This window comes from Mustela putorius, unplaced genomic scaffold (assembly GCF_011764305.1).
Source record: "Mustela putorius furo isolate JIRA1106 unplaced genomic scaffold, ASM1176430v1.1 tig00000127_pilon_pilon_pilon, whole genome shotgun sequence".
NCBI classification, from domain to species: domain Eukaryota; kingdom Metazoa; phylum Chordata; class Mammalia; order Carnivora; family Mustelidae; genus Mustela; species Mustela putorius.
Genome location: NW_025421288.1, coordinates 1,038,998 through 1,103,326, shown reverse-complemented (window position 1 = coordinate 1,103,326; position 64,329 = coordinate 1,038,998). Strand labels below are relative to the sequence as shown.

The following is a 64,329-nucleotide window of genomic DNA, read 5'->3' as shown; positions in this document are numbered from 1 at the left end:
ACATACATAATTAAATATCTCCACTCACAGTTATGAAGCTATGTCTGCCTTTATAATGACAAATACTCACAATGCATAGGGGTCATCTGAGCATTCAAGAGATAACTTCCAGTATGAGGGTCCAACACCTTGCCCTGTAGCACTCATTTGTTTATAGCTGTGTTTTCCCCAGTCATCTGTTAGATCTGCCAGCAGAGTAAACACATCTTTTTAACAATGGTATCACCAGAATCTATATGTGTGCCATATAATATGATATAATATAAAATGCATTTTAGTCAATAAAAAGTTGACTATTAAAAATGTGCTTATGAACATAATTATTATGCTAGACTATTAAAAACTAGGGATTTGATTCAGAATGACACAAAATTCTATACTTTTATAGTATTTTATTAAAAATAAATATATCTGCTTCCAACATTCGTGAGATATTTCAAATTTCTTAATGCATTCTATGAGAACAAATAAATCACTAAGGAATGCTCCAAAAACTTTAATCTATAACTATCCCACAATAAGAATTAAAATAAGGTAAATTAAGAGCTATACTACACCAAATTCAACAACATGAGACAGAAAAACAACCCAGGTGTGTGATATGCAAGGTGTAAAACACGGGGAAAGACTTTCAGATCATCAGGGTAATGGAAATTGTAGACTCTGAAACTGTAAATTTTAGTCCAGAACTTTTTGAAACAATGATCACAGTACGTATCTGAATATGTTTCTACTTAATAGTCTGTATAGTAAAATCTGTTCCCCCCATAAACAAGTGCTTTTTTTTAATGGTTGAGCAGTGACCATAAAAATGAAGCAGCAAAAGTTTTGAGGTCCTAATAAACACCTAATCAGATCATCAGATAAAAAATGAAGATATATTGTATGGGGTGCCTGAGTGGATCAGTTAAGCATCTGCCTTCAGCTCAGTTGATCATCCCGGGAGGGACTCTCTGCTCAGTGAGTAGCCTGCTTCTCCTTCTCCCTCAATCCCTCTCCCTATGCCCCTCACCCACCCCTATCCCTACCCTCATGCTTGCCCTCTTGTGTTCATCCACAGGTGCTTGTGGGCTTATGCACTCTCTCTCAAATAAACAAATAAAATATTTTAAAAATTCTTTAAATTTTAAAAAGATACATCTTAAAAAGCTATCACATTTTCCAAATGAGTTACTTTATAGTGAAGGAAAAATGCCGCCTCTAACACCTGAATGGGGTTGAACAGATTCTGGGGACAAGCACAGATAACAACAATCAGAGAGTGTAGATTGCCTAGCCCAAATATAGTCTTTGTGAGTTTGTTTTATCTGGCTTGGAATCTAAGCTGCAGAATCCATACTTACCAACAGTGTGACCTTGGGTAAGTTACCCACATCATCTGCATAAGGAAACATAACGGCATCTAACACATAGGATGGTTTTAAAGATTAAATATGATAATGCAAATAAAGCTCTCCAGAAACTATCTGAGAGGTATTGTCACTAAATTCATTCAAGATATTATTTACCCTTATTTGTTTCCCCATGTAACTTTAGTGCCACATTACAAGAGTTTCCCCAAAGTCCAATATCTTATTTCATAACACAAAGGAACATTGCCTGATGTATGAATGGATGGATAGACTGGGTCATTATACAATTACAGAAGATGTTCTTTCTTTACAATTCACATCACTGTATGCAAATGTCCTCTTTCTCCACAACTCATTCACCTCTTTGCACTGAATCATTAAATCTGAATTCAGCCAAAGGGGGTCTTCATTTTATAAATAAGAGGTCAACTGAGTACATAATACAATGTGTCCATTTTACTCAGAATATTTTAAGACCCTAAAAATAAGGAAATATCCATATAATTAACCCATAGGCAAAAACTGATACTGGCATTTTCTGTAGATTTCATATTTAGTAAAATTCACGAATTCCATTTTCACAGACACTAAAATTCACTTTCTAATAAGGTGTACATATTATAGGTCAATGAGTCTAACAAGTAACTAAATTTCTCTGACCCCAACTTTCCACATTGTAAGTTTTAAATTTCCCTTTGTAATAAAGGTTGCTAACTTAAATATCAAACTATAATCTTACATATACACACAAGAATAGAAAGCAGAAATTAAAACTGTCATTTGTACACCAATGTTCATAGCAGCATTATTCACAATACCCAAAAGGTAGAAACAATCCAAATGTCCAAAAGCTAATGAATGCATGCAGTGTGGTATGTATAGATGGTGGAATATTATTCAGCCTTGAAAAGGAAAGAAAGTCTGATACATGCTATAACATGGATAAAGCTTGAAGACACTATGCTAGGTACAATAAGATCAACATAGTCATAAATAAATAGTCATATTCACAGTACAGCAATGAATACCAAGAGCCAGGGGAAGGAGTAAATGGGGTGTTATTGTTTAATGGGTACATAGTTTCAGTTTGGGATGATGATAAAAGTCCTGGAGATGGATGGTGGTGAGGAATACACAATTTATTGTGTGTATTTTACTTCAATAAAAAAATGCCAATGAAATAATATGTCTACATGGGCCAGAACATTTAAAGATACTAGACAGAAGGTAACAATTTATAAAGGACTCTAATAATCCTTACTATTATCCAATATATTAAGACACAAAATAAATAATCATTGGAGTCTTTAAATTTTAAAAGCAATCTTAAAAAGTTATTTTGAAGACCATATATATGTCAGCTTGTACTGTTTTGATGTGACTTCTTTCTCTTAATACATATTTAACTAATTCTAATATAAAATGTTGGAGAAAATTACTAACACTGTACTTATTCCAATAATATTTTATAAAACAGAGAAAATGCATGTACTTACTATCTTTTTCTTGGAGCATCTGGCTGAAAATATTTTAGATCAAATGGTAAACCTGTTGCTTAAGAAAGACACATAATTTACTACAAGTAAGTCTATTTTGCCCTGTTCTCATGGCAGTGAAGAGTTTTTCTGAGCATGTCGCCTGGGTTTTCTCTTTTTTCTTTGGTCGCTTGTTCCAAATCCACCCTTCTACAATGCTATCTTTGGTCCTAGGAAATAACGGCTTCTTTAGAAGAAGGTAAATCAGGATTGCCACCACATCAACCCTGGTGTGCTGCAGAAAAAAATATCAGAACAAACTTTGTCACTGCAGCCAGAAATGCTTTGTCACGTAAGGATTTCTCTCTCTCTGCCTGCACAAACCATGACCATCTTCAACTTTCAAAAACATTTAAGCTTGGATTATGGAATTATCCAGAGTTGACTTCAAGAATATGCAGTTGAGATGACTGATGAATCATTGAATTTGAAAGTCATCATTGACATTATGTACCAAAAATTAAATTCAAAACTTCATTGTTATGTGTAACTGACCACGTTAATTGAATAAGCCTTTAATAGTATTTTTTTGTCCATAATGCAGACATCTAGATAATCAAAGAAATGGATATTTTGGATTGTTTGGGATATTTCTGAAGCATTCCTATGACTGTTTTAATAGGGTCTATGACCACTAAAGTAATTGTTTCTTTTCCCTTCTTGACAGAAACATCAATCCCCAAGGAGAAACCTTCTCCCAGGTAAGGAAAGACATGAATGGGCACTAAATCAACAATGAACAACACATTACTTGGCTGAATTGTTAAAACAGTTTGTCCCCAAGGCTGTTTGTTCAAAATTAAATGCACCGGGGATTCATGCTCTTGAGAACTGAAACTTTCCACATAATCCATATTTTCAGAGGCTTCTCCTGGCCAGTCACTTCAGGAGAATTAAGTGGAAAAACAAAAAAAAAGAAAAAGAAAAAAAAAACAGCAATCTAACAGCAAGGAGCACACCACTTATTAATGCAAAGATATAAGGTTGCATACACAGGAATTCTTTATTTTCAATTATTCAGAACATATATGAAATTCTCAAGCAGAAGAGGCCACTGGAGTGAAGTAAAAAGCTTGAGTCTTTTGTATAAAAGACATACTTAATAAGAATGGCACAAGATTATTGGTAATCGATAGACTAAAAGTTTCCATTTAACTCTGATGGTGTAACACCCACATGCAAAATTCCAGCTCAGAAGTTTTGCCCAAAATAAGAGAATTTTTCTTACAAAGAAATACAAAACTGGTGATTAGGATGTGTGATTTGTGAGTCACTACTGTAAATTAATATAAGAAAAAAAATAAAAACTAAAAATACAGAAATATTTGACACTTGCTCTTCAGTTGTTTTTTTATAAAATAATGTCAGGTCCTTAAACCTGAATCTCTCTACAAATGCTCTAGAAAACATACTGTTTCTTTACATTTTTATTATGTTATATTGGTCACCATACAATACATTATTAGTTTTTGATGTAATGTTCCAAGATTCATTGTTTACATATAACATCCAGTGCTCCATACAGTATGTGCCCTCCTTTATACCCACCACGAGTTCACCCAGCCCCCACCCCCTTCCCCTCTGAAAGCCTCAGACTGTTTTGCAGAGTCCATAGTCTTCATGGTTTGTCTCCCCCTCTGAGTTCCCCTCTTCAGGTTTTGTTTTGTTTTTGTTTTCTTTAGTTGGTTTTGGGTTTTTTTGTGTGTGTGTGGCTTTTTGTTTTGCTTTGTTTTATTTGTTGTTGTTGTTGTCATTGTTGTTGTTGTTTTGACAAAGAGAGAGCAAAAGACCAAAAACAGGGGGAGAAATAGAGGGAGAGGGAGAAGCAGGCGCCCCGCTGAGGAGGGAGCCTTATCCAGAGCTGTATCCCAGGGTTCTGGGATTATGACGTGAGTGGAAGGCAGATGCCTAACCAACTGAGACATCCAGGTGCCCCCATAGTATTTCCTTATTGAGGTTTTTTGATATGGAAGTTTTCGGTCTCTTTATTGATATTTCCTTTTTGTATTTTTTTTTGAAAGATTTTATTTATTTATTTATTTGACAGAGAGAGATCACAAGTAGGCAGAGAGGCAGGCAGCAGCTTAACCCACTGAGCCACACAGGCACCTCTGATATTTCCATTTTATTCATGACCTTGACCTTTCCTTTATCTTCCTTTTCTTGGCCTTTGCCACTTTTTCCTTTACCTCTTTGAGCAGAAAATTATGTTAGTGTGTTCAAGTGCTTGTCCAGGCATCAGAGTTTTTAGGGGCAATTTTTGCTGGTTTATTTTTTTTCCTTTGAATGGGCCACACTTTCCTGGTTTTTTGTATGTTTCCAGGTATTATGCTGAAAACTAGACACTTGAATCTAATAATGTGGTAACTCTGTAAATGAGATTCTTTTCTCTTCCCCAGGTTTGCAGATTTGGGTTTTCTTTTGGGTTTGCTGACAGGGTATTTTTTTATTTTGTTTTATTATATTGTTTTCTTGTTTGTTTGTTTTGTTTTATTTTTTCTTTATTGTTGTAGGCTATCTCTGTGTTAAGGATCAGCCAAAGGTGTAAACTCAAGGTTCTTTTACGTCTTTTCTAAGCCTGTTCCTTCCTCCTGGGCAGGCATGCTGAAGTCTCCAACTTCCCTAGCATATGTTGTTCTTTTTGAATGTCCTCTTCTTCAAAATTTGGTTCCTAAAAACAGAGAGAGAGAGGGAGAGAGAGAGAGAGAGAAATGAAGGGGGCAGAGAATCACCACCTCTCTTTAATGAAGATATTTTTAACCAGGAAATACCACAGGCATTCCCACTGAAGCTAAGAATAAGTCAAGGTGTCCTTTATTCATTTATTATCCCATGTTTTCCTATGTTAAGTATTACAATAATATAATAAGGGAAAATATAATACAAAATATTAGAAAAATCATCAAAATATTAGCATCATCTAGTTAGCAAAATCAGAAGAATTAACTACAGTCTTTCAGTTTAAATGAGAAAGGTCAATAAAGTGACTGAATTTAAGATTTAATTGAAAAATATTTTAATAGATTTCTTAAATAGTAGCCATATTTAGAAAATACAATGTACAAAAGGTACCTTTCAGTAATGTAACCCAAATTACAAAATACATGGAAATCAACTAAAAAAGGTGAGACATTGAAGATTTACTGCAGACGTAAATAAAAACAGAGATTTTCATGTTCCCAGATAGATGATTCAATGTGATCAAGAAATCTGTTCTTTTCCAAATTAATTAGACATTAAATATATTGTCAGACAAAAGCTTCATACGTTTCTAAGACCTCTGACCTTGTCTAATACTCATGTGGGTAATAATTATTTGAAATGGAGAATGTTGTTTTTAATAAGAGTATTGGGTGGGGGGCTTCTTATCAGACATCAGAATCAACTCTCATGACCTAAAATAATGGGGTATCGGCTTAGGAAAAATCAGCCAATCAAAGGAAATAGATACACAGGTATTTGGATATATAATAAACATACAATATCAAATTAGGGAAGTAGGTTGATTTTTTTAATGTGTTGACATTATTGGATTTAAAGCAATAAAAATCCATTAGAAAAGTACACTTAGAGGCACCTGGGTGGCTCAGTGGGTTAAGCCTCTGCCTTCAGCTCAGGTCATCATCTCAGGGTCCTGGGATAGAGACCCACAAGGGCTTTCTGCTCAGCGGGGAGCTTGCTTCTTCCCCTCTCTCTGTCTGCCTCTCTATTTGTGATCTGTCTGCCAAATAAATAAATAAAAATATATATTTTTTAAAAGTAGATTTAAATTCTTAACACATGAGCATACATACACACACACACACTCTTTTTCTCTAAAAACTCTCACACACAAACATGCTTATTTATACTCAAAGCTTTAAATATAAACAAACAAAAAAATACTTATGGATTTTTATATAAGCTGGAAGTAAAAATGCAGCAACTCTGATGAATGTGATTGGCAACTTTGAAAGAAAAAGTACAACACTTCAAACTGCAAAAACACTATCTAGAAAAAACATTCAAGTTTTGCATTATAAAAAAAAAACCTCTTTTAGGTCATTAAAACACTGTGAACATGTCAATTAAAGTACATGAAGAGGCACTTCATAAAAGAAATGCCAATGGTCAAATACAGCACTGCTAACAAAATGAACATAAATCATTGGCTTACAGTGAGTTATAACTTGGCTTATTGAATAGAAATTACAAATATGTTTAAAAATCTATTTTCATTAAGTATGTGGGAAAGAGCAATAAAAATATACATAAAAATACTCATTAAAAGATATTTTAAGAGTCACTTATGGTTTGTCTCCCTCCCAATCCCATCTTGTTTCATTTATTCTTCTACCCACTTAAGCCCCCATGTTGCATCACCACTTCCTCATATCAGGGAGATCATATGATAGTTGTCTTTCTCTGCTTGACTTATTTCGCTAAGCATGATACGCTCTAGTTCCATCCATGTTGTTGCAAATGGCAAGATTTCATTTCTTTACCCCTGGGGATAAAAATATATGTTTATAAAAATAAAAAAATTAAAAAAAAAAGATATTTTAAAATTTTATAAAATTTTTCTAAGTTTTAAGAGTACTGAAGACCTAAATGAGTGCAGCATGATGTTATATTCAGAACAGGAGGATTCAGTTGTCATTAGCATCCATGTAATTCCAACATAAAAATGCTAACATCTTTTTTTAAATTCCAGTAAAATTGACAAAGTATTCTATTGGTTTCAAGTGTACAGGAGAGTGATTTGGCTATTCTATACATTCCTCAGCTCATCACAGAAAGTGTAATCTTAATCCCCTTCACCGACTTCACTCATCCTCCCACCCCTTCCCTTCTTGTTACCACCAGTTTGGTCTCTACAGTGAAGAGGTTTTGTTTGTTTCTCTCTCTCTTTTTTTTTCCTTTCTTCTTGTTTCCATCTTAAATTCCACATATCAGTGAAATCATATGGTATTTGTCTTTCTCTGACTGACTTGTTTCACTTGGCATTATACCCTCTAGTTCCATCCATGTCACTGCAAATGGCAAGAGCTCATTATTTTCTAAGGCTGAATGATATTCCTGTGTGTGTATGTGCGTGTGTCCACACAACTTCTTTACCCAGTTATTGCTTCCATAATTTGTCTATTGCAAATAATGCTTCAATAAACATAAGGGTTCATGTATCCCTTTGAATTAGTGTTTTTGTAATGGGGGTGGGGTGGGTTAAATACCCAGTAGAGTGATTTCTGGATCAAAGAGTAGTTCTACTTTTAATTTTTTTTTAAGATTTTATTTATTTATTTGACAGACAGAGATCAGAAGTAGGCAGAGAAGCAGGCAGAGACAGGAGGAAGCAGGCTTCTGCTGAACAGAGACCCCAATGCATGCAGGGCTTGATCCCAAGCCCCTGGGATCATGACCAGAGTCAAAGGCAGAGGCTTGAACCCACTGAGCCACCCAGGAGCCCTACTTTGAACTTTTTGAGTAACTCTATACTGTTTTTCACAGCAGCTGCACCAATTTTTATTCCCAACAAATGTGCACAGAGGTCCCTTTTTCTCTACATCCAACATTTGTTGTTTCTTGTACTGCTGGTTTTAGCTGTTCTGACAGGTGTGAGGTGATATGTCATTGTGGTTTTAATTTGCATTTCCCTGATGATGAGTGAAGTTGAGCATCTTTTTGTGTGTGTTAGACTTCTCTATTTCTTCTTTGAATAAATGTTTGTTCATATCTCTTGCCCATTGTTATTTGGATTATTTGTTTTGGGGGTGTTATATCAGTTCTTTATATGTTTTGAACACTAAGTCTTTATTGGATATGTCACTTACAAATATCTTCTCCCATTCAGTAGGGGTTGCCATTTAGTTTTGTTAATTATTTCCTTCACTGTGCAGAAGATTTTTTTTTTTATTTTGATGTAGTCCCAGTATTTTATTTTTGCTTTTCCTTCCCTTGCCTCAGGAGACATATCTTGAAAAATGTTGCTATAGACAATGTCAAAGAAATCATTGCCTTTGCTCTCCTCTAGGGTTTTCATGGTGTCATGCTCTCATTTAGGCCTTTAATACATTTTGAGTTTATTTTTGCATACAGTGTAATAAAGTGGTCTAGTTTCATTCTTTTGAATGTAGCTGTCTAGTTTCCCTTTTTGAAGATTCTGTCTTTTTTCCATTGCATATTCCTTCCTCCTTTGTCAAGAATTAGTTGACCATATAATTGTGGGTTCATTTCCAGGCTCTCTATTGCTTTCTATTGAAGTATGTGTCTATTTTGGGGTCAATATCATACTGTTTTCATTGCCACAACATTGTAGTATATCTTGAAGTCAAGGATTCGATAGTTTCGTTTTTCCTTTTCAACATTGATTTGGCTCTAGGAGGTGTTCTGTAGTTCCACACAAATTTTAGGATTCTTCATTCTAACACTGTGAAATATGTTGATATTTTGATAGCCATTGTATTAATTCTGTAAATTGATTTGGGTAGTATAGATATTTTAACAATATCTGTTTTTCCAATCCATGAACATAGAATGTCTTTCCATTTCTTTGTGTTATTTTGAATGTCTTCATCAAAGTTTTATAGTTTTCAGAACACAGGTCTTTCACCTCCTTCGTTAAATTTTTTCCTAGGTGCCTTAATATTTTTGGTGTAATTGTAAATAGAAATGTTTTCTTAATTTCTCTGTCTACTGCTTAATTATTAGTATATAAAATACAACATATTTCCTTTTTTAAAATTTCTTTTCAGCATAACAGTATTCATTGATTTTGCAACACACCCAGTGCTCTAGGCAATCCGTGTCCTCTCCAATACCCACCACTTGGTTCCCACAACCTCCCAACCCCCATCCCTTTAAAACCCTCAGGTTGTTTTTCAGTCTCCATAGACCCTCATGGTTCACCTCCCCTTCCAATTTCCCTCAACTCCCTTCTCCTCTCCATCTCCCCCGTCCTCCATGTTATTTCTTATGATCCACAAATAAGTGAAGCCATATGATAATTAATTCTCTCTCTGCTTGACTTATTTCACTCAGCATAATCTCTTCCAATCCCGTCCATGTTGCTACAAAAGTTGGGTATTGATCCTTTCTGATGGAGGCATAATACTCCATAGTGTATATGGACCACATCTCCCTTATCCATTCATCCATTGAAGGGCACCTTGGTTCTTTCCACAGTTTGGCAACCATGGCCATTGTTGCTATAAACAATGGGGTACAGATGGCCCTTCTTCTCACAACATCTGTGTCTTTGGGGTAAATGCCCAGTAGTGCATTTGCAGGGTCAGAGGGAAGCTCTATTTGTAATTTCTTGAGGAATCTCCACACTGTTCTCCAAAGTGGCTGCACCAACTTGCATTCCCTTCATCAGTGTAAGAGGGCTCCCCTTTCTCCACATCCTCTCCAACACATGTTGTTTCCTATCTTGCTAATTTTGGCCATTCTAACTGGTGTTAGGTGGTATCCCAATGTGGTTTTAATCTGAATCTCCCTGATGGCTAGTGATGATGAGCATTTTTTCATGTGTCTGATAGCCATTTGTATGTCTTCATTGGAGAAGTGTCTGTTCATATCTTCTGCCCATTTTTTTGATGTGATTATCAGTTTTGTGTGTGTTGAGTTTGAGAAGTTCTTTATAGATCCTGGATACCAACCTTTTGTCTGTACTGTCATTTGCAAATATCGTCTCCCATTCCATGGGTTGCCTCTTTGTTTTCTTGACTATTTCCTTTGCTGTGCAGAAGCTTTTGATCTTGGTGAAGTCCCAAAAATTCATTTTCGCTTTTGTTTCCTTTGTTTCTTTTTGGAGACATATCTTGAAAGAAGTTGCTGTGGCTGATATCGAAGAGACTGCCTAAGTTCTTCTCTAGGATTCTGATGGGTTCCTGTCTCACGTTGAGGTCTTTTATCCATTTTGAGTTTATCTTTGTATATGGTGTAAAAGAATTGTCGAGTTTCATTCTTCTACATATAGCTGTCCAGTTTTCCCAGCACCATTTATTGAAGAGACTGTCCTTTTTCCACTGTCTATTTTTTCCTGTTTTGTTGAATATTATTTGCCCATAGAGTTGAGGATCCATATCTTGGCTCTCTACTCTGTTCCACTGGTCTATGTGTCTGTTTTTGTGCCAGTACCATGCTGTCTTGGTGATCACAGCTTTGTAATAAAACTTGAAATCAGGTAGCGTGATGCCCCCAGTTTTATTTTTGTTTTTCAACATTTCCTTAGCGATTTGGTGTCTCTTCTGATTCCATACAAATTTTAGGATTATTTGCTCCAGCTCTTTGAATACTGGTGGAATTTTGATCGGAATGGCATTAAAAGTATAGATTGCTCTAGGCAGTATAGACATTTTAACAATGTTTATTCTTCCAATCCAAGAGCATGGAATGGTCTTCCATCTTTTTGTGTCTTCTTCAATGTCTTTCATGAGTGTTCTGTTGTTCCTCGACTACAGATCCTTTACCTCTTTGGTTAGGTTTATTCCCAGGTATCTTATGGTTCTTGGTGCTATAGGAAATGGAATCAATTCTCTAATTTCCCTTTCTGTATTTTCATTATTAGTGTATAAGAAAGCCACTGATTTCTGTACATTGACTTTGTATCCTGCCACGTTGCTGAATTGCTGTATGAGTTCTAGTAGTTTGGGGGTGGAGTCTTTGGGTTTTCTGTATAAAGAATCATGTCATCTGCGAAGAGAGAGAGTTTGATTTCTTCATTGCCAATTTGGATACCTTTTATTTCTCTTTGTTGTCTGATTGCTGTTGCTAGGACTTCTAGTACTATGTTGAACAAGTGGTGAGAGTGGGCATCCTTGTTATGTTCTTTATCTCAGTGGGAAAGCTGTGAGCTTTTTCCCACTGAGGATGATATTTGCTGTGGGTCTTTCATAGATAGATTTTATGAAGTTCAGGAATGTTCCCTCTATCCCTATACTTTGAAGCATTTTAATCAGGAACAGATGCTGGATTTTGTCAAATGCTTTTTCTGCATCAATTGAGAAGACCATGTGTTTCTTCTCTCTTCTCTTATTAATTTGTTCTATCACATTGATTGATTTGCGAATGTTGAACCATCCTTTCAACCCAGGGCTGAATCCCACCTGGTCATGGTGGATAATCTTTTTAATAAAAATACAACATATTTCTGCAGTGATTTTATTGGATTAGTTTATCAGCTCTGCAATGACCTTATTGGATTAGTTTATCAGCTCTTGTAGCTTTTTGGTGGAGCCTTGAGGGTTTTCTGTATATAGTATCATGTCATCTACAAATACTGAAGGTTTTACTTCTTCCTTTCCAAATTAGATGACTTTTATTTCTTTTTTTGTCCAATTTCCATGACTAGTATTTTATGTTACATAAAAGTGGTGAGAGTGGACATCCTTATTTTGTTCCTGATCTTAAGGGAAACGCTCTCAGTTTGAGTATTATGGTAACTATAGGTTTTCCATATAAGGCCTCTATTTTGTTGAGCTATGTTCCCTCTAAACCTACCTTGTTGAGAATTTTTATCATGAATGGATACTGTACTTTGTACAAGGTTTTTATGCATCTATGGAAATGATTATGTGTTTTTTTTATCTTTTCCCCTGGGGATGTGATGTATCACATTAATTAATATGTAAATATCAAACCAATTTTGTAATCCAGGAGTAAATACCTCTTGATGCTGGTGAATGATTTTTTAAATGTATTGTTGGATTCAGTTTACTAATATTTTGTTAAGGATTTTTGCCATCTATGTTCATTAGTCATATTGGCCTATAGTTCCCTTTCTTGTGGTATCTCCATCTGGTTTTGGTATGAGGGTAACACTAGCCTCAGAGAATGAACTGAGAAGTTTTCCTTCATGTTCTATTTTTTAAAATAGTTTGAGAAGAATAGACATTAACTCTTCTTTAGATGTTTGGGAGAAAAAAAAGTAAATGTTTGGTAGAATTTACCTGTGAAGTCATCTGGTTCTGGACCTTTTTGGGCATTTTTTTAAATTACAGATTCAATTTCATTGCTGATAGTGTGTCTGTTCAAATTTTCTATTTCTTTCTGATTCAACTTTGAGAGGTTATTTGTTCCCAGGAATTTATCCACTTTTTCTAAGTTGTCCAACGTATTGACTTGATTTTTCATAATATTCTCATATAGTCTTCTCTATTTCTGTGGTGCTGGTTGTTATTATCCTCTTTCATTTCTGATTGTGTTTATATGAATCCTTCTCCCCCACCTCTCTGTCTCTGTCTCTCTTTCTCTTTATGAGTCTGGCTAATGGCTAATCAATTTTGTTGAACTTTTCAAAGAATGAGTTCCTGCTTTTACTGATCTGTTTTATTTTATTTTATTTTATTTTATTTCTGTGTGTGTGTGTGTGTGTGTGTGCATGTTTATAATAGTTTTTGTTTTTATTAACTTTTTTATTTTAACTCCAGTAAAGTTAACACACACTGTTATATTAGTTCCAGATGTATTATATAGTGATTCAACAATTCTATACCTCATTAATTAGTGCTCATGATGACAAGTGTATTCTTAAACTCTTTCACCTACTTCAGCCATTCCCCCCAACCACCTTCCCTCTGACAAGCTTTATTTTAAGTGATTACCCAGTTACCTTTATTTTTTTTCAACAAGAACATTTTGCTTGAAGCATACTTGAGAATACATGGTTCTAAAAGATATATCTATATATCTGTATATATATATATATATATATATATATACACATTATACTTAATATAATATATGTTATATAATTATAATTATACCTATAATTCCTCCCAAGAAAAATTAGAATACACATTTCCTTCAAGTACCTACAGAAAAACTCCCTGGTTAAAACACATAAAGAGAAGCATAATAAATATTCCAAATTTAAGAAGATTGAATCATACCATATTTCTGCTGTAATTTTTATTATTTCCTTCCTTCTCCTGGTTTTGGGTTTTGTTTCTTCTTCTTTTTCTAACTCTTCTCAGAGATTATAAAATTTAAAAGTGAATTACATATATTATTCAGCATGTATGAAAAAATATTTAATGAAAATTTAAAATAAGAAAAGTTCTAAAGTCTTTTTTTTTAGTTAGAAAACTCTTACAAAGCATAGATAATGTTCCATATTACAATGAAAGAAATTCCATTTTATTCCTAGGTTGCAATGTTCCAGGGTAGACTGCAGATGGAAAAACGTGTTATTGGTATTTTTACATAACAGTGAAAAACAAAATCTTGTTTATATTAAAGCAAATCATTACTAAGTCTGTAAGTACAAAGTATTTCAGTTCAATACAACTTTGGGGAAACACACTATTATGCAAAATAATTTCTTTAACCAGATCTTTAGTATCATGCAGACAAAATAAGCAGTTCTATCTACTCTTTGAAGAATAGTAAAAAAAGTACAAAAAAGCTAATGAGGAAAAACATGAAAATATGTTTATAACTTGGATTAGTATGGTTTTCTGTGATCAAGTCAAGAATTAGAATGTTTTCATCATTAGCCGTACCATACAGTTTCATCCCAACCTGTGAAAAAATCCAAAATCCCACTTAACAAAATTACTCACTGATAGTGTCTGAAACAAACACAATATCATCTTCCATATAAATGGTATTGAAGTGCAAAGCATAAGCATTAACCCAAGGAACAGATATAATCTTAAAGAAAGGATGTATAACACAGCTACAGAAAGTTGCCATGCTGATAAAACATGCTGATGGAATAATGGACATTATAATTTAGAAGCCATTCTTTTGGCCCTAGTAATTTGTTCTAAGTATTAGCCAAATTGCTTTCTCATTAATTTGGGTGATAGCAAATTTTCAAAGGCAGCTTGTTTTTCACATTTAATTTTATTTATTTATTTTTTATTTATTTTCAGCATAACAGTATTCATTATTTTTGCATCACACCCAGTGCTCCATGCGATCCGTGCCCTCTCCAATACCCACCACCTGGTACCACAACCTCCCACCCCCCGCCCCTTCAAAACCCTCAGATATTTTTTCAGAGTCCATAGTCTCTCATGGTTCACCTTCCCTTCCAATTTCCCCCAACTCCCTTCTCCTCTCTAACTCCCCATAGCATGGAGGACATGGGGAGTTTTTCACATTTTAAATTTAAAAACTCCTGTTTCTGAATTCTCATTTCGGTATGTCAAGAAAAATATGAATACAGAGTGAAATTAATTTTATTTTTAATTATAATAGGACAAATACCTGTGCCTTTTTTATACCTGTGCCTTTTATTCATCTTCCAGAATTTACTGATTAGATTGATTCTTACCTAAGAAGACAGTTTATTCTACTTTTTGATGTCTTTGTGTAAAATTTTAAAAAATATATCTCTAGAGAATTCATCGAATTGCTTAAATGTATTGTTATAATTTATTACCTATTTCTTGCTTTATAATTAATGTGGGTTCACTGTAAGTGACACATTCTTATTCTTTCTTTGGTTAAATTGTTACACCAGAATTTTTTCATAGCATTTTTCATCTCTGAATATCTTAAAGCATATATTAAAGGATTTAACATGGGAGTGATCACTGTATAAATCAGAGTTACAGATTTATCAATGGGAAAGTTGGAAATAGGTCTAACATACATGAAAATGCAGGGAACAAAAAAGAACACAACCACTGTGGTGTGGGAACTGCAAGTAGACAAGGCTTTGTGTGGCTTTTAAGAGAATTGAGAATGACTCAATAGAAGATGAGTAGAAAGATAAAGATGACCATACAGATTGTTCCACCATTGACAACCACAGTGAGGCCTATCACATAAGTGTCAGTGCAGGCAAGTTCTGATAACGGGTACATGTCACAGATGAAGTGCTTGATGACATTGGGGCCACAAAATGGGAGGCTATACACAAAAAGAAGCTGAACCATAGAATGCACAAGACCTCCAATCCAGGCTGCCACTAACAGCAGGATGCAAACCTGCCAATTCATAACAGTCAAGTAATGCAGTGGCCTACAGATGGCCACATAGTGATCATAGGCCATGGCCACCAGAAGGAAGACCTCTGAACCCCCAAAGAGGTGTTCTAGGAAGAGCTGGCCCATGCAAGCTTGGAAGGAAATGGTTTTTCTGTCCCAGAGTAAGTCTATAATCGGTTTGGGTGAGATGACAGTGGAATAAACAGCATCCATAAGTGACAGGCGAGGAAGAAGCACATGGGGTAGTCCAGAGAGGGGCTGCTAAAAACAGTCACCAAAATGAATAGTTTGTCCACCATTGTCACAATGTAGATGAGGAAAATCATGACAAATAATGTCTTCTGTCCCTCAGGATCCTGAGTGAGGCCAAGAAGGACAAATTCTGTCACATTATTATTATTTCCCATGTGATCTTTCTATCAGGCCTGTTTCAGGAATGAGAACTCAGGAGAACAGGACCTGTAATGAAATCATAAACCATAAATATGTCTGTTGTTAAGAGCACATCTTCATCGTTATGTCATTTTCTACAGCAGTTCACACACAATAAATATTTAATGATATCTACTGAGTTCTTCCTCCAAAAAGCCCATTACACCTTCCCTTGACAACCCTATTTTTCTTCAGATGATATTTTTGGCTGGCAAGTAAGTTCTTTCTCTAAGTCTTAAAGGAGCATCTACAGAAAAGAATAATCAAAAGCCCAAATGTAGTAATAGATTTACATTATATATTTATATTAATTGAATTTATATTTATTTATATTATATTTTATTTATATTATTTTATGTATAATACATACTATTGAAACTATGTCAGTTTTTGGCACAGAAATCAACAGTCACAACCAAGGACATGATTCCTGCTCTCCAGAAATTTACTTTTGGTAATGGCAATAAACTACACAAATCAGCATAGAGTCAGTCCTTTGAGGCAGTAGTATTTGCAGTAAGTACCTTTAGAATGTGATTTATCTAGCACCAAAAGTAGCATCTTCTCTGGGACAATTCACTTAATATTATGCTATCCTAATACTAGATGTTCAGACTAGACTTTGACATAACAACTAGACTGAAGAGTATCCAACAACTACAAAATTATTTAGTACATCATTCCCTTTCACAATGACTTGGTCTGATTCTCTATCAGCTTTTTAAGGAGTTGGAAGTTCTTTCCCTTTAATTTTTGCCTACCCCACAATTTTCAACACACATTCACTATCTAGATTTTCAGCAAATATATTTGAACAAAGATGAACTGACCTGCAATTTTCACAAATTGGTACATCAGTTTCTGGTATTTTTTTCTTAAATTCTTAGTGTAAGCAAGGTAGTGAGGGAGGAAAAATAGATCCTGAAAACAGAGGCAGGGGACAATGTGGCATTGTTTTATTTATAATGCTTCTTAGGTACTGACAGCACTCAAAACTAGAACTTCAGAGGTGCCTGGGTGGCTCAGTCGGTTAAGCATCTGATTTTGGCTCAGATAATGATCTCAGGGTTCTGGGATAGAGCTCCACCTGGAGACACACCTTGAAACCCACCTAAGGCCCTGTGCTCAGTGGGGAGCCTTCTTCTCCCTCTCCCCCTACCTGTCCCCAGCCCTCATGCGCTCTTCCTCTCATAAATAAATAAGTAAAATCTTAAGAAAAAAAAGAACCTCAATGCCCAGTTTGCAAAAAAACTGTACATTGAGGGGAGAAGTCTAAGCCCAGGGTAAGAAGGCATGTGTTTGAGTCATCTTCTAAATGTAATTACAAGCCTGTCTCAGTCTGCTCACTGGAAAATAAAGTGATTGAACTAGGTAATCTCAGAATCCTTTCCAGTCCAACTATTTGTGATACTTTTCATGCATCCCCACCTCTTCAATTATATGACATTTTAAACAATTTTTATTTTGTTCAGTTCATCATTAGTTTTTAATGTAGTGTTCAACAATTCATTAGCTGCGTAAAGCACCCAGTGCTCATCACAATACATGCCTTCCTTAATACCCATCACCCTGCTGACATTTTTTCTCTTTTCATATTTTTATAATTAGATAAAAATTTCTGAGCTTATCACTGTTACTTAAAAAATGCTATTCAGTGGCAAATGGGATTTAATCATTGCAAAGACAAGATAATGATTATGAGTCTCTTATTCAGTGTACCTATTTAAGACCCAAAACAACCTTGTAGAAAGAACATAGCACAGTGGCGAATAATATGGTCTCTGGAGCTGCACTGCCTGTGTTGGAATCCCAGCTCCACCACTTCCCATCTAAGCGAACTTTGGCAACCTAACCTCTCTGGGTCTCAGTTTCATGATTTTTAGAATGGGGATGACAACAGTTTCTACCTCCTAAGACTACTGTTTTATTACAAAGAAATCACCTAGAACATGCCTGGCACCTGGTAAAAGCTCAGTAAATTATAGTATTATTAATGCTCTTGAATCTTTCACTATTAAATTACATCAGAACAAATCATCTGGATTTTTGTCAGTTTGACAAGAATTATAGACAACATTGTCTCGATAAAAAGAGAATAGTGCATCCATAGCTCATGAACCCCTTTTCTGTGCATAGGATAAGGTTTTATGCTGTAGGAATTACCTATTTTCTTGCATATGTGTAGTAATAATTATCTATGATGAAATGTATCTTGACTAGATGCAAACATAAATCTAGAGGGAAAAAAAGAGAAGAAGTATCAAATCAGGAAGGAAAAATTATATTTAAGAAATGAATATCCATAGGTTAAAAAAAAAACTATTAATGTGATAATTATATAACCTTACTATTCTTTGAAAAATCTTAATCAGAAAGATCTCCTTTAGTGAGAGAATACTAGAAGCTAAAACACCTGAGGCTTACAGGGGTCACTCAGGAGGCATTTGGGGGAATCATAACAATTCAATGCACAGTACTTCTCAGTAAAGGGTGGGGAAGGAAAATTGAAAAAGAATAAAAACACTCTTTTCCCAGAGACCCTACATCTGATAGTAAGGACAAAATTAAAAGAGAAAAGAATTGTACAGCTACAGATACACCTAAACTTTTGGGTTATTCAATGGTCAGGAAAATTGCAGAATTACTAAACCTCAAATATAGATAAGTTGATTCTATTCCCATGGCCATGTGCTGGAGAAGATTGAGCTTTCCTTACTAGTCACATATGACGAATAGTCCACATGCCTCATTCACATGGCTATTCCATTTGGTTTAAGAGTTCTATCACTGTTGAAGCTGTAGATTGACAAAGCCACACCTGTTGAAGAACATAAGGTTATAAGGCAGTCTATATCCAGTTATTATTTTTCAGTCCTTACTTTCTTCAGGAAATAGTGTTCTCTTGTTAATCACTGATGTTGGATTTCACCAGAATAAATCTTCTATTAGTCAATTAAATTATTTACACGTACAAACTAGGTATTCAAACTATTCTCCACAGTTTATGTCATCGAAGATTTGATACTATAAAAACTGACAGATGGTGTTCCAGGACTTTAATAACTAAAACCACTGAGTTAACATGGCTCTATTTTAAAAGTATAATTTACATAGTTTCTTACAGATATGCCTTTAAAAAGATCAGTTAAAATCCCATGGTACAAAAATAATATAGTACTTTCTAATTACAGCTTTATGTCTAAGTAGCCAAAACTTACTTCCCTGAACATGAGTTTCTTCATGAATATATACAAATATGGTTTCTGTAATAATTTTAAGATTCATATATAACAGCCCACATCAAACTTCCAGAAGAGAATATATTTTCCTTTATATTCCAACATACTTGATATGAAATACGATTCTTAAATAATCTAAGAGTAATTATAAATATTGGCATATTATGTAAAATACATCCCATGAACCAAGGTTATTTATAAATCCATTAGTTCACTTTAAACTAAAATAAAGTCTGTTTGAGGTTCTCTCCCTTCATCCCCCCACCAGTGTGCTCTCCCTTTCTCTCTCTCCCTTTGTCTCTCTCTCAAAGTAAATAAAATATTTTTTAAAAATGTTTTACCTGGGACACCTGGGTGGCTCAGTTGGTTGGACAACTGCCTTCAGCTCAGGTCATGATCTTGGAGTCCTGGGATCAAGTCCCGCATCGGGCTCCCAGGTCCACAGGGAGTCTGCTTCTCCCTCTGACCTTCTCCTGGCTCATGTTCTCTCTCGCTGCCTGTCTCACTATTAATAAATAAAAATCTTTAAAAAATAAAAACTAAAAAAAAGTTTTACCTTTTCCCCTTTGTTATTTGTCAAATGGACAATAAACATCTGTCAGGCTACAATACTAAAACCAAATACATTTATATACACTGGCTAATTTCAGTTTTGCTAGCTTAATTCAGAATTCCTCCAATGAAAATATATGGTATATAAGACACTACCTATAGTTAAGTAAATCACATGAATTTTCATTGAGTATACCTTGGCTGTTTTAAGGACTAACTTCTTGGCTTCATGTTTTAAGGACTAACTTCTTTTCTTTGGTCTTTAAAATCAGTGCTTCTTTCAATGTGGATAACTGTAGATACTTTGCATATCTGTGTGTGACCATAGAACATATAATAATGCGTGGTTAATCAGTACATCTAGAAATGGTCCCAAGTGGTCACATTTTTCACATTTCCATGCAGGCTTCTCATCATCTCAGTCTTTCAGATGAGTGCAAAACTACCCATGTGGATGTCTAGAATATAAACACACTTAAATACAAAATATATTTACTGTGCAAAGATAGTTGAACTACCCATTTTCTGGGAAAATGTCATCAGAGAAAGAAAAAGCTGCTATGTTTAAAAACTATGCAAAAAATTGGCCTAATTAGTAGAAGTAAACTTGGGCAAGCCCTTATCTGCCAATACAAAAACCCTCAATTTTTAAAATAACCTTAAACTAGTTACCTGAATGAATCTCTTATTAGGCAGTTATGGTGAGGTAACCAAAAAATTATTTCATTCATGTGTTTGGACATTAATATGTCTCTGTCGATCAAAATTCCACTGGTATTCTTCAAAGAGCTGGAGCAAATAATCCTAAAATTTGTATGGAATCAGAAGAGACCCAAAATCGCTAAGGAAATGTTGAAAAACAAAAATAAAGCTGGGGGTATCACCTTACCTGATTTCAAGCTTTACTACAAAGCTGTGATCACCAAGACAGCATGGTACTGGCATAAAAACAGACACATAGACCAGTGGAACAGAGTAGAGAGCCCAGATATGGACCCTCAACTCTATGGTCAATTAATCTTCAACAAAACAGGAAAAAATATACAGTGGAAAAAAGACAGTCTCTTCAATAAATGGTGCTGGGAAAACTGGACAGCTATATGTAGAAGAATGAAACTCGACCATTCTCTTACACCGTACACAAAGGTAAACTCAAAATGGATAAAAGACCTCAATGAGAGACAGGAATCCATCAGAATCCTAGAGAATATAGACAGTCATCTCTGTGCCTAACAAAACAAATTCTGGAATTTGCTTCCCAGAAGATCAATGACTGAGCAATGTCTCACATAGAAAGAGAACTCTTTATCTATTCAGTCATTCAAAACATATTCCTAAGGCTGCTTCCATAATGAAAATCATGTTTCTACCTCTCCCCAGCTTCATCCCAGAGAACCAGAATCTCCCATATGTTTGCACAAGCAATGAGGGATATCTATGCACAGGAAAATATATCAAGGAAACATCTAGGGAATGAAGAGAAACTCCAGCATAGGCAGATATTTGAGTTGTCAGAAATCTCTTGGGCCATTATACCAGGAAAATAGTCCTTCCATTTATATGTGCAGACACAACCTAGAGCTTTACACATCACTACTGTTTTCAATGAAAGAGAATGTAAGACCATTATAGATTAGCTTATTAGAATATTGGGAACAAATTCAAATACAGTAAACTCCTCTGGACAGTTTTCTTTGCAGGGCAATCCCTAGAGAAAAAAATGACTTTTTTTGCCAAGAACGATTAGTGAGTTAGTAGTGGTTAAGCAATGGCCTTTGGCTCAAGTCATGATCTTGGAGTCACAGAATGGAGTCCTGACTCCCTGCTTAGCAGGAGTCTGCTTCTCCTTCTGCCTCTCAACCCATATGTGCTCTCTCTCATTTTCTCTCTCTCAAATGAATAAAAATATTTTTATTTTTTTAAAGTAGCAGGCAGTCAAATATGTGAAAAATCTCTTATTTGAATAGAAGAAAAAATTAAACAAATAATAAATTGTGAGTTTCATATAGCAAAACTAAGTAAGGCAAATCACATTTAAGCCAATGTGAAAGGATAACCAGTGTTGGGTTCACTAATCCAATCATGTCCTCAGCCAAGAAAGTCCTATCTCTAGCTGTTAGCATCTCTACTCAGAGGCCCTGGTGCTGAGACAGAAGGCCTTAGGATGAGGGAATCTGCTGAGGTTGAAATTGAAACTCATTAAAAGGTAGTCACAGTTCTGTAGGTCTGTGTTGGAATGGATGCAGTTGACCAACACCTGAATCTATGTCAACTAACACTGTAATGATTTTCAGTTCATTAATTCAATCCTTTAATTTTAGTCCAATATCCACTGAATGTTTATACAAGAAACAAATTATTTTCCAACAAGAGCCTGCCTCTACATCAAAACTCCGGGGGCTTCCACTCTAATTTGTTTTCCCACAGCTTACAATGAGCTCCAATGAGCATCTTCATCTCCACATGTCTTGAGTTGTGAACTGTATTTTCTATTTCAGAAGGATCAATGATAATGAGTGATTAAATAACTGTATGAATCAGTTGAAGATCTTCCTTACATGCTAAACCAAACAACAAGTTGCTTATTTCAGCTTACTTAAATTTATGGATAGCTTTATACTTATGCTAAAGATAAAACTTTAAAAGCAGCCATCAAAAGAAATGAAATCTTGCCATTTGCGACAACGTGGATGGAACTAGAGTGTATCATGCTTAGCGAAATAAGTCAAGCAGAGAAAGACAACTATCATACGATCTCCCTGATATGAGGAAGCGGTGATGCAACATGGGGGCTTAAGTGGGTAGGAGAAGAATAAATGAAACAAGATGGGATTGGGAGGGAGACAAACCATAAGTGACTCTTAATCTCACAAAACAAACTGAGGGTTGCTGGGGAGAGGGGGTTTGGGAGAAGGGGGTGGGATTATGGACATTGGGGAGGGTATGTGCTTTGGTGAGTGCTGTGAAGTTTGTAAACCTGGTGATTCACAGACCTGTACCCCTGGGGATAAAAATATATGTTTATAAAAAATAAAAAAATAAAATAACAATCAAAAAAAAAAGCAACTATGCTTTTAATTTAAGAAGTTACAAAAAGAGGAATAAATTAAAGCTGGGGAGGGAGGGGGATGTAATGAAAGAAAGATCAAAAATTAATACAATAGAAAACATAAAATAAACAAAATAGTCAAAAGTTGATACTTTCATATTACAATGATAAATTTCTAGCAAAAGTGATCAAGAGAAAATTACCAATATCAACAATTAAAAAGCAGATGAAATCATACATATGCTTTGGTGTTTTTTTTAAATGTTTAGATAGATCTTTATTTATTGATTGATTGATTTTTTTGGTGGTGTGTATTATAGAGGGCACAGATTGCATGGAGCACTGGGTGTGGTGAAAAAATAATGAATACTGAATATTATGTTGAAAATAAATTTAAGAAAAAGTATATGCTTTAGTTTTTGAAATGGTAATAAATGGTTCTTGTGTAAAACATAATTGTAATAAATTTGATACCTTAAGAAAATGGGTAAAATAAAGGAAAAACACAAACTTCTGAAAAAAGACTAAAAAATAAATCAAAAAGTTAAATACTCCTGTATCTTTCCAAGAAGGGGACTGTTATATTTCTGAAGATTTTATTTATTTATTTGACAGACAGAGATTACAAGTAGGCAGAGAGGCAGGCAGAGAGAGAGGAGGAAGCAGGCTCCCCGCTGAGCAGAGAGCCTGATGTGGAGCTTGATCCCCAGGACCCTGGGATCATGACCTGAGCCAAAGGCAGAGGCTTTAACCCACTGAGCCACCGAGGTGCCCCTGTCCAATTTTTGTAAATGGGATTGTGTCATAGAAAACCCTAAGGAATCTACACAGATTACTAGAATTAATAAGTGAATTTAGTCAGTTTTAGGATACAAGATCCAAATAAAATATTAAATTACAAGAACTACTGGGTTCAAGTATAAAACTGGCTCTCAATCCTAGCCTCTCCAAAAAACAAAAAGCTCTGAAAATGAGAAATGGTACCAAAATAAATATAATCTCAAAGTTGTAGATATAAGACCCTAGTGAACACTTCAGAAAGATTTAAGGTATGTCTACTAAAGTCTCTTAACCAGTAAAAAAAATATGTCTAAGATTTAAGGATGTTAATCCACAGACTTCTTTCAGCCCAATCCTGAGAGGAACCAGTCTCAAAAGTATTTCTGGGTGAAGCACTTTTATAAACTTTAATGAAAACATATAGAAATTTTTAAGATAATTGCACAAAAGGAAGCACATGGCCTTTCCTTGTAAACCAATACCCTTGGTTATATTGTCCACCCTCAAATTGTATGTAGGGCATATGGAAGAAATAGCATGTTTCTAGTTTATAGAGTTTCTTTTTTCAAGTCATAAAATATAATTTTATTATTTATTTATTTATGTTTTCCCACCTTTATTAAAATAAAATTGATATGTAACATTGTACAACATAATAATGATCTGATATATGCATATATTGCAAAATGATTACCACAATGAGGTTAGTTGATACAACAGCACCTCACAACTAGAATTTTTAGGTGGAATGAAAGCACTTAAGATTCACTCTCTCAGCAACTATGTTTATAAAAAATTGTTGTTCACTACTGAACGCTGCTATATGTTAGCTCCCAGAACTTACTCATCTTATAGCTAGTACTCTTTAAGAAATATCTCCTATTTCCCCCCACCCTTCAGTTCTTGCCTTCTATATGTCAGATTTTTTAATTCCACACATAAATGAGATCATAGAGTGTTTGTCTTTCTCTGTCTGACAATTTCACTTCAAGAGAAAGCAAAGAAAAAGAAGTTGCTGTGGCTGATATCGAAGAGATTACTGCCTATGTTCTCCTCTAGGATTCTGATGGATTCCTGTCTCACGTTGAGGTCTTTTATCCATTTTGCGTTTATCTTTGTCTACGGTGTAAGAGAATGGTCGAATTTCATTCTTCTACATATAGCTGTCCAGTTTTCCCAGCACCATTTATTGAAGAGACTGTCTTTTATCCACTGTATATTTTTTCCTGTTTTGTTGAAGATTAGTTGACCATAGAGTTGAGGATCCATATCTGGGCTCTCTACTCTGTTCCACTGGTCTATGTGTCTGTTTTTATGCCAGTACCATGCTGTCTTGGTGATCACAGCTTTGTAGTAAAGCTTGAAATCAGGTAAGGTGATGCTCCCAGCTTTATTTCTGTTTTTCAACATTTCCTTAGCGATTTTGGGTCTCTTCTGATTCCATACAAATTTTTGGATTATTTGCCCCAGCTCTTTGAAGAATACCGATGGAATTTTGATTGGAATAACATTAAAAGTATAGATTGCTCTAGGCAGTATAGACATTTTAACAATGTTTATTCTTCCAATCCAAGAGCATGGAATGGTCTTCCATCTTTTTGTGTCTTTTTCAATTTCTTTCATGAGTGTTCTGTAGTTCCTCAAGTACAGACCCTTTACCTCTTTGGTTAGGTTTTTGTTTTTTGTTTTTTGTTTTTTTCATTTATTTATTTTCAGCATAACAGTATCATTATTTTTTCACCACACCCAGTGCTCCATGCAATCCGTGCCCTCTATTATACCCACCACCTGGTACCCCGACCTCTCACCCCCCGCCCCTTCAAAACCCTCAGATTGTTTTTCAGAGTCCATAGTCTCTCATGGTTCACCTCCCCTTCCAATTTCCCCCAACTCCCTTCTCCTCTCTAACTCCCCATGTCCTCCATGCTTTTTGTTACGCTCCACAAATAAGTGAAACCATATGATAATTGACTCTCTCTGCTTGACTTATTTCACTCAGCATAATCTCTTCCAGTCCTGTCCTTGCTACAAAAGTTGGGTATTCATCCTTTCTGATGGAGGCATAATACTCCATAGTGTAAATGGACCACATCTTCCTTATCCATTCATCCATTGAAGGGCATCTTGGCTCTTTCCACAGTTTGGCGACTGTGGCCATTGCTGCTATAAGCATTGGGGTACAGATAGCCCTTCTTTTCACAACATCTGTATCTTTGGTTAGATTTATTCCCAGGTATCTTTTGGTTCTTGGTGCTATAGTAAATGGAATTGATTCTCTAATTTCCCTTTCTTTATTTTCATTGTTAGTGTATACGAAAGCCACTGATTTCTGCACATTGACTTTGTATCCTGACACGTTGCTGAATTGCTGTATGGGTTTTAGTAGTTTGGGGGTGGAGTCTTTTGGGTTTTCCATATAAAGAATCATGTCAGGGCGCCTGGGTGGCTCAGTGGATTAAGCCGCTGCCTTCGGCTCAGGTCATGATCTCAGGATCCTGGGATCGAGTCCCGCATCGGGCTCTCTGCTCAGCAGGGAGCCTGCTTCCCTCTCTCTCTCTCTCTGGCTGCCTCTCTGTCTACTTGTGATTTCTCTCTGTCAAATAAATAAATCTTTAAAAAAAAAAAAAGAATCATGTCATCTGCGAAGAGAGAGAGTTTGACTTCTTCATTGCCAATTTGGATACCTTTTATTTCTCTTTGTTGTCTGATTGCTGTTGCTAGGACTTCTAATACTATGAAAAAATAATGAATACTGTTTTTCTGAAAATAAATTAATTAATAAAAAATATTTTTTAAAAAATTTTAAAACAAAGAGAAAGCAAAGAGAGAGAGAGAGAGATCTCAAAGTCTCTCATGGTGTTGCAGTTGGTAGGATTGTCTTCTTTTTGATAGCTGAATGACTTTCTCTTATATACACTTTTTCTTTTTCCATTCATCCATCACTGGATGGTTAGGTTGTTCCAATATTGGCTATTGTGAGTAATACTACCATAAACTTAGGAGTGCAGATATCTCCTTGAGATGCTGATTTTATATTCTTGGATACACTCACAGAAGGGGCATTTCTGGACCATATTGTGGTTTTATTTCACTTTATTGAAGAATCTCCATGCCATTATGCACAGTGGCTGAAAACCTTTACATACCCAACAACAGTGAACTAGGGTTCCCTTCTCTCTACATCCTCTCCAGCACATTATCTCGTAATTGTTTGTAACATCCATCCTAACAGGTATATCTCATTGTGGTTTTGATTTGCATTTCTCTGATGATTAGTAACATTGAGGACCTTCCCATGTTCTGCTTGACTATTTGTATGTCTTCTTTAAAAAATATCTATTCAGACCCTTTGTCAATTTTTTTTTACCAGTTTCTTGTTTTTATTTGCTTTTTTCCTATTTAGTTGTATAAATTCTTCATACATTTTGGATATTAACTCCTTATAAAATAAATGACTTGAAAATATTTTCTTCCATTCCACAGATTGCCTTCCTTTTGGTGCAGAAGCAGTGTGGTTTTAGAACTTGAGATCCTGAACTTCAAGATCATGTCAGGATGGGATGAGTCCTTAACTGGCCTAATCCCTTCTGTGTCTTCCCTCAGGAAACCCTGAACTTTTACAAGTCTCTTACATACCTACTGGAAAGACAGACTACATGGGGAAGGAGAAGGAGCCAGAATATACCAGGCTTCTCACCATCCCTGCCAAGGCACAGCTCACATGAGTAAAGTCATCTGAAACACTCCCTAACACCCCCTAATCAGCTGAATACCAGAGAAAAACCTCAGTCCATGCTACATGGAACAGAATTGTTCTATCAAGTCCTCAACAAATTCATATCGCTCAGATACAGACCTTTATATAAAAAAGCCCTGTGTGTAGATAAATACAGGCCCGTGTATGATCAAACACACACACACACACACACACACACATAAAAGATATGTATTCCTATGGGTCATCAAATACTACCCCTAATGTTGTCAGATATACACCTCTGTATGTTCACATATAGACACATATATGAAGTTGGATACAGACCTACAGATCATTGACTATGTACCTACATATGGTTATACAGAGCTACATGAGGTCAGATACAGATCTCTGTGGTTGGATACATACTTGTGTATTGTCGAGTGTAGGCTTATGAACATTTGCATGCAAACAAACACCAGTGCCTACGAAAACTGTGCTCTAACTCATTCCAGCAAAGACATGGAGCCCTTTCTTATTATCTCATGGAAAATGTGAATTAAATGTAAATAAGACAAGCTCCTTCTTAAATAAGGAATTCAACAGGCAAGATTTATATATTCTATGGAAATTATTGCAATTTTTATTGAGACATTGATCAAGCCTTCACAATTTATGTCTCATTCTGGATGGGGAAAACAAGATATGAAAACATGCCAGTTTCCTTAAAATCAATGTGGAGTGTCATATAAAACTAAATATAGCTTTATGGGAGGATTTCAAACTTCACAAAATATTCAAAAAGTTTATAAGGAAAAATTAATATTTAGAAATTGCAAAAGACTTAAAAAGGCTGAGTAATTTAGGGAGATTATCCCTACCTGGTATAATACACGTTAAAATCCTTGGCTATTGACATAGAATGTTTGTCGTAGGAAAATACACCAAAAGAAAAGGAGGAGGAGAAGAGGGAGAGACAGCAGCAGAGGAGGAGAGGAAAAGGGCCCCAAATCAAACATACTATTGTATAAAATTTGACATATTAAATAGAAAAATTTTAAATTATTACTGAAATTAATAACTTTAGCAGATTATTTTTCCTGTTAGAGGAAAACAAGCTTAGATATATCCTCATCACAAACAAAAATAAATCCTAGATTATTTGAAAAGAAAACTTTTGGGGGAGTTATTTTTTTTAAATATTCAAATTTATAAGTTCACTGAATGACAGTAAATGACATTTCCCAAGTGATGTGCTAGAAGAAATCAAAGTAAAAGAATGTTAAAAGATGACATCCTTATATAAAACACCCATAGTTATAACAAAACAACATACTGTAGCAAATATCAAAGAAGATGCGAATGTATATAATAAAAAAAAAAGACTCAAAATTCTCACTCCAATAGTTTTAGATTTGAGAATGCCAGTAACTGACAAAGTTCATGGAGTGGATTCTATGTCCCAGACATTCTGTAAATACAGAGTACAAAGACTGTTCAGTAACGTTCTCTGCCTTAAGGGAACTTACAGACTGATGATCAGAGACAATTAACCAGGATATTTTTATCTCAGTACTTGAAATAACAATAAAAATTTGGAAATTAACTAAATGTCTATCTAAGTCCATTATAGAATACCATTGACTAGCTTCGGTATCATTTATTTCTCATGGTTCTGGGGTCTGCAAGTGTCCTGAAGTCCAAGATCAAGACACTTGCAGATCCTACCATCTGGTGAGAGCCTGCTTCCTAGTTCATAGATTACTATCTTTTTTCTGTTTCCTCACATGGGAAAAAATAACAAAAGGCAAGTGAGGTCTGTGGTGTCCCTTTTTTACTCATTTTTTAAAGATATTACTTATTTGTTTGAGAGAGAAAAAGAGAGAGAATAAGCAGCGAGAACAGCAGGTAGACAGAAAAGGTGGCTCCCCCGCTGAGCAGGGAGCCAGATGTGGGGCTCAAACCCAGCCTGGGATCATGGCCTGGGCCAAAGGCAGAGACTTAACCCACTGAGCCACCCAGGTGCCCCGGGGTATCTCTTTTTATCTTTTTTTTTTTTTTAAGATTTTATTTATTTATTCATGAGAGACAAAGAAAGGGGCAGAGAGAGAAGAAAAGAAGGGAGTGGAGTCCCATGAGGAATTCAGTCCCAGGGCCCTGAAGTCAGGATCTGAGCTGAAGGTAGACTCTTTTTTTTTTTTTTATAATTTTTTTTTAATTTTTTATAAACATGTATTTTTATCCCCAGGGGTACAGGTCTGTGAATCACCAGGTTTACACTGAACCACCCAGGTATTCCTGTGGTATCTCTTTTTAAGGAGACGTTAGACCCATTCATGAGAGCTCTGCCTTCATAACCTAATCACCTTCCAAACCCTCCACCTCTAAATACCATGTACTATATAGGATTTACCTCCTGAATTGGGGAGGGAACAAATATATTGAGTATATAGCAACATCCAAAACATGATGACTTCATTATGCAACTTCTGATAAAATCAAATGTTTACTATCATTTAATGAATAACGTCATGTTTGGGAAGACTTTGAGATGACATGAAGTATCTCTAGGTAATACTAACTGGGTTAAAAACTGGGATATAGAGTTTTTCATACACTGTGACTTAACAGTGAAAGGCTCAATTCCCCAAAGCCTGAGTACCTCATGAATCCAGACTAAATAAGGGAGGCAAAGCCAGGAGTTTCTTTGACTGCATGCTTCCTACATTTTTAGAGGCAAATAATATTGTCTCTCATACCTCATTCAGAGAGAGGGATGTTTAAGAAAGAGGTCTCCATTACGGAAATCAATATATATTATGGTGTCATTATTGCCGAATAATCTGCATTCCATCCACAACAGAGGTAATAATGGTTAGCCATGTTGTCAGCATCTTTCTGACAATGATATCATCCAAAATATCTGTCAGGCTCCATATTGCATATTTGAAGGTCATGAATTATGCATTATGGTAATTCCTCATAGGAAAGGAAGGGCCTAGGTCCTTAAAAAATACTATGAAACACTGTAAGCAGAAGAGATGGGGATGCTAAAAAAATGACAGAGATATTATCAGATATTCCAAATGATCAGCGAGTGTTAATGGGTCATCTCAGTGAAAATATAACACCAAACAAAGTTTCTCCACATGAGGAGATAGTAGGATTCCGTACTCAGAAAAATAAGTGAATTTAACCTATTACATCCATGTATTTTTTTCAATTTTTTTTCTTCACTTACCTTCTTTATGATTAATATTATAACTTGGAAACAGCATTCCCTTTCAATCTTATATGCTAAGCAATGAAAAAAATTACACAATTAAATATCTTGCAAATACAAAAATAAGACATATACCTGAGGTATTAATAGGATTGTCTTTGTAAAGAAGGAGTAAACCAAGTGCTAAGGTCCCATTCTTAAAATGCTTCTCAGAAATATGTAATGAGCACATCTAATTCTGAAAAAGAACAATTGGGCAAAAGAGAAGCAAGAGAAAACTGTCCAGTAATGAAAATAAAGGTACAGTATTAACTATAGCATAACTTACCACATAGAACCGAAACCCATAGTTTCAACAAAGACATTTCATACCCAAAAGCTATAGACTTATTTTCCTAACAATATATGAAAGTCTTAGAAATCATTTTGATCACTGTAAATATTTATACCTTAAATGTTTTCATCATACACAAGTTCATTAAACCTGAAGAGAAATTCATTACAAATAAATAATCCTTTCCTTGATGGAGCAACTCTTCATTGAAAAAAGGTGACAATTTCTCTTCAGCATCATTTTCTTCTTCTGGTCCACAGCTTTTTCATGGCATTTTTCATTTCTCCATTTCTCAGAGTATAGATCAGAGGGTTCAACATAGGGGTGATAACTGTGTAAAACACAGTCAAGAATTTATCAATGGGCAAGGTGAAAGGAGGTCTCACATACATAAAAATGCAAGGGACAAAGAAGAGGACCACCACTGTAATGTGAGAGCCACAAGTGGATAAGGCTTTGTGCCTCCCTTCCTGACTAAGAGTCTTCAGGGAGTGCAGAATGACCCCATAGGAAATGAGTAAGACTGTAAAGATGCCCACACAGATTCCTCCATCATTGGCAACTACAGTGAGGCCAATAATGTAGGTGTCAGTGCAGGCAAGTTTTAATAATGGATACATGTCACAGCCAAAGTGGTCGATGACATTGGGACCACAGAAGGGAAGGTTGTAAACTGAGAGAAGTTTAACGACTGCATGGAGAAAACCTCCAACCCAGGCCAACAGCAACAACAGAACACAAGCCCTTTGATTCATGATTGTCAAATAATGCAAGGGTTTGCAGATGGCCACATAGCGGTCATAGGCCATGACCACCAGGAGCAAAATCTCAGCACCACCAAATAAGTGCTCTATAAAGAGCTGGGACATGCAACCTTGGAAGGAAATGGTTTTCTTCTCATAGAGTAAGTCTATAATCATATTTGGTGTAATTGTAGTAGAATAAACAGCATCCATAAATGATAAGTAACCAAGGAAGAAGTACATAGGGGTAGCCAGGGTTGGACTGACTGCCACAGTCACCACAATGAGTAGGTTGCCCACCATCGTCATGATGTAGATGATCAAGAACACAACAAATAGTATTTTCTGACCTTGGAGACTCTGGGTGAGCCCCAAGAGGACAAACTCAGTCACATTGTTCCTGTGTTCCATATGTTCTTTTGCATCTCTTTATTTCACAGTTCAAGAAAAAATTAGCTATAAATGTGATAATTAATTACTGGTGACTTCCTGAAATCTAACACAATCTGTTTATTCATTTGCCTAATAGGCATTGTAGATTCTTATATTCCGGTACTTTCAGAAATTATAAGAATACAAGGTGGATGAAAACATTCTCCCTAACCTCACCAGTTTTGCTGACTTGGGCAGAGATAAGTCACTAAAAACATTGTGGGGAAAGGATACAGTAATAAATAAATGGAGGGGCACAACCAACTTTCCAACTGGAAGCTAGTAAAATTGTACATGTAATGAACTCTTCATATACAAATTTTTAAATTCATTGATTTAATGAAAAACTACAGCAAGATTTCTATTTACTTCCCAGCTAATGCAAGAGATGACTTTCTAACTTCTGGAATCCTCTTAACTCATAAATGAAATAGGTACATTTTATGATATCAAAACATCTCAAGGTCTTTAAAAAGATACCAGGACATCAGTAGATAAAAGTAGATGGGGGGAAAGACTTGCATTACAGAGGACATACACAGAGTTAATATCAAAATACACTCAGAGTAAGAAACCAATGGCAAGTGGGTAAATCATATAAAGAAGCACGTATAGGAATATCCAACAGACATATGCCATGATACTAAACTTTAAAGTAAACAGAAACATAGGATCAGAAGTAAGAGCTTGATTATGAAAGTGTCACCTTGGATTCCTCAAAATCACTCATTCAAGTCTGAGGATGCTACACCATATTCTAAACTTCCATAGATCAGCAAACAATGCTCAGAGAACATATCAATTGGGATCACCTGTAGAGTTAGAAATATCTGTCCCATTAAAAATATCCTTAAGCCTGAAATTAGTTTCTAAAAATACTGATGTTAGAGATGTTAGAGAAAGTACATTTATTCTGTATCTTTACATATGAAAATAACCAAAAGCAGTGTTACAGAACTGAGCTAATTCCCATATATTCTAATAACCATAAAGAATCACTAATATGGCTGATTATGAGATTCACACAGCAGGAATTTTAAAAGACTGAATCCCAGCACCACCAAGATGTAAAATATAAAGTCTACTTTGGAATCTTACAACTAGTTACAATTCCTGGGTTACCTGTTCTGAAACTCCTTTCAATTCAAGGTTGCAGTCCCTTGTCTTTTGTGCACTGATACCATCTCTGAGCACATAGACCAAGAAAACACAGGCATCATCACAGGATCTTTAACTATTTCCATGTGAACAACACTTTCTATGTTGCATAAATTCTTATTCATTTCAGTCTTTCAGAAAAAGTTTACCTCTTAAATTTCTGGGATTTTCAAAATGAATAAAAAGCCCCTGTAATCTAAAAAAGTCTGAACATTGGCTATGAACAAAGAGAACCAAAATCTTCATTGTTAGCCTAATTTGCCATAATACAAATGTTAAACCAACATCTTGATGACAAAAAAAAAAAAAAAAAAAAAAAAAAAGCCACTTTGTCGGAGAAAAAATTGTGAATTTCTTAAATAAAGATTGAGTGGTTTATTTTTCATGTCAATATAAATAAAATAGTGAAATATCCTTTATGACTTTATGACAGTCACTTCTCAATAATTTATCCTGATCTGTCTGCACAAAGCATAGTTAAAGTTTGGATTCCCTGAATGATGGAAAATAAGTTCTAGGTGAACTTAGTGAAGTTCTGACTCCATCATTTGATTCCTGAAAAAGCTAGTCATACGAACATGAATCCAAATACACTTTGAGATCCAGATAAAGGTCTGTAAACACTTTATCTTCATTTGAACCACAACAAGCGCCATTGAGTCATTCCACTGCTGCATCTCCACGAGTCATTCTTCCCTAATTAAATTCATTGGGACTCTCATCATAATTTTGAGGGTAGACCTGCATCTCCAGAGATGCCACCAGGATAATTACCATGTACAACAGGACTTGAAGAAACATGTCCTCTGGGGGCTGGAGGGGGAGGATGTAGAATCCCCAAAGAACAACTTAAGATTGAATCACCAAAGGAGAAATGTCCAGTGTGGACAGAATTAAAATATGTAAAACTTCTGTTCTTTCAAGCATGACTTTCAAAATAGGCAAAGCTATTTCATTTAGGTTTAAGCTATGTCTTTGCACATGGACACCTAGAACTGACTTTCAGAACATCATGAGAGCAAATTTCATACTACCCATTTTAATGTTGTCTCAAATGTAGTAAAGCAAGTTTCTCATGCAAGGGGAAGAATCTTGATTTTGTCACATAGGGGCACACAGGCAAGTAGATAGAAACTGTGTTAGTATGGGAGAGGGGAGGATGAAAACACTGTGGGAGGAGTCCACTTACCTCAAAGAGCTGAGAGACAACACTTAGCCAAAAAAAAAAAAAAAAAAAAAAAAAAAAAGAAACAAAACAAAACAAAACAAAAAACAAAAAACAATTTGCAATGCATTTCAAAGGACTTAAATCATACAGAATATATATATAGTGGAATCCAACCCCAATATAACGGTGTTTCCCAATTATTTAAAGGAGTGTGTAGAATGGAATTAGTGGCTTTAGTGACAAGTATTAGGAAATGAGAGATATTGTAAGAAATGAGTTAACATTTCATCTCAAGAAGCTGGAAACAGAAAAGCAAAATACACCGAGAGAACACTGTAGAAAGGAAGTAGTAAATAAAAGACAGAAATCATTGAAATTTAATTTTATTGAAAAAAAGAAAAAATACATAAAGCCAGGATTGGCTCTTCGAAAGATTTACAAAATTAATGTTCCTAGCAGAACGGGTGAAGAAAAACTAAAAGAACAAATGATCAGAATCAAGAATGAAGACATTGTTAACAATGTATTCTACATATCTGAAAAAGATATTAAAATAAAATCAACAATGAAATTTATGACAATATACTTGCCTGTTTAGAAAGTGGAGCTCTGTTATGAAAGACATAGATTTCTGAAGAGACAGAAAAATAATTAAAACCTGGAATTACCTAACACTTTTAAGTAAATAAATCATTTGATATGTTTCTTCTCTTTAAACAAAATTCTACTCCCATATAACATTATCAATGATACTACATAACAATTAATCAAAATGTAGTACCATACATAAATGGCTCAGGGCTGAGGAGAACTTGAAATACTTCCTGACTCATTTTGTGCACCCAGCATAACCCTTAAACCAGAATGAAACAAGAGCATCACAGGAACAATAATCAGACCAATCTCTCATGTTAGCAGAAACATAAAATTCTAAACACATTAGTTTCTCTTGGATGTTTTCCTTGGAGATTTTTTTCTTTATTCTTACTGTTACGGTTTATTCGACAGGTTTGGAACAGTGCTCAGTTTAGGGACAATTGTGTCCCATTACTGATGCAAGATCTTCCTAAGACCTCAACCAGTGTCCCGCCCTGTGATCCAGAACCGGCCCAAGTTGTCCAGCTGAAAGACAGGCCACTGTGACTGACCCAGGGAGCACTGGGCAATCCTCCCTATGCAGCCAGGTAAATCACCACCCAGCCCCAAGCAGTTTCCTCAAATGCACCTGCACACCCTGATCGCTACTCTGATGAACAATCTAGGAGGATCCTTGCAGCTCTCCAGCACTGATTCTTTCCTTTTCTTTTTCTCTGTCCTGTTGTCTCTCACATAGTCTCACTAATCTCTCATGCTCTCTTCTCAAGTTTCCTCTCATCTCTCTCAAGTACCCTCTCATATTCTATCTCTCTTATTCTCTCTCCCCTTTCTCCCTCCTTTTTTCCTCCCTCCTCTGTCCTCTCTCTCTCTATTCCTCCCTTCCTTCCCCTTCCCTCCTCGTTTCCTCTAACTCTCCCTTTTCCCCCTTCTCTCTCATTCCTCCCTCTCCTTCCCACTCACTCTACTTCCATTCTCTGTCTCTGTCTCTCTCTATCTCTCTCTCAGTCTCCCTGCCTTGCTAGCTCTATCCTCTCCAGAATATCACCCTCTGCATGCTAGCTCCCTTGGTGCCTTGCTGTAGGACTCTCAGTTCCTTGCCCTCAACTCAAAGGCTGTCCAGGATTTCCTAAATATTCCTGTCTGTGCCGCAGCATGAAAACTTTTCAATGCAAAGCTGGGACAATTCTAGGACTCAACTTGTTTTTTTCTCATCTCTCAGTGATCACTCCTTCTGATGTCTAGTCTTGAAAACCAGTATTTTGCATATTTTCCAACTTGTTTGATGTTTTAGGCAGAAGGGTAAATTTAGACCCTGTTACCCCTTCTTGTGCTGAATGAACCTTCCCAGTACAATGATAATTATATATTTTTAAATTTACCTAGATCAGGTGAAAATAGGTCAAGGAAAAAAAAAAAAAACATGATTGTATTTATAAGCTCTTAAACATAGTTAATTAATTCTATCTCACAGTTAATTAATTCTATCTCACTTTCTAAAAGTGTGGCAATTCATAGTGTCTGGCTAGATAATATTTAAAAATCCATGCCTCCCTGGATCAGACTAGTAGAAAATCAAAGAAAGAATGTCCAGACAACTGGGCCCTAGGTTTTGGGGCTTGGTTTTTTTTTTAAGGTTAACCAGATCCTCATTGTGGCTCAATGCACTCATCCAGAGAGTAAATGCTTGACTTAGGAGAAGCACTTATCTTTGGAAGTCACATGCTCCAGGCACTCCCTATCTGCATGTCCATCAGGAGCACAGCTTGTTCTATTCACAAGATAAACTCCCAATAGCACTGTCTGGATTATTACAGCTTCCCATTCCCTCCTTCCTTTCTTATTCCACTATTGTCTTGATAACATTCACAATAAAAGTAGAAGATGTCTGGCCTGGGAGCTTTTGCCCCTAAAGTGTCTGCTTCCAGGCCCTCTCCTTTCTCCTACTAAGGTATCTGGAGCAATCTTATTTGCTGCTTCAGAGTTTGCTGGCCAAACCCGACAAAATGTACTGTTATATTATGAGCATAGATGGGTATTTCCTAATATATAATAAAAGTGTAAGTCTTAAATCCAAAATCAGTATCATGCTGAATAAAGTAATCCTAAACCACCTCACTTACTTCATGGTGATTTTAAAAGCAGAATTTTCCTCCTCTTTATGTGATGCTTTATGGTATAATTGAAATACAACATACAGTGAGAATAAGAATGTTCAAGGCTAGGGGCGCCTGGCTGGCTCAGTGGGTTAAGCCGCTGCCTTCGGCTCAGGTCATGATCTCAGAGTCCTGGGATTGAGCCCTGCATTGGGCTCTCTGCTCAGCAGGGAGCCTGCTTCCTCCTCTCTCTCTGCCTGCCTCTCTACCTGCTTGTGATCTCTCTCTGTCAAATAAATAAATAAAATCTCTAAAAAAAAAAAAAGAAAGTTCAAGGCTACTCTTGCCGCAGGGACTAGCTGGAAATAGTGAAGAAAAGACATGAATCCTAGCCAAGAAGCAGAATCGGAGGCATCATGATGGCTCAACTCTTGATTTCATCCCAGATCACGATCTCAAAGTCATGGGGTCAAGCATTGTCTCAAGTTTGCTCAGTGTGGAATCTTCTTGGTATTCTCTCTTTCCCTCTCCCTCCACCTCTCCCCACACTTGCCCCAAATACATACATACATACATACATACATACATAAATCTTTAAGACCAAAAAAAGATTATCAGGTGAATTCTTGCGACTGTCGGCATGATGTTACTGCTTTCACTGTGGGAGGTGAGGATGGGGCTCATTCTTAATTCCTGCAGGGCTCCTGTCTCTTCTCTGGCCAACATCTCTGCCAGAATTTCTAGCACTCACAAAGTGCATGGTACACACAACTGCCCGTCCTGTTATTTTACAGTGCTCAAGAGGACATTTGACTCTTTGGGGGAAAATGTCATTTGAAACTAGAGAAAAATAACACCTTGGCTGTCCAAATTTGAAAATCCCTTGACCGTTTACAAACTTCTCATTCATATTTTGGAATAATCAGGGCTGTATAAGTTTGAAATTATGCCTAACATACTGTTTATAAATTTTAAAAATTATAAATATCACTACAGCACAGTAAAAAAATGAATCACCAGATACAAATTACTCAATTTATGCAAATAATGGCAAGAACCTGAATGAAATGGACAATTATCTAAAGAAACATAATTTACCGGAACTAACAATGGCAGAGAAAGAAATATCAATGGATTAATATCTTTGAGAGAAATCAGTAACGTGGATGAAAAACTAACGATCGGCGATGTTTCTAGGAAGAAGTTACTGTGGCTAAGGTTGAAGAGGTTGCTGCCTGTGTTCTCCTCAAGGATTTTGATGGATTCCCATCTCACAATGAGGTCTTTCATCCATTTTGAGACTATTTTTGTGTGTGGTATAAAGAAATAGTCCAGTTTCATTCTTCTGCATGTGGCTGTCCAATTTTTCCAACACCATTTGTTGAAAAGACTGTCTTTTTCCATTGGACTTTCTTTGCTGTTTTGTCGAAGGCTAGTTGACCATAGAGTTGAAGGTCCATTTCTGGGATCCCTATTCTGTTCTGCTTATCTATGTGTCTGTTTTTGTCCCAGTACCATACTGTCTTTATGATGACAGCTTTGTAATAGAGATTAAAGTCTGGAATTTTGATGCAACTTGTTGATTTTCTTTTTCAACATTCCTCTGACTATTCAGGGTCTTTTCTGGTTCCATATAAATGGTAGGATGATTTGTTTCATTTCTTTGAAAACATGGATGGGATTTTGATAAGGATTGCATTAAACGTGTAGATTGCTTTAGGTAGCATAGACATTCTCAAAATATTCATTCTTCCAATCTATAAGTGTGGAACAGTTTTCCATTTCTTCATATCTTCCTCAATTTTTTTCCATGAGCATTTTATAGTTTTCTGAGTACAGATTCTTTGCCTTTTTGGTTAGGTTTATTCCTAGGTATCTTATGGTTTTGTGTGCAATTGTAAATGGGATCAACTTCTTAATTTCTCTTTCTTCTGTCTTGCTACTGGTGTATAGAAATGCAACTGATTTCTGTGCATTGATTTTATATCCTGACACTTTACTGAATTCCTGTCTGAGTTCTAGCAGCTTTGGGGTGGAGTATTTTGGATGTTCCACATAACATATCATACAATCTACAAAGAGTGAGAATTTGACTTCTTCTTTGCTGATTTGGATGCCTTTTACCTCTTTTTGTTGTCTGATTGCTGAGGCTAGGACTCCTAATACTATGTTGAATTGCAGTGGTGATAATGGACAGTCCTGCCATGTTCCTGACCTTAGGGGAAACACTCAGTTTTTCCCCGTTGAGAATGATATTCACTGTGGGTTTTTCATAGATGGCTTTGATGATACTGAGATATGTACCCTCTATCCTTATACTGTGAAGAGGTTTGATTAAGAAAGGATGTTGTACTTTGCCAAATGTTCTTTCAGCACCTATTAAGAGTATCATATGGTTCATGTTCTTTCTTTTATTAATGTATTGTACCACAATGATTGATTTGCAGATGTCAAAACAAAGGCATGGGAAGCAAGGGCAAAAATGTAATATTGGGACTTCATCAAGATCAAAAGCTTTTGCACAGCAAAGGAAACAGTCAACAAAAGTAAAGACAACCAACAGAATGGGAGAAGATATTTGCAAATGACATATCAGATAAAGGGCTACTATCCAAAATCTATAAAAACCTTGTCAAACTCAATACCCAAGGAACAAATAATCCAATCAAGAAATGGGCAGAAAACCCTTACTTCAAAAATAAAGTTTTCTCCAAAGAATTTCATCTGAATGAGAGTGGTGATCCATCTTCAAATTCCACTGAAATCAAATGGAAATCTGGAAAGGATTTGATGAAACATTCAAGTCAAACACAGAATAAATCCAGCAGGAAGAGACAGCATGAGGAACCAGAGAACTTCCTCACCTGGGTTACTGACCATTCTGATGAAGGTGCAGATGAGTTAGGAGAGGTCATCAAAGATGATATTTGGCCAAATCCATTACAGTACTACTTGGTTCCCAATATGGATGATGAAGAAGGGGAAGGAGAAGAGGATGATGATGATGAAGAAGAAGAAGAAGGATTGGAAGATATTGATGAAGAAGGAGATGAGGATGAAGGTGAAGAAGATGAAGATGATGAGGGGGAGGAAGGAAAGGAGGATGAAGGAGAAGATGACTAATGGAATACTGATGGATTCCAACCTTCCTTTTTTAATTTTCTTCAGTTCCTGGGAGCAAGTTGACGTCTTTTTTTTTTTTCCTTTTTCTTTTCTCCTCTCATGCTAATTTGCCCTGTTTTTTGAAGTCTCTCTCTTTTTTTTTTTTTTTTTAATCTACCTTTATACCATGGTTCTCAGCTTATTTTGGGGGGAAATGCCCTGAGCAAAATACAGTGGGAAAAGAATCTCTACCCCTATTTGTTCCAAATTCATTTTTGTCCCTTCCTGTCTCAACAAAAACAAAAACTTTATGAAATCAACACCACCATGCTCTGTGGGAAAAAAGAAAAACCATCTTCCCCCCTAACTCTGCTGGAAGCTGTAGGGTGCTAGGCTCCTGTGTAGTAGTGCATAGAATTCTAGCTTTTTTCCTCCTTTCTCTGTATATTGGGCTCAGAGATTACACTGTGTCTCTATGTGAATATGGACAGTTAGCATTTACCAACATGTACCTGTCTACTTTCTCTTGTTTAAAAAAAAGAAAAAAAATTTAAAAATGGGGTTATAGAAGGTCAGCAAAGGGTGGGTTTGAGATGTTTGGGTGTGTTAAGTGGGCATTTTGACAACATGGCTTCTCCTTTGGCATGTTTAATTGTGATGTTTAACAGACATCCTTGCAGTTTAAGATGACACTTTTAAAATAAAACTCTCTCCTAATGATGACTTGAGCCCTGCCACTCGATGGGAGAATCAGCAGAATTTGGAGGATCTTATTTGGAATTGACATTCTCTATTGTAAATTTGTTCCTGTTTATTTTTAAAATTTTCTTTTTGTTTCACTAGAAAGGAAAGATGATGCTCAGTTTTAAACGTTAAATTGTACAAGTTGCTTTGTTACAATAAAACTAAATGTGTACAAAGACTTGAACAAACATTTCTGCAAAGAAGCCATCCAAATGGCCAACAGATACATGAAAAATTGCTCAACATCACTCGACATCAGGGAAATACAAATAAAAACTGCAGTGAGATACCACCTCATACCATTTAGAATGGGGTAAAATTAACAAGTGAGGAAATGACAGCTGTTGGTGAGGATGTGGAGAAAGGGGAACCCTACTACACTGTCAGTGGGAATGTAAGCTGGTGCAGCCACTCTGGAAACAGTTGAAAGCAATCTTCAAAAAGTTGAAAATAGAGCTGCCCTATGACCCAGCAATAGCACTACTGAGAATTTACACTAAAGATACAAATGTAGTGATTCAAAGGGGCATGTGCACCCGAATGTTTATAGTGGCAATGCCCACAATAGCCAAATTATGGAAAGAACCTAGGTGTCCAACAACAGATGAATGGATACAGAAGATGTAGTATATATATAATGGAATACTATTCAGCTGTCAAAAAATGAAATCTTGCAACTGGCAATGACGTGGATGGAACTAGAGGATATTACACTAAGTGAAAGAAGTCAATCAGAGAAAGACAATTATCATATGATCTCTCTGATATGAGGAACTTGAGAGGCAGGGCGAGAGGTTTTCGGGGTAAGGAGGGGGAAAAATGAAACAGGGTGGGATCGGGAAGGAGACAAACCAACAGAGACTCTTAATCTCAGGAAATAAACTGAGGGTTTCTGGGGCAGAGGGGGCGGGTATGATGGTTGGGTTATGGACATTGGGGAGGGCATGTGTTATAGTGAGTGCTGTGAATTGTGTAAGACTGGTGAAAGACCTGTACCCCAAGCAAATAATACATTACATGTTAATAAATAAATAAAATCAGATAAGAAAAACTAACCATCAAGGAAACACCAAACCTGAGATGCCTTTGTGGGAGAATTCCACCAAAGAAGCAGCTGTAGAGATGTGATTAGTAACGTAGGCTTAAGTCTGGGGATTGACTTTGGCATTGACACTCTCACAGGGTGGTGGCCATGGGGAAGCTACTTAACCCCAATGAACCTCCATCAGTACAATCAAAAAATGGGTCCAAGTATAGAATCAACCTCATAGTGTCTTTAAGGAACAGAAGAATAAACACACATAATGTGTTAACAAAAAATCCCCACAAAAAAGATAAAGAATAAATTCTAGGTGCAATTTTACTCACAAAATTTCAAATACAATATCAGAAAAGGTAGACGAGAAAGAGAGATATCAAGACACAGACTCTTAATCTTTGAGAACAATCTGATGGTTACCAGAGAAGAGGGGGGGTGAGTTAAATAGGTGATGGAGATAAAGGAGTGCACTTGTTGTGAGCACTTGGTGAGGAATAGAACTGTTGAATTATAATATTGCACACATGAAGCTACTAAAGCATTCTATGTTTAAAAAAAAAAGGCAGGAACCCAACTAAACATGAAAATAATAGTGAGAAAATAAGTAATAATACTAAACAGCAATTAATTAAAATTAATGTAACTACAAAAATTCATCAATATCCAGCCCATATGGAGATTAGGAGTTTACCCATGGTGACCACTATGTATAGAACTGTTTTAAATCATGCTATTGTGTATATGACAATAAGAAAACACTATATATTAATTTTACCAAAATGAAAAAATAAAAATTAAATAACATTTCATGTAACTATAAAACTGCATTGACTACTTCATTACAAATTATTGACTCAGACTGTAAAGGCATTTACACTAAAATGGACTTTAACATTGAGAAGATTGGCTCTAATGATAAACTATGGTCTTGACAATATTTTTATTTGCTATTTGATATGACGTTTCTCTTACAGAGCTTCTTCATGGCATTTGTCATCTCAGAATTTCTCAGTGTGTAGATCAGTGGATTCAACATGGGGGTTATGACTGTATAAAACAGTCAATGATGTGTCAATAAGTAAGGTCTTAGCAGGTCTTGCATACATGAAAATACATGGAACAAAAAAGAAGACCACCACAGTGATGTGGGAACCACAGGTCTGGAGGGCTTTCTGCCTGCCTTCTGAACTAAAGTTCTTTAGAGAGTTCAAGATGACACCATAGGAGATGAGCAAGAGCACAAACACAATACTGCAGATAAACCCTTCATTGGCCACCACTAACAGGCTGGCCACATATGTATCAGTACAGACCAGTTTCAATAGGGGGTACATGTCACAGAAAAAATGATCAATGACATTGGGGCCACAGAATGGGAGCCCATAAATAGTGCTAACCTGAATTACTGAATGCAGAAAACCTCCCACCCAGGACATTACCAGCAGCACAACACACACCCATTGCCTCACAATCACCAGATAATGCAAGGGCTTGCAGATGGCCACATAGCGGTCATAGGCCATCACTAGCAGAAGAATGACCTCTGAGCCACCAAAAAGGTGATCTATAAAGAGCTGGGTCATACGAGATTGAAAGGATATGGTACTTCTCCCAAAGAAAACCTCTGAAATCAATCTGGGGGAAATACAAGATTGAAAGGATATGGTACTTCTCCCAAAGAAAACCTCTGAAATCAATCTGGGGGAAATACAAGAGGAATAAATGACATCCATGAAAGATAAGTTAGCAAGAAAAAAGTACATAGGTGATGCCAGGATCTTACTGACTCTTAAAGTTACCACAATGAGCAGGTTTCCCACCACAGTCAAAATATGTATGTATGAATATACATAATATGAAGGTATGTCAACTAACACCATAATAATTTTCAGTTCATTAATTCAATCCTTTAATTTCAGTAAGAACATAACAAAAAGGATCTTTTGTTCCTTTTAATCCTGGGTGAGCCCCAAGAGGACAAAGTAAGTTATATAGTTTGGTGGTTCCATCTAGTCTGCATAGGAGCTGACTTTTCATATTAGAACCAGGCTGATCTATAAAACAAGGGAGAAAACTTTTAAATATATTATAAAATTAATCTTTTATTGATTCATTCGATTTAAAAACGTGGCAGGAGTACCTGTTTTTGTCCAATGTTTCATAGAGGTGATTCCCAAATTGAATTTGGATTTCCTATATTCAGTGATAGCATACCTAATAATCACCAGAGTTAAAAGTGTCAGTATAAAAAGAGTTGCACAATGTAAAGTTCAGGAGTAGGAATATGTCAAACTAACAATCAGAGAAGACTTCCCAGAGGAAGAAATGCTTCCACTGAGTTTTAAAGAAAAAGTGGAGAGACAAGAAAAGTGGGCAAGAGAATCCATGAAAAGGTACACAGTTTATAAAGTCACAAAAGGAAAATACTTGAGACTGATTAAAGGTAACTGACATTTTCAAACTGAGTGGCTCAAATTAGGAATGAAAGATCACTACCCTGGATTGTCTTCCCTCACTGAGACTTCTTTCTTGAGATCTCTGGCTGGATATGCCTCCTTTTTCTGACCAAAAATGTGGAACCTTTCCAATGTTGGTTCTCTCCCTTAATTTTTGAACTTCACATATGTAATATCTCTGACTCTGAACATCTCTAATTCAATATTAATTCAGAACTAATAAGACTAAATTTTTAATTTTCAGCAACAAACACAGGTGTTTCCCATCTTACTAAATGGTACTACCTTCCAAGTCATTCCTCAGACAAGAAATGTCATGATGTCTTTCATGCCTTTCTTGCTCTCATATCACATATTGATACTTTTAACAAATCGTATTAACCCCCATTTAAAACAGTTCACAAACTTGATCATTTTTCTCCAACTACCAATTCTCCAGCCCACTAAACTAACCTTCTGCCACATCTCTTCCCTTTCATTCTGGCCTCCATCAATTTATTCTCATAAGGAAGCTCAAATGATTTGTTTATAAGGATGATTGGAATCACTCCACTGTTCACAATGCCTACAGTGGATTCCAATCACACACTCACAACTAAATGAATCACATTTGGTATTTACAGTAAGAAGAGCCATAATCTTCATTACATAGTTGAACAAACTTCAGTTCTGTGTTGGAATGGATGCAGTTGACCGAGGCCTGAATGTATGTCAACTGACACCATAATAATTTTCAGTTCATTAATTCAGCCCTTTAATTTCAGTCCAGTATCAATTTAGTGACTACTTCTACAAGAAACAAATTATTTTCCAACAAGAGCCTGTTTCTAAATCAAGTCTCTGAAGGTTTCTACTCTTACTCATTTTCCCACAGATTATGATGAATTCCACTGAGCATCTTCATTTCCACATTTGGTTGTATATTGTATTTTCTAAGTCATAAGATTCATAGATAATAAGTCATTAAGTACCTGTAGGAACCAGCTGAAGATCTATTTGATGTGCTAAACCACACAAAAAGTTACTTGTCTACAATTTACATAAATGCATGCATAGCTTATGCTTGTGTTAAAAATAAAGATCCTAAAGAGCTAAGCTCTTATCTTAAGTTAAATATAGAGGACTAAATCAATGTCAAAATTAAAAAAAAAACAACAACAACAAGGATGTAATGGAAAGATTAAAAAAACACAATACAATATAAAATATTAAACAAAATAAACTACAACAACCAAAACTTAGTACTATTATTCTACAACTGGTGAATTTCTAGCAATGGTGATCAAGGTAAAATACCAATATAAGAAGTTGAAAAGGAAATAAACTCATACAGATGCTTCAGGCTTTAAAGGGATAATAAATGATTTTTCTGGAAAAAATTATTCTATTACAATTAATACCTTAGATAAAATGGTAAAGTTTCTTCACAAACTTCTGAAAAAGACTCAAAAATAACTTGAGGAGGAAAAGCAAGATGGTGGAGGAGTAGGAGACCTAAATTTCATCTGGTCCCAGGAATTCAGATACATGGTTTTCAAACCATTCTGAACACCTACAAACTCAACAAGAGATAAAGAAAATAATAGCACGATTCTATGAACAGAAAAGTAACCACTAACTGGAAGGTAGGATGTGTGGAAAAGTGAATCCAAGGCAATATTTGGGAAGATAGACTTCAGTGGGGGAGGGTCCCAGAAGAAGAAAGACAAAGGCAGAAGATATATTGGAGCAAATTATAACAGAGAACTTCCTTAATTTTGGGAAGAAAGCAGGCATCAAAATCCAGGAGGCCCAGAGAACCTTCCTCAAAATCAATAAAAATAGGTCAACACATCATCTAATAGTAAAATTTACAACTCTCAATGACAAAGAGAAGATTCTGAAAAGAGCTCAGGACAAGAGGTCTGTAAAATACAACTGTAGTAATATTAGATTGACAACAGACCCAACAACAGAGAAAGAACTGGTATGATATATTTAGAGTACTAAATAAGAAAAATATGCAGCCAAGAATACTATACCCAGTGAGGCTGTCAATGAAAATAGACGGAGAGATAAAAAAAAAACTTTCAAGACAAACAAAAAATAAAATAATTTGTAAACACCAAACTAGCCCTCCAGAAAATATTGAAAGGAGTTCTCTAAGCAAAGAGACAGCCTAAAAGTAACATAGACCAGAAAGAACAGAGACAATATACAGTAACAGTCACCTTACTGGAAATACAATGGCACTAAATTCATATCTTTCCATAGTTACTCTGTATGTAAATGGGATAAATGCCCCCAATCAAAAGACACAGGGTATCAGAATCGCATTAAAAAAACAAGACCTATTGATATGCTGTCTGCAAGAAACTCACTTCAGACCCAAAGACACCTCCAGATTTTAAGTGACATAGTGGAAAACAACTTAACATCTAGTGGACATAAAAAGAAAGCTGAGGTGGCAATCCTTATATCAGATAAACTATATTTTAAAATAAAGACTACAATAAGAGGTGAGGAAGGACACCATATCACACTTAAAGGGTCTGTACAACAATTAGACCTAACAATTTTAAATATCTATGCCCCTAATATGGGATCAGCCAATTATATATACCAACTAATAACCAAATCAAAGAAACACATCAACAATAATACAAAAAGAGTAGGGGACTTTAACACACCCCTCACTGAAATGGACAGATCATCTAAACAAATGATCAACAAGGAAATAAAGGTTTTAAATAACACACTGGATAAGATGGACAGATATATTGAGAACATTCCATTCCAAAGCAACAGAATACACATTCTTCTCTAGTGCACATGTAACGTTCTCCAGAATAGATCACATCTTGGGTCACAAATCAGATTTCAACCATTACCAAAGGATTGGGATCATTCCCTGCATATTTTCAGACCACGTGCTTTGAAACTAGAACTCAATCACAAGAGGAACGTTTTCCAACGTTCCTCTTGTGATTGAGGAAAACCCAAATACATGGAAGCTAAAGAGCATCCTATTAAGGAATGAATGGGTCAACCTGGAAACTAAAGAATTTAAAAATATCATGGAAACAAATGAAAATGAAAACACAACTGCTCAAAATCTTTGGGATGCAGCAAAGGCAGCCCTCAGAGGAAAGTATATATCAATACAAGTCTTTCTCAAAAAACAAGAAAGGTCTCAAATACACAACCTAACCTTTCACCTAAAGAGATGAAGAAAGAACAGAAAAGAAAGCCTAAACCCAGCAGGAGAAGACAAATAGGAAAGATCAGAGCAGATCTCTGATCTCTGCTCATAATATGTTCTTATAACTGTATTCCTTTGGTGTTGGTTGTTATTGCTCCTCTTTCATTCATGATTTTATTTATTTGGGTCCTTTCTCTTCTCTCTTTGATAAGTCTGGCCAGGAGCTTATCAATCTTATTAATTCTTTCAAAGAACTAGCTCTTAATTTTGTTGAACTGTTCTATTGTTCTTTTGGTTTCTTTTTCCCAGAAGGCTTCCCCCTGGGGGTTGCCCTTTCTCCACATTCTTGTCAACATTTTTTGTTCCCTGTCTTGATAATTTTAGCCATTCTGACTAACATAAGATGGTTTTGATTGTGGTTTTGATTGGCGTTTCCCTTATGATTAGTAAGGGAAACCTTACTAGAAGAACAAGAAGAACAATGTTCCATGTTCTTCTTGGCCATCTGTATGTCTTCTTAGGAAAATATCAATTTAGGCACATTGTTCAATTTTTAATCAATTTTTGTTTTTATTTCCATTTCTATTTAGTTGTATAAATTCCTCATACATTTTGGATATTAAAAACTTATGAGGTATATGACTTGCAAATATTTTACCTCATTGCATAGGTTGCCTTTTCCTTTGGTGCATAAGCAGTCTGGATTTAGAACTTGAAATCCTGAACTTCAAGATCATGTCAGGATGGAAGGAGATCTTAACTGGCCCAATCCCTTCTGTTTCATCCTTCTGAGAGCCCAGAACTGCCATTTTACAAATCTGACATACTCACTGGAGAGATAGGCTACATGGAGAAGGAGAAGTAACTGGAAGATTCCAACCTTCTAGCCATCTCTGCCAAGGCACAGCTCACATGAGTAATGTCATCCTAAACACACCCTAAAAGCCCCTAATCAGCTGAATACCAGAGAGGAACCTCAGTCCGTGTCACATGAAACAGAATGATTCAGTCATGTCCTCCCCAAATTAACATAATTAGACAAAGACTTGTGTATGGCAAGATATATCCTTGTGTGTACTCAGAAACACTGTGTGTGATCATATCAAATAATTATGTATACACATATACATTCATATGGGTAGTCAGATACTTATCCATATGTTTTTGGAAACAGACCTCTCTGTGTTCACATATAGACATATATATGAAATTGGATATATACCTACAGATCACTGAAAAATGTACCTATATATAACCTGTAATTATACAGAGCTACATGAGGTCAGATAGAGATCTCTGTGGTTAAATACCTACTTGTGTATTGTCAAATATAGGCCTATAAAATTTTGCATGCAAACATACACACATGCTTTTGAGTATTGTGCTATAATTCATGCCAGCAAAAGACACTGAGCCCTTTTGATCAGCTCACTGGAAATGTTGAACAAACTGAGGGTTATGGAAGGGGAGGTCAGTGGGGGGGTGTGGTAACTGGGTGATGGGCATTAAGGAGGGCATGTAATGTGAAGAGCACTGGGTGTTATATGCAACTGATAAATACATCTGAAAATAATGATGTACTTTATGTTGACTAATTGAATTGAAATTTGAAAAAAGAAAATGTGAATCAAATGTAAATAAGACGAGCTACTATTTAATTAATAAAACCAAAAGATTTATGTACATTCTATGAAAATGATTACAAATTTACTGAGACGTTGACCAAGACTTCACAATATATGTCTCATTCTGGATGGGAAAACAAGACAGGAAAACATGCCATTTTCCTCAAAATCAATGTGGAGGATCGTGAAATTCTAAATATAGATTTATGGGAAGGTTTCAAACTTCACAAAATAATCCTAAGGTTTATCAAGAAAAATAAATATTGAGAAATTTCAAGAGACTTGTAAAGGCTGAGTAATTAAAGGAGATTATTCCTACAAGGTATAATACACCTTAAAATCCTTGACTACTCACATAGAATGATACTGGTAGGGAAATAAACCAAAGTAAAAGGAGAAGGAGGAGCAGGAGGAGAAGGGGGAGGAGGAGGAGGGGAAATGGGCCACAAATCAAACACATTAATTATATAAAATTTGATATATTAAATAAAAAATTCTAAATTATTACTAAAATTAATAGTAACCTTGGAAGATTATTTTTCCTATTTAAAGAAAGCAGGATTAGATTTGTCCTTATTATAAACAAAAATAAATCCTAGATCCTTAAATCCTTAAAAAGAAAACGTTTTTGGGAGTTATTTTTATTTTTTAAGCAGATGATAAAATTTATAAATTCACCAAATGAAAGTAAATGAAATTTTCCAAGAGTGATGGGATAGAACTTATCAAATTTAAGAGAATATGGGAACATCATTATAGAAAAACACCCATAATTACAACATAAATAAGAAAAATGTTTTGAGCAAATATCAAAGAAGACTACTGTAGCAAATGTATATATTTATTGTAGAAAGAGTTCATGAAAATTCATCAGTAAAAACTCTTCAAGAGATCAAGAATTCAAGAACAAGTAACTGACAAAGTTCATGGAGTGGACTCTATGTCACACATTGTTCAAATACAGAGTAAAAAGACAGTAAGTAACTTTATGTCCCATTTCTTCTAATCTTTCTCTGAAATATATAATGAACACTATTAGTTCTGAAAAAGAACAATTGGGTAAAAGAGAAGCATGTGAAAATTGTCCAGTAATGAAAACAAAGATCAGGATTAATTATAGCAAAACTCATCACATAGAACACAAACCTATAGTTTCAATAAAAAACATTATGCCCAAAACCTAAGTTCTACTTTCCTAACAATTTATGAAAATCTTAGAAAACTTTTTTGATCATTATAATATTTACAACTTAATGCTTTCACCACACACAAGTTCATTAAAATTCATTACAAAAAAAAATAATAATCCTTTCCTAGGTGGAGTAACTCTTCATTAAAAAAAGGTGACGATTTCTCTTCAGCATCATTTTCTTCTTCGGGTCCACAGCTTTTTCATAGCATTTTTCATCTCTCCGTTTCTCAGAGTATAGATCAGAGGGTTTAACATAGGGGTGATAACTGTGCAAAACACAGTCAAGGGTTTATCAATGGGTAAAGTAGAAGGAGGTCTCACATACATAAAAATGCAAGGGACAAAGAAGAGGACCACCACTGTAATGTGAGAGCCGCAAGTGGATAAGGCTTTGTGCCTTCCTTCCTGACTGAGAGTCTTCAGGGAGTGCAGAATGACCCCATACGAAATGAGTAAGACTGTAAAGATGCCCACACAGATTGCCCCATCATTGGCAACTACAGCGAGATCAAAAACATAGTTGTCAGCGCATGCAAGTTTTAATATCGGGTACATGTCACAGATAAAGTGGTCGATAATATTGGGACCACAGAAGGGAAGGTTGTAAACAAAGAGAAGTTGAACAAAAGCATGTAGAAAACCCCCAACCCAGGTCAAAAACAACAACAGAATAAACACCCGTTGATTCATGATTGTCAAATAATGCAAGAGTTTGCAGATGGCCACGTAGCAATCATAGGCCATTACCACCAGGAGCAAAATCTCAGCACCACCAAATAAGTGCTCCATAAAGAGTTGGGACATGCAAGCTTTGAAGGAAATGGTTTTCTTCTCACAGAGTAAGTCTATAATCATATTTGGAGTAACTGTAGTAGAATAAACAGCATCCATAAATGATAAGTAACCAAGGAAGAAGTACATAGGGGCATCCAGGGTTGGGCTGACCACCACAGTCACCACAATGAGTAGGTTGCCCACCATCGTCATGATGTAGATAATCAAGAACACAACAAATAGTATTTTCTGACCTTGGAGGCTCTGGGTGAGCCCCAAGAGGACAAACTCAGTCACATTGTTCTTGTGTTCCATATGTTCCTTTGCATCTCCTTATTTCACAGTTCAAGAAAAAAAATAGCTATAAATGTGATAATTACTGTTGACTTCCTGAAATCTAACACAATCTGTTTATTCATTTACCTAATAGGCATTGTGATTTCTTATGTTCCAGTACTTTCAGAAATTATAAGAATACAAGGTGGATGAAAACATTCTCCCTAACCTCACCAGTCTTGCTGACTCAGGCAGAGATAAGTCACTAAAAACATTGTGGGGAAAGGATACAGTAATAAATAAATGGAGGGGTACAATCAACTTTCCAACTGGAAGCTAGTAAAATTGTACTTGTAGTGAATTCTCCATATACAAATTTTTAAAGGCATTGTTTTAATGAAAAACCACAGTAAGACTTGTATTTGCTTCTCAGCTAATGCAAGAGATGACTTTCTAACTTCTGGAATCCTCTTAACTCATAAATGAAATTGATACATTTTATGATATCAGAACATCTCAAGGACTTTAAAGATACCATGACATCAATAGATAAAAGTAGACGGGAGTAAAGACTTGCATTTCAGAGGCCATACACAGAGTTAATATCAAAATAGACACAGAGCTCTAAGCAAATAAAATATAGAAGACAAAGAAACCAATGGCACATGGGTAAATCATTTAAAGAAGTATTTATAGGAATAACCAACAAGTATATGCTATGATGCTGAAACATACCTATAAACAGAAACATAGGAACTGAAATAAGAGCTTGATTATGAAAGTGTGACTTGGGATTCTACAAAATCATTCATTCAAGTTTGTGGATGTTACACCACCCTCTAATTTGAACAGATCAGCAAACAATGCTCAGAGAACATATCAATTGAGACCATCTGTAGAGTTAAAGATACCTTGCCCATTAAAATATCCCTAGGCCTAAAAGTAGTTTGTATAAAAATACTGTTAGAGAAAATACATTTATTCAATATCTGGTAACAACCAAAATCCCTATTAATTGGAAAAGGGATAAATAAACCTCTCAAATAGCCATAGGATGGAATAATATTCAGCAATAAAAATGAATGAACTATTGATAAACACATGATGCATAAGTCTCCAATGCATTATAGTAAAAGAAAGAAGCCAGATTTAAAATACTACATACTGGACATGATCTTATATATAAATAACCCTAAAGTCTCCACCAAAAATTGCTAGAATTAATTTTTTAAAAACTCCACAAACTTACAAAATACAAAATCAACATACAAAACCATATTATACATACATACATACATACATTATACATAATAACAACAAATTAACCAGAAAAGAGGTTAAGAAAATAATTTCATTTACAATGCCATCAAAAAGAATAAAATATGTAGGAATAAGTTTAACCAAGGAAATAAAAGATTTTCACCCTTAAAATCATATGACTTTGATGAAAGATATTAAAGATATGAATTAAGGGAAAGATAATCTATGTTCATGGATTGAAAGAATAAAGTTGTTAAAGTTTCCATACTATCCAAACTATCTACAGATTCAATACAACCCCTATCAAAACATAAATGGCTGTGGAAAAAAAAATTCTTATGGAACCAAAAAAGACCCCAAATAGCCAAAACAGTCTTGAAAAAGGACAAAGCTAGCAATATCGCAAAATACATTTCAAAAGAAGAGTAATCAAAAGGTTATGATTCTGACATAAAGACAGGTTTGTAAACCAATGGAAGAGACTAGAAATCTCAGAAATAATCCCATGTACATGCAGTCAACTAACCTCTGGAAAGGGCACCAAGAATACACTACGGAGAAAGAAAAGTCACTTTGTTGTGCTGGAAAACTGGATATCAATGAGCAAAAGAGTGAAATTGGACCTGAGCTATTGTTTGAATGTCTGCATACCCCCAAATTGATATTTTCATATCCTAATGTCTGATGTAATGGTATTAAGAGGTGTGCCTTTGGGAGGTGATTAGATCATGAGGGCATGAAATAAATGCTCTTATAAAAGAAGTGTGTTGGTGAAGACATCGAGAAGTTAAAACCCTTGTATGCTGATGGTGGGAACGTAAACTGGTGTGACCACTAGGAAAAACAGTATTGAAATTCCTAAAATAGTTAAAAGTAAAACTACTCTATGATACAGCAATCCTAATTCTAAGCATATATCCAAAGGAAGTGATAGCAGTATTTTGAAGAGATATCTGCACCCAATGTTCTTTGAGTATTTTTCACAATAGGTGTGCTGGGTGGTTCAGTGGGTTAAGCCTCTTCCTTCTGCTCAGGTCACAGTCTCAGGGTCCTGATATCAAGGCCCACAGCTGAAAATAGACAAGATTAAAAAATATATATATACCACCTCTCTGTTGATGGGTGAATGGACCAAAAAAATGGGGCATTTATAAGTAATGGAACATTATTTGGCTAAAAAAAAAAAGAAAAATATGCTTTCTGAGACATCAGTGAAGGAGAATGTTAAGTGAAATAAGCCAGATACAGAAAGGCAAATACTACATGATCTCAGTTATATGTGGTAGTTTAAAAAAAAATCAAATTCACTGAAGCAGGGAAGAGAATGATGATTATCAGAGAAATGTTCAAAACCTACCAACATTCAGTTATAAGATAAATAAGTTCTGAGGCACCTGGGCGGCTCAGTCAGTTAAGCCTCTGCCTTTGGCTCAGATCATAATCCCAGGGTCCTGGGATCAAGCCCCTCATTAGGCTCCCTGCTCAGTGTGAAGTCTGCATCTCTCTCTCACTGTGCCCCTACCTACCCCCTGCTCATGCTCTCCCTCTCTCTCTCTCGTGTTCACTATCTCAAATAAATAATTTTTTTTAAAAAATGAAAAAGTTCTAAGGCTCTAATATACAGCATGGTGGCTCTCCTTAATAATACTGTATTGTTTACTTGAAATTTGCTAAGAGTACATTTTAAGTGGCCTTCATGTAGAAAAAAAAATTATGTGAGGTAATAGATATTCTCATTAGCTTGGTAATAGTAACCACTTCACAATGAATACATATATCAAATCATCACATAACACATCTTAAATATATACAATTTCAATTAGTCAATTATACCTCAAAAAGCTAGAATTAAAAAAAGAATTTTATACTGTATGATTCAATTTATATAACATTCTGGAAAAGATAGAATGATAGGAATAGAAAGGCATCAGCATTTGTCAGCATAGGGTTAGAGGCTAGGGTAGAAGGGGAGTACAATGATGCATGGGGAATTATTTGGGGTGATGAAATGTTTTTGCATTGGTTGTGATGTGGTTACATAACTGTATGTCTCAAAATGTACAGAACTTAGGCTAAAAAGGATAAATGTACTGTGAAGATTACAACTTATATAAGAGTGAGAAAAGGCAGATTTTCTACACTGAAACAACAGACACTTAGAAAGTAGAAGATAAGATTCTATTTGCAAAACAACATAAAATAAGTTTATTCAAAAAGACTAAATTCACAAAGAAGCATGCTGGGTCTTTATGAACACCAAAGAAAGCTTCTTAGGTGAATAGAACTACCCAGTTTTTGGATGAGAATTCTTAATTCTCTAAAGCTAGTAACTATTCCTAAATCAAATCATCCTGAAAACACAAAATAAACATAATTTTTACTACAGTGGCCTATTAAAATTTTATTTTCAAACATAAATATGTTTAAAGAATAAATACGGCTCTGATAAAGAATGGTAAGAAGGAGTACTAAGCTTGTCAGATATCTAAGTGTCTTCCAAATTAAGTGTAATTATATTACATCTTAAATGGCAGGATAAAATAAGATATATCTCTACAAATGCCCACCTAGAAAAATAAGGAAAATTTAATCCCTAATTGAGAACTTACATCAAAGTGTAGATGGATCAAAAATTTAGTATATAATTGGGGGAGGAGTCAAGATGGCAGAGAAGTAGCCGGCTGAGACTACTTCAGCTAGCCAGAGATCAGCTAGATAGCTTATCTAAAGATTGCAAAAAAGAGAAGAAGAACAGCAATTCTGGAAACAGAAAAACAACCACTTTCTGAAAGGTAGGACCGGCGGAGAAGTGAATCCAAAGCGACGGGAAGATAGACCCCGGGGGGAGGGGCCGGCTCCCGGCAAGCGGCGGAGCAACAGCGCACAAAATCAGGACTTTTAAAAGTCTGTTCCGCTGAGGGACATCGCTCCAGAGGCTACCCGGGGCAAAGCCCACACGGGGTCAGCGTGGCCTCAGGTCCCGCAGGGTCACAGAAGGATCGGGGGTGTCTGAGTGTCACAGAGCTTGCGGGTATTGGAACGGGAAAGCCGGCTACAGAGACAGAGCCGACAGTAAGCTCGCAGCTCCGTGTTACCTTGAACCGGTCGCAGGCTCGGTGAGCTCGGAGCGCGGCTGGAGGTCAGGCAGACGGGAGTAACTGGGCGCGGTTCTCTGAGGGCGCACTGAGGAGTGCGGCCCTGGGCTCTCGGCTCCTCCAGACCGGAGACCAGGAGGCCGCCACTGTATTCCCGTCCTCCGGAACACTACGGAAAGCGCTCAGGGAACAAAAGCTCCTGAAAGCAAACCCAAGCGGATTACTCACCCCGGCCCCTGATAAGGGCGGTGCAATTCCGCCTGGGGCAAAGACACTTGAGAATCACTACAACAGGCCCCTCCCCCAGAAGATCAACAAGAAATCCAGCCCAGACCAAGTTCACCTACCAAAGAATGCGGTTTCAATACCAAGGAGAGCAGCAGAATTCTAGAGGAGGAGAAAGCAAAGCACAGAACTCATGGCTTTTTCCCTGTGATTTTTTTAGTCTTGCGGTTAATTTAATTTTTTTCTTTTTCATTTTTTGTTTTTTTTTTTCTCGCCTTCGGGTAAATTTTTTTTTTAACTGTTACCTTTTTCTTTTTTAACGATTTTTTACTCATTTAGCTAATATATATATTTTTTCTTTTTTATATTTTTCTTAGGTGTTTTCTTTTTTTTTTCTTTTTTCTTTTTTTTTTTCTTTCTTCCTTTTTGAACCTCTTTTTATCCCCTTTCTCCCCCCTCACGATTTGGGATCTCTTCTAATTTGGTTAAAGCATATTTTCCTGGGGTTGTTGCCACCCTTTTAGTATTTTACTTGCCCCTTCATATACTCTTCTTTGGACAAAATGACAAAACGGAAAAATTCAACACAAAAAAAAGAACAAGAGGCAGTACTGAAGGCTAGGGACCTAATCAATACAGACATTGGTAATATGTCAGATCTAGAGTTCAGAATGACAATTCTCAAGGTTCTAGCCGGGCTCGAAAAAGGCATGGAAGATATTAGAGAAACCCTCTCGAGAGATATAAAAGCCCTTTCCGGAGAAATAAAAGAACTAAAATCTAACCAAGGTGAAATCAAAAAAGCTATTAATGAGGTGCAATCAAAAATGGAGGCTCTCACTGCTAGGATAAATGAGGCAGAAGAAAGAATTAGTGATATAGAAGACCAAATGACAGAGAATAAAGAAGCTGAGCAAAAGAGGGACAAACAGCTACTGGACCACGAGGGGAGAATTCGAGAGATAAGTGACACCATAAGACGAAACAACATTAGAATAATTGGGATTCCAGAAGAAGAAGAAAGAGAGAGGGGAGCAGAAGGTATACTGGAGAGAATTATTGGGGAGAATTTCCCCCAATATGGCAAAGGGAACGAGCATCAAAATTCAGGAGGTTCAGAGAACGCCCCTCAAAATCAATAAGAATAGGCCCACACCCCGTCACCTAATAGTAAAATTTACAAGTCTCAGTGACAAAGAGAAAGTCCTGAAAGCAGCCCGGGAAAAGAAGTCTGTAACATACAATGGTAAAAATATTAGATTGGCAGCTGACTTATCCACAGAGACCTGGCAGGCCAGAAAGAGCTGGCATGATATTTTCAGAGCACTAAACGAGAAAAACATGCAGCCCAGAATACTATATCCAGCTAGGCTATCATTGAAAATAGAAGGAGAGATTAAAAGCTTCCAGGACAAACAACAACTGAAAGAATATGCAAACACCAAACCAGCTCTACAGGAAATCTTGAAAGGGGTCCTCTAAGCAAAGAGAGAGCCTACAGGTGGTAGATCAGTAAGGAACAGAGACCATATACAGTAACAGTCACCTTACAGGCAATACAATGGCACTAAATTCATATCTCTCAATAGTTACCCTGAATGTTAATGGGCTAAATGCCCCTGTCAAAAGACACAGGGTATCAGAATGGATAAAAAAACAAAACCCATCTATATGTTCCCTCCAAGAAACTCATTTGAAGCCCGAAGACACCTCCAGATTTAAAGTGAGGGGGTGGAAAAGAATTTACCATGCTAATGGACATCAGAAGAAAGCAGTAGTGGCAATCCTTATATCAGATCAATTAGATTTTAAGCCAAAGACTATAATAAGAAATGAGGAAGGACACTATATCATACTCAAAGGGTCTGTCCAACAAGAAGATTTAACAATTTTAAATATCTATGCCCCCAACGTGGGAGCAGCCAACTATATAAACCAATTAATAACAAAATCAAAGAAACACATAAACAATAAGACAATAATAGTAGGGGACTTTAACACTCCCTTCACTGAAATGGACAGATCATCCAAGCAAAAGATCAGCAAGGAAATAAAGGCCTTAAACGACACACTGGACCAGATGGACATCACAGATATATTCAGAACATTTCATCCCAAAGCAACAGAATACACATTCTTCTCTAGTGCACATGGAACATTCTCCAGAATAGATCACATCCTCGGTCCAAAATCAGGACTCAACCGGTATCAAAAGATTGGGATCATTCCCTGCATATTTTCAGACCACAATGCTCTAAAGCTAGAACTCAACCACAAAAGGAAGTTGGAAAAGAACCAAAATACATGGAGACTAAACAGCATCCTTCTAAAGAATGAATGGGTCAACCAGGAAATTAAAGAAGAATTGAATAAAATCATGGAAACAAATGATAATGAAAATACAACGGTTCAAAATCTGTGGGACACAACAAAGGCAGTCCTGAGAGGAAAATATATAGCGGTACAAGCCTTTCTCAAGAAACAAGAAAGGTCTCAGGTACACAATCTAACCCTACACCTAAAGGAGCTGGAGAAAGAACAAGAAAGAAACCCTAAGCCTAGCAGGAGAAGAGAAATCATAAAGATCAGAGCAGAAATCAATGAAATAGAAACCAAAAAAACAATAGAACAAATCAACGAAACTAGGAGCTGGTTCTTTGAAAGAATTAATAAAATTGATAAACCCCTGGCCCGACTTATCAAAAAGAAAAGAGAAAGGACCCAAATAAATAAAATCATGAATGAAAGAGGAGAGATCACAACTAACACCAAAGAAATACAAACTATTATAAGAACATACTATGAGCAACTCTACGGCAATAAATTTGACAATCTGGAAGAAATGAATGCATTCCTAGAAACATATAAACTACCACAACTGAACCAGGAAGAAATAGAAAGCCTGAACAGACCCATAACCAGTAAGGAGATTGAAACAGTCATTAAAAATCTCCAAACAAACAAAAGCCCAGGGCCAGATGGCTTCCCGGGGGAATTCTACCAAACATTTAAAGAAGAACTAATTCCTATTCTCCTAAAACTGTTCCAAAAAATAGAAATGGAAGGAAAACTTCCAAACTCATTTTATGAGGCCAGCATCACCTTGATCCCAAAACCAGACAAGGATCCCACCAAAAAAGAGAGCTATAGACCAATATCCTTGATGAACACAGATGCGAAAATTCTCACCAAAATACTAGCCAATAGGATTCAACAGTACATTAAAAGGATTATTCACCACGACCAAGTGGGATTTATTCCAGGGCTGCAAGGCTGGTTCAACATCCGCAAATCAGTCAATGTGATACAACACATCAATAAAAGAAAGAGCAAGAACCATATGATACTCTCAATAGATGCTGAAAAAGCATTTGACAAAGTACAGCATCCCTTCCAGATCAAAACTCTTCAAAGTGTAGGGATAGAGGGCACATACCTCAATATCATCAAAGCCATCTATGAAAAACCCACTGCAAATATCGTTCTCAATGGAGAAAAACTGAAAGCTTTTCCGCTAAGTTCAGGAACACGGCAGGGATGTCCATTATCACCACTGCTATTCAACATAGTACTAGAGGTCCTAGCCTCAGCAATCAGACAACAAAAGGAAATTAAAGGCATCCAAATCGGCTAAGAAGAAGTCAAATTATCACTCTTCGCAGATGATATGATACTATATGTGGAAAACCCGAAAGACTCCACTCCAAAACTGCTAGAACTTATACAGGAATTCAGTAAAGTGTCAGGATATAAAATCAATGCACAGAAATCAGTTGCATTTCTCTACACCAACAGCAAGACAGAAGAAAGGGAAATTAAGGAGTCCATCCCATTTACAATTGCACCCAAAACCATAAGATACCTAGGAATAAACCTAACCAAAGAGACACAGAATCTATACTCAGAAAACTATAAAGTACTCATGAAAGAAATTGAGGAAGACACAAAGAAATGGAAAAATGTTCCATGTTCCTGGATTGGAAGAATAAATATTGTGAAAATGTCTATGCTACCTAAAGCAATCTACACATTTAATGCAATTCCTATCAAAGTACCATCCATCTTTTTCAAAGAAATGGAACAAATAATTCTAAAATTTATATGGAACCTGAAAAGACCTCGAATACCTAAAGGGATATTGAAAAAGAAAGCCAACGTTGGTGGCATCACAATCCCGGACTTCAAGCTCTATTACAAAGCTGTCATCATCAAGACAGCATGGTACTGGCACAAAAACAGACCCATAGACCAATGGAACAGAATAGAGAGCCCAGAAATAGACTCTCAACTCTATGGTCAACTAATCTTCGACAAAGCAGGAAAGAATGTCCAATGGAAAAAAGACAGCCTCTTCAATAAATGGTGTTGGGAAAATTGGACAGCCACATGCAGAAAAATGAAATTGGACCATTTCCTTACACCACACACGAAAATAGACTCAAAATGGATGAAGGACCTCAATGTGCAAAAGGAATCCATCAAAATCCTTGAGGAGAACACAGGCAGCAACCTCTTCGACCTCAGCTGCAGCAACATCTTCCTAGGAACAACGCAAAAGGCAAGGGAAGCAAGGGCAAAAATGAACTATTGGGATTTCATCAAGATCAAAAGCTTTTGCACAGCAAAGGAAACAGTTAACAAAATCAAAAGACAACTGACAGAATGGGAGAAGATATTTGCAAATGACATATCAGATAAAGGACTAGTGTCCAGAATCTATAAAGAACTTAGCAAACTCAACACCCAAAGAACAAATAATCCAATCAAGAAATGGGCAGAGGACATGAACAGACATTTCTGCAAAGAAGACATCCAGATGGCGAACAGACACATGAAAAAGTGCTCCATATCACTCGGCATCAGGGAAATACAAATCAAAACCACAATGCGATATCACCTCACACCAGTCAGAATGGCTAAAATCAACAAGTCAGGAAATGACAGATGCTGGCGAGGATGCGGAGAAAGGGGAACCCTCCTACACTGTTGGTGGGAATGCAAGCTGGTGCAACCTCTCTGGAAAACAGCATGGACGTTCCTCAAAATGTTGAAAATAGAACTGCCCTATGACCCAGCAATTGCACTATTGGGTATTTACCCTAAAGATACAAACGTAGTGATCCAAAGGGGCACGTGTACTCGAATGTTTATAGCAGTAATGTCCACAATAGCCAAACTATGGAAAGAACCTAAATGTCCATCAACAGATGAATGGATCAAGAAGATGTGGTATATATACACAATGGAATACTATGCAGCCATTAAAAGAAATGAAATCTTGCCATTTGCGACAACATGGATGGAACTAGAGCGTATCATGCTTAGCGAAATAAGTCAGGCGGAGAAAGACAACTATCATATGATCTCCCTGATATGAGGAAGTGGTGTTGCAACATGGGGGCTTAAGTGGGTACAAGAAGAATAAATGAAAGAAGATGGGATTGGGAGGGAGACAAACCATAAGTGACTCTTAATCTCACAAAACAAACTGAGGGTTGCTGGGGGGAGGCGGTTTGGGAGAAGGGGGTGGTATTATGGATATTGGGGAGGGTATGTGCTTTGGTGAGTGCTGTGAAGTGTGTAAACCTGGTGATTCACAGACCTGTACCCCTGGGGATAAAAATATATGTTTATAAAAAATAAAAAATTATATTTAAAAAAAAATTTAGTATATAATATAAAACCACAAAACAATTGAACAATTAAATGTTTAAAATCATGTGGAAGAATATTTTTTAACATTGAAATAGAGAAGTCTTTCTGAGAAAGATACAAAGGTCAAAGAACGTATTAATAGATTTGATTATGTATATGTAAAAATACTTCTACATGGCAAAGATATTCTGCACAAAATAAAAACATCTAAACTAAATCATAGGCTAAAAATTACTTACACAATGGTGAAAAGGATAATGTCTTTTGTGCACGATTGTCATAAAAATTCATATGGAAAAGAGCAGCAATCAAACAAAACATGTAAGTCAATAATAATTCACAAAAGATGAATACAAATAATTTTAAATATGTGAAACAAGTTCAATTATATTTACTGAATTTCAATTACAGTAAACAAATGAAATACAATTTTTTTAACAACCAGAATCTCAAATACTATAAATATTCATCAAGAACTTGTTGTTGAGAATGTGCACAAACTCTAAATTGAGGGAAGTAGCATAGTTTGGTATAAGCTTATGGATGGCACTTGGGCAATAACTATGAACATCAACAATTTTAAATATACCTACCAATTGATCAAAAAATTGCACTGCTAAAAACTCATAATTAGAAAATCTCTAAAAGACTTCACTGCAAAGCTATTTATCATTGGAAAAGATTCAGGAAAACAGGACAAGTACTGGAAATACTAATGTAGTTATATCTTTATTAAGAATTTTTAGGCAGTATGAGGAACCTAAGAATGAGTTACATCTGTATACTGGTATAGAAAGATCTTCAGGAGGCCTAGTAGTAATTACAAAATTTAGACACAAAGACAAACACATACATGAAAATAAGATTTTTTTATTAACAAAGATTATTAATTGAACAATCTTAGGAACAATAACAATCTTACTACAATGATGCATATGGAAAAACAGGGAGACTCGTGAGGGACAGATAGGATGTTCATTCCACATCATTTGCTCTTTGTAAGGATTCTATTTTTAATATTTATTTTATCTATTTTTTGCTTAGGTATATCTTAAAAGTAAATGTTACACAAAAACTTCAAATGAAAAGTAATTAGAGAAGATAGTCTATATAAAATAAATATTTTAACAATGAAAAGAAAGAAGATAAAAGACAAGAAACTAACCAGAAATAGAATTATGAATGAGACTAAAATTAACAAAAGTAAACATAGGTATTAATTATGAATTAGTATAACTCAATAAATATTTAACTCTTTCACTTAACATTATTTGTTGACTATGACTGTAAATGTGTTTACAGTAAAATGGACTTTAACATTTGAAGATATCGACACTAATGTTAAAATGCTTCATTCATGATAGATGATGCACTTACTTACTTCACAGCATTTGTCATCCCAGAATTTCTCAGAGTGTAGATCAGTGGGTTCAGCATTGGGATTATGACTGTAAAAACACACTTGTCAATGGGGAAGTTCTTAGCAGGTCTTACGTACATGAAAATACATGAAACAAAGAAAACCACAACAATGATGTGGGAACCAAGGTCTGGAGAACTTTCTGCCTCCCTTCTGAACTAAAGTTCGTTAGAGAGTGCAAAACAACACCATAAGAGATGAGCAAGAACACAAACACAATAGTGCAAATCATCCCTGCATTGGTCAACACTAATGGGTCAATGACATATGTGTCAGTACAATCCAATTTCATTAAGGGGTACATGTCACAGGCATATTGAAAATGCAGACTTATTAAAGCTTAAAATAACCATATAAAAATTTCCTCACTAATTCATTACCTATTGTTGAATCCTTGCTATAAAGGCATTACATCCTTAAATGAAGTCTTACAAGGTATCATGAACCTGACATTCTAGCAGGAAAGGAAACTGTTATTATAATACAATCATCCAGTTCAATCTTTAATTTATAAATAACTTAATTACTTTGGGAAAAAAGGGAACTCAGAATCATTTGAGGAATACTTCTGCATTCTCATAAAATGGACCCAATGTAAAGGGATTCTTCTTGTGGTAGATAATATACTTATCTACTAAAAGATATAACATTTCTACTCCAGAACTTCTGCATAGCATTTGTCATCTCAGAATTTCTCAGAGTGTAGATCAGTGGGTTCAGCATGGGGGTTATGACTATAAAAAACACACTCAGTGACTTGTCAATGGGGAAAGTCTTAGCGGGTCATACATACATGAAAATGCATGGAACAAAGTTTAAGACCACCACAGTGATGTGAGAACTACAGTGATGCGAGAACCACAGGTCTGGAGGGCTTTCTGTCTCCCTTCTGAACTAAGATGCTTTATAGTGTACAAGATAAAACCACAAGAGAGGAGCAAGAACATAAACACAATAGTGCAGATCATCCCTCCATTGGCC

General features: G+C 35.9%; 4 protein-coding genes and 2 pseudogenes across 4 annotated transcripts; 1 reads left to right on the top strand and 5 right to left on the bottom strand.

The window, feature by feature from the left end:
- Nucleotides 1-15,286: 15,286 nt before the first annotated feature.
- On the bottom strand, nt 15,287-16,214 carry LOC101670154 (annotated as a pseudogene).
- Nucleotides 16,215-31,349: 15,135 nt separating this feature from the next.
- Nucleotides 31,350-32,267, bottom strand: LOC101670453 (olfactory receptor 4A15-like). The gene has a single exon (XM_004781651.2). It carries the CDS (start codon nt 32,265-32,267, stop codon nt 31,350-31,352), a length of 918 nt encoding a protein of 305 aa, XP_004781708.2.
- A 7,725-nt stretch (nt 32,268-39,992) lies between these two features.
- Nucleotides 39,993-40,550, top strand: LOC101690663 (protein SET-like; the record flags this gene model as incomplete). Its single annotated transcript, XM_013050569.2, has 1 exon — nt 39,993-40,550. A coding segment is annotated over one exon (435 nt), but the record flags the coding sequence as incomplete, so codon positions are not given.
- Nucleotides 40,551-43,187: 2,637 nt separating this feature from the next.
- LOC101690952 (olfactory receptor 4A47-like) lies at nt 43,188-44,117 on the bottom strand. Its single transcript, XM_045067866.1, has 3 exons — nt 44,102-44,117; nt 43,875-44,023; nt 43,188-43,811 (listed from the first exon to the last, which is right to left on the bottom strand). Exons 1-3 carry the CDS (start codon nt 44,115-44,117, stop codon nt 43,188-43,190), a joined length of 789 nt encoding a protein of 262 aa, XP_044923801.1.
- A 6,697-nt stretch (nt 44,118-50,814) lies between these two features.
- Nucleotides 50,815-51,738, bottom strand: LOC101670748 (olfactory receptor 4A15-like). The gene has a single exon (XM_004781652.3). The coding sequence runs from the start codon at nt 51,730-51,732 to the stop codon at nt 50,815-50,817; it is 918 nt and encodes a 305-aa protein (XP_004781709.1). The 5' UTR covers nt 51,733-51,738.
- Nucleotides 51,739-63,975: 12,237 nt separating this feature from the next.
- Nucleotides 63,976-64,329, bottom strand: part of LOC101691236 — a 947-nt pseudogene continuing 593 nt past the window's right edge.

Coding starts and splice junctions, on each gene's coding strand:
- LOC101670453 (XM_004781651.2), bottom strand. CDS start 32,267: ATGGAACACAGGAACAATGTGACTGAGTTTGTCCTCTTGGGGCTCACC.
- LOC101690952 (XM_045067866.1), bottom strand. Junction 43,812..43,874: donor CCCCCAGATTGATTTCAGAG/GTTTTCTTTGGG, acceptor TTGATTTCAGAG/GTTTTCTTTGGGAGAAGTAC.
- LOC101670748 (XM_004781652.3), bottom strand. CDS start 51,732: ATGGAACACAAGAACAATGTGACTGAGTTTGTCCTCTTGGGGCTCACC.